The sequence below is a fragment of the Platalea leucorodia genome (assembly GCF_965183815.1).
Source record: "Platalea leucorodia genome assembly, chromosome: 2".
NCBI lineage: Eukaryota > Metazoa > Chordata > Aves > Pelecaniformes > Threskiornithidae > Platalea > Platalea leucorodia.
The window spans coordinates 114,467,595-114,539,683 of NC_138824.1; the positions used below are offsets into that span (position 1 = coordinate 114,467,595).

The following is a 72,089-nucleotide window of genomic DNA, read 5'->3' on the forward strand; positions in this document are numbered from 1 at the left end:
TCACTTTCCAAATAGATATTTTTAATCTTTGCATAGGAGAAAGGTGTGAAGAGCTTGGCCAGTAAAGGAACATTCACATCCAGCCATCCATACAGGCCGTTGGCACACTGTCATAGACATCACGTCTCACAGACAAGCAACGACAATCTGATTGCATTTCAGAATGACATGCAAGAAAGCCCATTTAATTGGCCGTAAGAGCATAAGTCACTGTCTATGCACAGACTCATAAACCCAGTGGGCCAGGAGGTATGCAGCATCTCCAACAACTCTCCAAGCACCCAAATGATGCAAGTGACCCTGTCCCTATTGGAAATGAAGATGCAGGAGGCCCTTTTTAGTCCAAAGACTAAAACACAGCCATTAGAGAATTTTCATATCTTCCCAAGATACCCATGACCTTGCCTTATTGGTATACCATGGCCTGCAGGCAATCTCACATGGTAGCCCTCAATGCTTACATCATCATAGGTGCCCTGAGCTAGCCATAAAACAGAACTGTGGACAATTTCAGAAAAATCCTACACAACTCAGGAAACCATGAGGAGTAAAGGTCTAGTCAGCACTTCCCTCATATACTGTCTGAACACAGTGGACTTGTGGACGTCTTTGGAGATTTTGATCAGACTCCTCCCGCAATACGCTTGCCCACCACAAACTGGTTAGCTACTGACCACTGGGAGTGGTGGCTCACAACACTCCATAGGACCAGTCTTTCAAATACAGAAAGAGATTCCTGAAATTGCATCTGGTGATGCTCCAGCTCTGGTGCCAGCTCACAGGAGACAGCATTGACTGTGCCCTTCTGCCTTAAAGTTCTGCACACACTGCTGTTTTCCCCGCATCCCCAGAACTGAGTACATTGCCCAAGCCCACAGCTTCCTGCCAACTGAGGACACAGCAGTCTCTTGACAAGGACTTCCAGACTGTCAGTGTCCATCAGACAACAGGACATCTGGGATGGAGAGAATCATTTCTTGGGAAGGGAGGCCTTCCCAGAATAGCTGCCAAAGCCTCAGAAGGAAGAAACTTTTCTCCAGACAGCACATCTCTTTGCCCAGTGACAAGACAGCATCAGAAGGCAGCTGAGTAGTAGGCACCATGGTGCCATTTGTAAAGATGCAGGAATAGAAGCACAGCAAGAACACAAGGAGGAACAGAAATAAAACATGATTTGTATGGGCACACAACCCACATACACACTTACAGGCAAATATAATTTCTCTATGAATCCTCACATGGGAATTAAAAGATTAAATAGCTAATGAATATGCTGGCAGCAAGTAGGAGCAGTAATAGGCTTAGAGAGGATGCTGGGCAACAGCATGATACGAAGACAGAGTGAGGTTCTTTCAAAGATTTAATGTCAAGAACATCACTTTTGAAATACATTTACATATTTAGATTTACCTTTGGTCTCTGCTCTCTTTTTCCATTCATAGCTAATTTTTGCAGCTAAGCCATTGACCAAGGTGGGGAGGGTAGTAGGGGAATGACACAGACATTAACAGATTATGAATTTCACGTCCACTCACAAAAAAGTAGATTTCTGCTTAAGAACAGTAATGTTTCAGTGATTATTGGCAGGTTTGTCCATATATAAAGAAGTCCTTGTGGGGAGATGGGGAGGAAACCACTCTGTAAAACTTTCTCTTCACTGCATATATTTTGGGTAGAGAATTAAAACCACTGTCATGTCTCAGGATTATTTACTCCATATACATATGATCTCTTGCACATGAAACTGTCAATGTACTCTATTGTGACAAAGTATTTATTCCAGACAGTGCAAGAGAGTATAGCAGCATGTTACACTCCAGAACAGCTTTTGGTCAGATTGTCAAAGGACATAAATGGCTGTAAAAGTATTTGCATAGTTTCACCAAATTCCATTTGCTCTCAATAAAGATCTGACCTTTTACATTTGCCATAGCAATGACATGCTCTGTTACTAAACATTTTTTTTTCTTTTTTTAAACTTATTTAAATAAGGAGTAGCATAACTGGGGAGGGGGGAGGAGTGGGGAGAAGCTTTAGGCAATTGACTTTTCCAAAGTGTTTGCAGAGATAATTGGAAACTGTATTGAAAATGCTGCCAATCACCTTAATAGATGCAAAAATCTCATATACTTCCAGAGAGACGGAGATGCTCCTGAGGGACACCAGGAGAGAGTTCACTGTATTTGATAAGCAGTTTCCATTGGTAGGAAATTTCAGGCTACACCATAATTTCATTAAACACCATTAGACTCCATGTCTGCTCCTAATCGTTCTACTGTATCTGCTAATTATTACAGAATAAACCCTTTTTCTTCTATTACACAGGAAAACATTAAAATATTAAACACAAACCCCCTCTGAATGAAAGTACTTTAAGAATTTTGTAGTGTGAAAACTTCCCTGAGGTGGAGACAAACAATCACAGCAGTCAAAAAAAATCAGTAGTAAAAGAGATGCCTGTATTATTTCACTATTTCTTTACAAATTTTCTCTAAGATCTGTGGTATAAGACTGTTTCAAACCTTTGTTCACTATTCACTTTTTCAGTCTCTACAGGACACTTTGTTACCAACTACAGAAACACTCTATCTTTTCTTGCATGTCTGCATATACTAAAACCAGGGTTATGAGAGTCAAGTGATGTTACAGATATTATTGCAGTATTTTGTATTGACTAAAGATTCTGGAAATTTTAAGAGGCATTTTTTTGTTGTTGTTTTAAACTTCACACAAAAAAAAAAAATTTTGATTTTTTTTTTTTTTTTTTTTAAAAAGGTCTGTTATGCAGCTACCTAAAATGATTGAGCAATCAATCTTTCACAGATTCACTGCTTTTGTCACACAGTTTGCCTTCACTTACCATTTGGAATTCACCAGCTGATATATTTGGATTAGTCTTCTCTTGCTAAGTACCAAAGAGAAGGAATAAACATCACAAAGAAGCAGACCTTCCACCATTACTGTTATGTTTTCCAAAACAAATAGTATAGAAAACAGGGAAGGAAAGGGATAATTTGCTGATCACATCCACCTCAAACAATAGGAGTTGAATCCAGTAGAATGGCAATGTAAAAACTTGCATGGAATAACTGCTAACTTTCAGAAGAGCAAGTGACTTGCTAGGTATGTAGCACAGTCACGACTTAAAAGATAGTTTTCTCTAAGCCCTACTGACAGTTAGCCCAAGCCGCATTCATCAGTAAAAGCAACCCATGGCACATACTGCTCTTTATTCAGCTTCTGTAATCCTGTCTCAAGCCTTTGGCACACATCAAGAAGAGGAGTGCATTTATATGCCAGACTGACATGTTGTACAGTAAAACATTGTACTGAGCCGTCATTCTTCATAGAAAAAAATGAAACACAAGATTTACTGCTGCTGTCCTCAGTGAACTAGAAGAGCAATCGCGACAGCGGGTGGTTAACTATTTTGACTTAACCATTATCTAATAAACTCACATAAAACCTATTTTGCATATCTAAATCTTCATTACAATGGTGCTGAGTAAAATTGCAGACCAAAACAGGGCTCCAGTGTTTGCGAGTCGAAAATGCCTGGCCAAAGAAATTATCAAGGATCACACAAAACCATGGCAAATAACAGGCTACGTATTTGCTTTCTGTCAACGGCACACAAAACAACAGAGACTAGCACGTTTTTGAGCTCAGACAGAAGCTGCTTGGCTACAAATGAACAAAATGGCAAATGCGCACATATATAGAGACCCATCAAATATGATCGTCCCTCCCCAATGGCAGTTTGAATGCCATCAGCTTAGTTTAAAATTTAATTAGATTTTACTGTAACAGATACCATAGATTGTGCTACAGTATGCATACATGAGTACTGCTGCCAAGACTGCTAATAAAATGTCGCTTCACAATTTAGATAATTGCAAATCTGCCCTTTTCTTTCAGCCAAAAACCATTCCTAAAATTCAGAAGGACAGGTTGTTTTAGGTTGATGAAATAGTCAAGGTAATTGCAGAAACAGCTCATTTCTCTCACGGATATAAAAAAAAAAAATACAATGAACATCCCTCAACCACAAAATCCTATTTATTATTTCTTAGGACATCTGTCCAAATTCTGGAATGCAGCTTTATGATGCTACCTTTTTGGCCATGCCATTATATCCTCTTTCGCACAGTGTTTTGAAACACGTGTATGTTAGACACTTTTGTGCTCTACCTAGGATATTTATGGAAGATTTTAACTGCAAGTCATAAATTAATTAATAATGGTACACTGTAACACCAAGAGCCAAAAACAGCCCCCACAAAATACTATTTTCTCAGAGAAGTTAATGACACCAGCCTATCAGGGGTGATATTTTTATCCTGAAAAAGATTGCTTAGAATACCCTATGGGGTTTTTTTTATACATTCAGCTTCCTCAATGTGACAATACACTCTGTACAGGATATCTGAATTAAAAAAAAAGAAACTAATTTGGATGTGTTACCCAGTCATAAAACGGGACCTCGTGCCTTTCTTTATGGCAAGGAGAAACTTTGTTTCAGATTCATATATCTGCATTGAAATAGTTTTATTTTGTGAATTTTCTGAAGTTCTCATTCTTCAAATGCCATACAGATACTTCATATAAGGGCAATACTTTCCAGATAATATTAGCTACTTTTATGTCTCTACTTCAAAGTACACATTTTTGTTGTCCACTAAATACTAAAGTGATACACTCTTCTTTCAGACCATTGTTCAAGAAAATTTACATTGAGCTGCAAGCTGTCATATAACAACTGCTTGATGCAACTAATATCAACATCAAGGATATTTTCTATGCTAATGAGAAGGGTTTTTTTGGTAATATAATCAGTTGTAAATGGAAGATGACATCACAATACAAAACACTGATTAAGTGGTTAAATTTAGAACTATTTAAGTTTAAAGACTAATATTTGTTCAAATACAAAAAGGTTGTTTTATTTTATTGAATAAATACAGCGAAAGAGGAGTTGGGTTTGGTTTTTTGGCTTTTATTGTTTGTTTGTTTTAATTCATCGTATTAAAACTTTTCTGGAGATGAGTTCGCGTCTCAGGTGAGGTAAAACTCTAAAGATGTTCTTACATCTTCCTGACCAAAAGACAAAAGCAAAGGAACTAGAAAGTTGAAGAGCTGCGACCCTCCTCAAGCTGCAGCCACCAGTAAAACCATCCTATGACACCTCTGAGCGAAAAAAAAAGATGACAGTGGTAATTGAATGGAAGCAGTACTGAAAGAGACGGTCTTCCACCTCCTAACAGATCTTGGATCAGAAGAATATATATTCATCTGAACATGGACATTTCTGCAATATAACTAATAATTCAGAGACAACCATGAGATGGAGTTTCTAAAAGCACAAGAGACTTATTTATTTATCAGCAATTTTTATTTATTTTAAGCAAATTGAAGTTCTGTTAAAACTTAAAATGCTAGCACATTGTCCTGGCACAGACCAGATTGTTCAGGCTATGTTTCCTGAGAGAGAGATGCGAATTGACCTTGTTAAAAGGCAAAAAAATGGAATTTAATTTGAATGCAAGTGTGTTAATACCAGTTGGTTTGTTGTTTCAGTATGAGACTCTGAGGAGCTGTTCTTAAGCAACAAAGTTTAAATACTTTTGTTAGGTTTGCAGGCTGTAATTAAGATCACTACCTTTTCCCATAGATGCACTCTATTACTGACAGAGGTGGATTCACTAACACTTAAATAGAAATTCCTTTGCCAGCTCATAAGGTGATTTACCCTTAATTTACTTCTACAGAGCAGAGTACAGGTTGGTCTTATTTTACTTTAGTGGGAGCATTCCTTCAGATACACACTTTTTGCACTGATAATGAACAGGAACGTTTTAGCATTTGTCAGTTATGCTTTGCTGAGATGATTAATAATCTTTGTAACTACACTTGGGGCTTATAGATGTCTACACAGATCTGCATTTCTTTAGTGGGATGCAAAACACTAAGAATTACTCAGTAAAAAGCTTTGAACCATTGACTGGATAAAAATAGATGACCATGAACAAGTAAGAATAAGCAGACAAGAATACGATAAAACTCAAATGTCATAGAAATAATTTTTGTGACTCTATTTAGCAAAAGAGTGCCAAGAATCCTCCATTTTTTCCTGCAAGAGTTCCCATTATTCCTGTCCCAATGTCAATGCCCTTTTAAGGGTACTGATAACTTTGATATGCAAACCTTGATCCAAAAATCTAAGTTCAAAAATTTGTGCAATTCACTGGTTTTCAATTAGCTGTGGAACTTCAAGACAAATTAAATTTAGGTGGTTTGTTTTTTTTTTTAATTTACAGAATTTTTAAAAATAAAATACTCGCAAAACAAACCCTCGCAATTTTCCAGATATATTCATTTATAGAGGATTCACCAAGTAACCAGAGGACAAGATTCTCTTCCAACTTCCACCCATATAAATTAGGACAACTGAAATTAAACCGAATGACAGCACTGTAACAATGGCATAAATGACAAAAGGGTGTTAATTTTATTGCCTACAGCTTTCGGAATACTGTAGACAATACAAGAAAAACAGAACGCATGAAAAGCCTTGCATAATCCTTCATCTTCCCACCAGCCAAGGGTGTAATCTTGGCAGTGCTCTGAGGAGCAAGCTGTGCATCATCTATTACTCCAGCACTATAGAAAATCCATACATCTTGAAACTTGCAATATCTCAGATGCTAGTGATTAAAACAGGTAACCGTTTTGTCCAGATCTCTGTGAGCATTACAATGTGCATTTATCTAGAAGGCTAACTCTAGGCAAATAACTCTCTTTCAAGCTGGGTGAAGGTAACACAAGGGTTAAGAAAAAGTTTAACAGCCACGTTATATTGGAGCAATCACTGTAATGCCAGTGCTCTGGGCAATGACAATCTGTTAGCTCTTTTCTAAACCCAGGACAAGCATTTGTAATGCAAATGTTAGCGCACTGAATATATGGCACTGTTTCTACACTCATTCATACCAGGGAGGGGAAGAATCATGTGGTCCCATCCTCCCCCCACAGCAGATTGCTCCCTTTAGCTCTTGTTTACTTCCCCGTGTTTTCTCTAATCTAGTTTTAAATGTCACTAAGCACAGAGATTATTGTTCAGGACTGGTTATAGTATTTGTTAGCCTTGTCTCTCCTTCCCAGCATATAGTGTATTGGTGTCTACAGTGGATAGGCTGGACTCCCCTTTCACGTGATTTTTAATGCGGTTTTGTTGAGCTGCATTGGTGGCACCCTGAGCTTAGCTCTCTATAAACAATCTACCTTTTTAGAAAATGGGAACAGGAATAATGGCCAAGTGTTTTGAGAAATTTATGGCTCGATTTCCTTGACATCTGTACACTTGTTAAAGTACTCAGAAAAACTGGGAAACTGAGTCTCCAACTGAGAAAGGTTCAAGGGTAAAGAAGAATGATATGAAGGAAAATTATTCCTGTTTGATGTTGCCATTCAGTTAGCTGCATAAAATATACAGATAAATAATATGCATACAGCTTTTTGTGTGCATGTGTGCAACACCACCCTATAGCACTGGTTTGCAACTGGTTTTTGTTTGGAAGCCACTGTGAGAATTTTACCACGGAAGTGTGAATACCTATAAAACCAATTTAAGCCCACTGCAGAGCTTATTTTTCTGACTGACTTTGCATGGCCCTGTTAGAAACAGGCCTCAGGTTTGCTGAGGGCTCTGTAGAACAAGTTGGAAACTGTTAATTAAGAATATCTAGTTTTTTCTTCCAAAATCACTGCAGTGACAGCCCACCATGCAGGTGAATGGAAAGATTTTTCTTCCAGCTTCCCATTGCCCTTGATTAAAATAAACAAACCAACCTACCTGCCAGAAATAAAAGAAGCAAAGCTAGCTACTTATCTTGGAAGAAATTAGCAGGGGGACATATATGACAGAGTACATTACCTGCATTCAACAGTTTAAACAACATCCGGTGGCCAAAAACACAAGTGAAAAACTGAATCTTCAATTTATTTTTCCTTCCATTCAAATGCATATGTGAAAACCAGAAGCCCACTAAATGTTCAAGGAGACAGCTCGGTTCTGCCAAGGTAGACACTTCTGTCAGAGCAGTAGGTATGAAATAGAATTTTAGGGGGTTTTTTGGCACAAGTGCTGAGATACAGTAGAGTTCACGGCTTCTCACCTCTAGATCTACAGAGAAAAGCAAACAGTGATAACTGATGTGACTTAAAAATGACACTGGAGCACCTGCCATGACACACATGCTAGGTGAAGGACACACAAGAAGAAGGTGCTAAATGGTCTGCACAGAGGGTGAACTTCCATATAGTTAAGATGCCTACAAAAGACACGTAGGGAGGGTTAGGGAGTACAGCACAGGCAAGAAAGGTGAAGAACTGCTCATGCCCAGTCCCAACGTTCAGTAGCAGAAGAAATTCCCATGCCAATTTGTGTATTTCTTTTTTCGTAAAGCAGTAGGACCTTGCAATCCCACTGAATTAGTATGGATTCATTTGACTGAGCACTGCATAAATAAAAAGCAAAACAGCGAGGAAAAGTAGAGAGTTTTACCTGATATACTAACTCATGCCACTACTGAATGTTAAGTTTTGTTTCTATGCCCATGTACTTACTTATGCAAGAAGTCACTGCTTCTAAACATGAAGACAGAAAGCATGAAGACATATGAATACATTTTCAACAGTATCTAGCACCAGAACTATTAACAAAATCTGAAGTATTTAACAGTGAAGGCTACGGTTAAATGGATACAACCTTCTAACATGGACATAAGTAAAACAGCAAAAAGTTCCCATTTTCTCCTCAAATCAGGAATAAGCAAATATCTACCATCACACCATAGGACTGAACAGCTATCTGTGTAAATACAGTAAAGGAACAACTTCAATACAGACAAGTCTTGTGTGACTGAACATCACCTGTCCCAATAGGCTCATGCCGCTAAATCAAGGAGATGATTTTGAAAATCCAACACTTCACATAAAGGGCTTCAATGTTTAAACGAAGCACTATTTCCCAAATTCTCTCATTTACAATCAATGGCCCATGGAAACCATCTTGGTTTTGTTCAAGCTGACCCCCAAGCATGCAAATAATTAAGAATCAGTACCCTTCACCTACCTGGCTATAAGAGAAAGATCCTGAAAACAAAATCAAAATAGTGAACTGCCATTCTAGAACATGGGTCAGAGCAAGACATCTAACTTTGTACTTTATAGAGTAAAATAGTTGAACTGTCAAAAACTACCTCAGAGGAAAAGACATTTTAGGATTGATGTCATGTGGCAACTTCCCTAATTGTATTCCTAAATGTACAAAACAATTCGACTTTGAATGGAAACAAACAAATAAAATTAATACTTAAAACCAACAAGGTTCATATTTGTTCCCCATAGTTAATTATTTAAAGACATTATCATGATTTCTTAGGGGGAAAAAAAAAAAGAAGATACGATTGCATTTAGCATATCAATGAAATCAGAAGGGAAGTCCTATTGAAGGACTAACTCTCCTTAATGCCCTTATTCTCCCTTCATTATGCCATCGATGTCCCATGACAACAACATTAATTTGACATGGATGAGTTATGACCCACTGTTTCTTGCACAACTCTCAAGAAGCCCAAGGCAGGGTTTTCTGCTTTGGGTATTGGGGCCAGAAAGACCATGCATAAAACCCATGCAGTAGAAGGAGCAATTAAGCTACAAGTTGTTTTGCTGTAAGCAGTTAACCAGCTGTGCCTAATAAATTATTTGATTATACAACATCCTATAGTTTTGACATAGATTGTAACCATGCATAAAACTAACATTCAGTAATTCTGTATATTGGCTTGTGTGATTATATCATTAATTCCTCCTGGCACTCATTAGCGCACCCTGGCAATCCAGCACTATTGGGTTTTCCATACAAACGGTCAGCGTGCTCACAGCACCTCAAAAACACAGACTAATAAAATACAACAGTCCTGAGAAGGGAGTGGGAAATGATTGCTATTCCTGTTTGCTGATGAGAAACAGACCTGTGCAAGGCCACTCACACACAGAGTGGAAAAGAATAAAAGAGTGAAACTGAGGCATGTATACATCATACGTGTGTATGTATACAATGGGCGTACACACATGTAAGTACACATACATGCACAAAACATAATTCAGTAGAGATATCCAAGAAATTCCTTAACTAGAAGCCTGATATATATATTTTTATGGGTAGAATACCATGCTAATGTACACAGTCTGTTTCTGGCACCTGCGCTACTTTGCTCAGCGGCTTTCCATCACTTCCACGTACATCGCTTCATGCTTGGTAGCTGTAACAATGGACACCACGTTTCCCAGTCCCACACTGACTCTGTGCTACCCTGCCTTCTCACAAAAGAAAGGGGAATTTGGTCTGATAAGAAAGCCAGATTACGAGGCCTTGCACAAACTTGAATTAAAAAACCACTGTGAAACAGACTTCACAACCACTGCAAGTCTGAACAGCTGCCCCCTTGACCACATCCATTTCCTAAAAAATGCTGGCACAAGTCCGCTTCATAGAGGAGAGCCATCTTCTCATGTGACCACAAAGAGCCATGGATGGCTGTAATTGTTCTCTAGCTAAAAGTTTCAGTCCTCTAGTAAGGACACAAAAACTGTCAAGATGACTCAGAGGACCATCACACATCACATGTAGCGAAGCAGTGACTAAAGCCCATCTCAAAAACATTCAGACAGCAATTCATAAACTATTAAATGGTAGATTATGGATAACAAATAGATGAATGTAAATTCAGTTCTCCATGGATAATACGTGTACAAAAATGCTAATTTTTCAGGCTAAATTATTCACAACGAATGAGTCAATCAGCCCTATTCCCTCACAGACCACTATTTCCGGAAGCTATTTATAAGTAAGGCAAAATTGGTGTGCTTGTATCATCTATTTCTGTACAAGAGGCAAGCGCATGATAATCCTCTTTCTATTCCCTTTATTAAGGCATTCCGTGAACATGAATAGCAACAACGAACACAAGAAACAGCTGTAATTGATACTGCAGTGAGAGCTAAATTGCAAATTGGTGGATTTGGCTAACATTACAAATTTCAGTAGTTGTGATCAGGCACTTCATAAAAAAATACCTCATTTATTAAGTAATGTAGCCAGCAGAACTCTGAACAAAACAGCCCGTTTCAGAATTCTGTCACCATCATGTAAAATACCCGTTGTACAGGGACTATTCCTAAAACCAAAATATCTGTAATTCCCAGAAGCAGATACAATCTGAAACTGCTATGGCAAAAAAAGGCAGATCACACAGAGCTGCTCTTCCCTGACTTCCCGGCCAGCTGTATTTCCCCCAACCACAGGATCCCCTCCTACTTGGAAGGACTTGGCTCTCCTGGGCAGCAGAGGGAAAAATGTGGTTGAATTTCTTTCCCTTCTGCTCCACAGAGCAAGACTTCGGCAGACTACAGTTTGGTGCACACTATACAAACCAGCAAAAACAGAGGCAGTCACCAAGTCTTCTTTCTCAGCAGATGTCCCGGTTTCAGCTGGGATAGAGTTGATTTTCATCCTAGTAGCTGCTATAGTGCTGTGTTTTGGATTTAGGAGAATAATGCCGATAACACACTGATGTTTTAGTTGTTGCTAAGCAGTGCTTACACCAGTCAAGGACTTTTCAGGTTCCCATGTGCTGCCAGGCTCACAAGAAGCTGGGAGGGGGCACAGCCAGGACAGCTGGCCCAGACTGGCCACAGGGCTATTCCATACCGTATGGCGTCATGCCCAGTATATAAAATGGGGGGAGTTGGTTGGGGGGCAGCGATTGCTGCTCAGGGACAGGCTGGGCATCGGTCAGTGGGCGGTGAGCGATTGCATTTTGCATCACTTGTTTTGTATATTCTTTTATCATTAGTAGTAGTAGTAGTATTTTCTCTTCATCTGTTCTCTTATAAAACTGTCTGTCTCGACATATAGGTTTTACCCCACCCCCCACCCCCCCACCTCTCCCTCCGATTCTCTCCCCCATCCCACCAGGGACAGGGCAGGAGGGTGAGCAAATGGCTTTGTGGTACTTAGCTGCTGACTGAGGTTAAACCATGACAACAGAATAGCCATATCTCTGCTTCATTTCCAAAACTGGAGCAAGTGCTGATAAAAGGACTTTTCGGCTGAAAGAAGGATCAAGCACTTGCACACAGGTTCAGAAGAACTTTGCTGAACTGGGACATGAAAACCACCTGTGGTTCACACTCTTCTTCTAACATTGGACCGAGATCCATAATTGTCACACACACACTTTTGGCAATTATAGCCATATCAGAATCAAGGAGTAAGTTAACTTAGTGATACTATTTTACAAGGAAACAGTTCCTACATTAGTCACTTCAACAATGTGATACAAGTTAAGAAAAAAAGAGCCACCATAGGGACACATCTTTTCAGGTACAATTTAAAGGTTAAGCCAGACAAGTCCCCTGAACAGGGATCTAATTAGATCCAAAGGCTCAGCTCAGGAGACTTGATGTTGTATGAGCAAAGGAGAGGCTGCTCAACATCGCTTCCATCAGCGACAGCGGAGTCTCCCAGAAGGCTACAGACACTTGCATGTGGATCCTGGCTACCTCATTTACCAATGAAACATCCCAATTAACTTATAAAGGGATTATCCATATGAATTCTCACTGAAATTTATGTGGCCAAACGTCTGTCCTGGCTTTGTAGAATTGAATCCTCATTTACATGTGGCTGAGCTCCCCCCTCAGTCCCTGGAAATGGCACTTGTTTTACTCTAGCTGTATAAAGTGACGATAGCATTAAAGAGTTAAGAAAGAAATTGTTAAGCATTATGTAAAAATAGAGTTTGAACTAAACTAAAATAAACACCTTTTTAAACAGTGAAAACAACATTGGTCTATTTTTTTCAATAGTGATTCATAGATAGACAACAAAGAAAACATAGATTCAACTAAAATCAAATAAGATTAAAAATTGCTTCCAGAGTTGATGCTGAAAACAAAGCATGCACAAGGGTCTACTACGCTGCACTCTTGCAAGGCATAAACAGGGTCTGCAATAAACTGCTTGATGCTGTCTTGCTGGTCGTAAAGCTCTGAAAAAAAAGGGATCTGCCATTTTTTATAACACTTTAGGGCCCAATGCAATATAAAATATATCTGGTTTTCTGGCAGTATATGCTTTGGGAGCAGATTCTAGTGACTTTGAGTTTTATATACACTTTCATGATACAGGAACTGATCATATTTTTTGTTGGATTGGACCATTAGGTAGCTATAGCTGTTCTCAAAGGACAGTGTAAGCCACAAGCTTTCTGAACCCCAGTGAAAATATAAATCATTAACAAAAAGATCAAGATGAGAAATCCTTGATTTGACATTTCCAGTGTTAAGAGATATTTTTGTATTCCTTTTATACTTAAAAGAAACATTAACTTTTCTAAAAATAGTAAAATTACTTTGTCTTCATGTGGATGCAAAAATACCATCACAACTCCACTAAATAAATGTTTGCTTCTTCTCACAGCTATCAAAAGATTCAATAATAAATGTTTTAAAATATTGCAAAATCATCATAGGTAAAAAAAATTCTTGCCTTTTTAAGGGATGAAGAATATCATGCAATTTATTTAGAATAAAATTAATATTAAAGTATTTCCAATTTATCAAACTTCTAAAAAATATCCCCTCCATAAATATAATTACAAAAATGCTAAAAAAAAAAAAATTGCATATGTTAAGGATGTACCCTTTCATTTTCATAAGGCCCTGTCCTTTCTCTCTGTTCTGTTTCTCAAGGGTCTCATTCATTAGTACAAAACATCCACTATCCCACTTATTCTGATAACTTATAGCTCTGCTTCTCTACTCGAGACTTCTACTTGAATTGAAATGTCAGTCTCTTTGTCCACCATCAGTTTATGCATATTCAGCTCCATAGGGCAGTGTTTCCAATCTTTCACCTACCCACTACTTCCAGCCTTCTCCCTTTCCTTATCAATACAATCACCACCACCTTCACCTCCATTATTGAGGGCTGTCAGCTGAGCGTCATCTCCAGATGCTCATCCTTTTAGCTGTATAAAAATCTCACCACTCCCTCTTACACAGCAGCTCTGCTAGACCAGCCTTTCCTATTGAGTCACAAAGCTGAAGCTTTAGACCAGTTACTCATTACTGTGGTGCAAGATGAGTGCAACATAGAATCATAGAATCGTTAAGGTTGGAAAAGACCCTTAAGATCATCAAGTCCAACCATTAGCCTATCACTGCTAAGTCCACTGCTAAACCATGTCCCTAAGTGCCACATCTACCCTTCTTTTAAATACCTCCAGGGATGGAGACTCAACCACTTCCCTGGGCAGCCTGGTCCAATGCCTGACTGCCCTTTCGGTGAAGAAGTTTTTCCTAACAGCCAACCTAAACTTCCCCTGGCGCAGCTTGAGGCCATTTCCTCTCGTCCTATTGCTTGTTACTAGGGAGAAAGAGACCGACCTCCACCTCGCTACAACCTCCTTTCATCTTTCTTCACGTCCCTGGTGAATCCAAGCTGGCTCCTTCAAAAAGTTTTGCAGAAAGCCATCTTCTTAGTTCATTACTTCGATCATGTTGCCATTTTCATTGCTTCCTTCCAAGTGGTTCCTTCAGTTATTCACCACAAAAAATGCGTCTCTATTCAAGGCTTTCCCCAGCCTATCCCGATCTCCATACCACCTCCCGTTCACAGTCCACACTGACTCCTTCCTTCAGTTCTCATTAATGCTAGCTTTTAGCAGCTCATTATTAATTTTGCTTCTCATTACCATCTTTTGTCTTCTCCTTACCTACTCATCACTGTTGGAAGGACTTCTTCACAAACTGACACAGAGGTCTTTTTTCAAATGCTTAACATCTTTTTACCTTGACACCTATGCACAAAGAGTACGTGAGGAAACTTCTGGTTTCTTTGCACTGTCCAGTCTGACATCCACGTATTATTTCTTATTATATTGGGACAATATAAGGTTCTCTGGGAGATGGAATGGGTTTGTTTCACATTTATAGCATTCCTAGCCCAAAGCAGTCATGTTCCTAGATAATAATGTAACACAAACACTGAACAATAATAACGTTAAACTGAATTTGCTAGGTTTGTAATGCATTATTTTAGAACAACTACTTATACTGTGTTTTACTTGGAAAAAAAAAAAAATGTACACATATTCTCAAATCTGAACCTATTTAACCCAGGCCTTAATATGTTAAATCTCAATGTGTAGTGAATTCCAGCTAAATGAAATATAACAACCTTACCATTAATGCAGCATTTTGCCTGGGCAACATACACTAAATTTGATGTAAGATACACATGGGAAGTACAAACAATAGGAAAATTACCAAAATGGTCTTCTCTTTAGGACCAACAGATTTGGGTTAAAGGCAAATTATTTGAAAACAAGTTACTGAGGCAATATTCAATCAAAATGACTACTATCAGCCATAAACATACGGGACCCTCTAACTACCCAAGGTAATAAGTCTTGTATATTATGCTGGGAATTCCTTCAAAGCCCAAATCATTTTTAGTTTGCAAAGCTCTCTAATTTATTTTCCATGGTTGGGAGGAATCTGCTGCTAAACTAAAAATACAGTTTTGTCCCCCATTATCTCTGCACATAAAGAGTCACAGAGCTTCGGGCTAGAATTAACATGAGATAGGCTATTATGACTGTAAGAACACTTAGCAGTCCCTGTTGACTTTGCGGTTTGTAATAATAAATATCCTCCCCATAATCTCTCGCTCTTTTTTCTAAACTTGATGCCTTGAGGAGTTCTTGAAGCTTGTGATAAAATGCTAACAGTATTTACCTGTTTTGTTGCTGGCCTGGATTTCCTTTTCTCCTTGGGCAAAGTCATTTAAAAATATGATCTTTGCAAGAAAATGCTTTCAAAAGTATAAACTTTGATTTCATTAATGCCTTACAGAAATATGATGTCCTACTGTACTTGATTACTGAAGCAAAACTACATCTGCTTGTACAAAGTAACAGCACTATTTTATAATGAAGTGTTCGCTCTTTCACCAAGGAAGAACCTTGCAATCAGATGTGAAGGTTATGAAAGATGTAGTCTGCAACTCAAAAGTATCTTATTATCACCAATCAAGGTAATAATTAAAACCAGATTTCCGTAAGGAGGGGTTAGGCATTTAGGGGGTTTCACAAAGTACTGAACTTCATGCACATACTAAATGGTGCAAAGTACTTATACTTCATTAAGAAGACGCTGAAAGTGACTGAAACTAAGGTGTAATCTTGCATACATAAGTATCTTACTTTGATATGCTGTTTCCATGCAACAGAAAAAACTTACTTGCCTAGTTACTCACATATATTAAGGATGGTTGGGGTTTTTGGTTTTTGTTTGGTTCCGCCCCCCCCCGCCCCCCAAACTGTTCACAAATACATCCAGGAATAAAAAATTAAGATGAAGAAATCCTTTAAGTGTTCAGTGTTTCAGTTCACTAAAAGCTCTTCAGCAATCTCTACAGTAACATTTCACATTTAAGATATTAGTTTTTCTTTAACTCATTCTTGCCGTATTTTACTTACTCAGAAGTCTGTCAAGTGAATTCAGTGGATTATCAGGCAAAACACGCACATCACAAAGCCCCTCCCACATAAAAAGCCAATTTCAGTCTCCACAGATGTCACACAGTCCTCACAAGACCAAATAAAATCAAACCATGCTTCCACACCTAAATGTGTATTTCCTTCTATCCTGTACACCTTGTGTACTGTAAGGCATAGATGAGTAGCCATCTATTAGCAATTGATCCTTTTTAGACAGAGAAAGCAAGAAACAAGAACAATTAAGTTATAAGACCAACAATACACTCTCTCTGCTTCACATACATGCCCGATTCAACTTAAATTGTGAACAGATATGAAGCAAGACATTCATTCATATTTCAGATTCAATACATTCCTCAATATTTCCTTAAGTTAATGAAAAATATCCTTTTTTGGAAAATGAAAATGTTTAGAATTATAAACTATTTCCAAATAGACAATCTACTGATTGTTCTGTAGCTCACTGACTTGATTCCCATTGCAACCTCATTTATTTTGGCATTATTCTTACCTGACGGCAATTCACTACTGCCATTATTTGTAGACAGTTAAATAGTTTTCCCTTATGAAATCTGTCTCATAATTTTACTTTCAGTGTTTCCAAGGGTTATTTCGTACCTCTGTATTTGCTAGGTGCGACTCCCCCTTTCCTCCTGTGAATGAGGTATTTTTCAGTTCTCGTGAGCTTTCCACAAAAGTTGCTGGAAAGTGGAATAATCTGCAAGGTGAGGGTGAGATGCGCTGTAGAAAACACTTTTTTATACTTGTACACATAAATAAGTGATTTGATTTTGAACAAAGCAGAGAAAATGAATTTCAGAACCACGGTACTGGAGGGAACCTGCAGTATCTCACAGGTGCACCATTTCCACTACTCTTCTCCATCCTCTTTATCCTCACCTCTATGGCCTTCTTTATTTGTTCCTATTGTTCCTAACTCTATTCTTCTTCACAAATTTCCACACACACCTTTTGTGATGACCATTGATCATCCCCTGCCCCTTTCCACTTCACCTTCTCCCCAATATCTCATATTCTGTGCCCACAGAGTGCATTGCCATCACCTCTACGCCCTGGAGAGTGCACTCTTGATTTCCAACTACCATTACTAATGAATGCAATTACAGAGAACAGCATGACATACATGCAGGCTTCAGCAGAGCCATACATTTAAACACAGCCATAGCATTCAGCCTGTGCCACAGCAGATTCTTACTCAGGAAAGAAATTCAGGTGTCGAGCTGAACTGCAGCCTGAGCTTCTACAGGGTCTGCGACTCTCTCCCTGCCTTTTCCTTTCTGTCTCCTCCTAGCTCAGCCTACCTTCATATGACACGGTATAACGTCACGTAGCCTGTACAGCACGATCTCACAAACTCTTACACGTGTAAGTGCCATATCATTTGATTTCAGTGGAACTCCTCCAGGATAAAGTGTTACTGAGTCGTTGCAGGATTTGGAAGATGGCCAGTTGCTCAGGCCCCAAAGACACTTCTTCTCATAACCTTATTTTACACGTTAAGAGCTGTGTATTTCATATAACAATACATTTATACCAGTCTTTGATCATTTATCTCCTTCAGGCTCCTGTAATTTTCAACTTACCCACTTCATTCTTTACTACACATGGCCTCATTTAAATTTCCTTATATCTGCAGATGAGAAATTAGACAGGCTCAGAATAGATCAAAGTGTACTGAATTTGGGTCATTATCCACAAAGCATCCCAAGACAGTCTGCCTTAGCTTGTCAGCTAAAGTTCACTTGCAATGTTTCCCTCACTCTAGAAAGGGAGATAAGGAAGACTAATAACTTTCATTAGACCAGCTGATACAGCCAAAAAGCTTGAAAAGATTTAAGCATAACCTTGAGAGTTTCTTCAAGACTTATACACCTGAAAGCTCACCTCTCCTTTTTCTCCTGCGAGTGCATCAGAAAAGTATTTTTGCAAATCAGCCACTATCTCTACTATTCTACAGAGCAGTACCTGAAAGAGCTGATTTGCAAGGGTCTCTTCATAGCAGCCATTTCATCTGAGCACCTGCACATGTTTAGCTTTAAGCAGACTGAACCTAGTCACCTGGTTTAAATTAACAACATGCTTAAATACACCAATGGACCAATGCTAGAGTAGCTTACATATGTATTTAAAAACAACCACCACCTTTTTCTAAGTGCAACTCTGGAAGGCAGACCAGCTTTCCTGCAATTAATCTGTTTTTCTTATCCAAATTAATTTTTCATACTTTGATTTGAAGGTGCTCAATTTCAAATTCATACAGGGTATTGTATCATCCTTCTGAACCAGTTTTTGTGTCCCACTTTTCTCAGTATCCAACAAACAGAAAATACACAGTCCCTGCTTTTGTTTGCTGCTGCTATTTGCATACAGTCACTAAGGAAAGGTTATTTATTCCATCTGGTTGATTTTTAAAGTTTGTCTACAGCATAAAGAACTAAGACATTCTTTTTACATTTTGATTTGCAGATAGATCGTGAAACAAGACATTGAGAAGCTAAAAGAAACACTGAAGTTTAAGCATTATTCTTTTAAAAGATAAATTCAAAGGCTTCTCTTATCATATCACTATCACCAAAAAATACAAATCAAGTATACGATAACATCCAAGCATTCAGGCTTACAGCACAAATAAAGTAAGTCTTGTCAAGCACAGACATACTTTATTTACTGCAATCATGAAGCCTATTACGGACATCCTTGTTTACCTCATCACAAGTAAACATTCATGAAGAAATATTGTGGAAAAATGTTTTTTTGGTCTCACAGCTACTTAGTGCAATTTAAGAGTACCCCATAGTTAAGCTGCCCAGCCTCTCTCTCAAGGAAAGTGGGGAACTGAATCTAAATTTCAAGTGGTCTCCTCTCCTTTATCTGCATTTTCAAAGCCAAGATTTTAGTTTTTGCTTACTAACTCATCTCTGATCATTCTGACCTGACAGACAGTACAGACATACAGGAATAAACTTGCAAAGTGTATTTTATTAAACCTATCTCATAGTGAATTGCTAAACTTCCATAGTATCTATGGCATCACACATGATCTGGATTGCAGTCTAGCACAATTGGTGAAAAATAACTAAAAGGCCACGTGAAAAACAATGAAAACTTGTTGTTTGCAATAAAATTACTATTTTCAAAAAAATCAAGAAATACTGACACCAAACACAGAGTTTGTACCTACCTATATCCACATATATCTTTACACTGCTATTATGATATTCTAATAGACTGTTTTTCCATGCAAGGTTATAAAAGTGTGGTTTATTAGGGTACTGCCACCATAAACTTACAATTCTTCCTCAGGTTAAATTTATATCTAGCTATCAAAATGCATTACTACATTACAATCACTTCTTTTTCCTTGCAAATTAACATAACCCCCCCACACACTTGAAAGTAAGTGAAGGTATATCTAGCTACTATTCAAACAAATAGCTCTGTATTTTCTACTATAGCTGCTTTTTCATTTTCTAAGGTCATGATATGTACGTAGGTAACTGCCAATGATGAAACCACAGCTACGTTATAAACTGCCTTATTAAAAATTAAGGATTGTAATTAGCCCCTGAAAACCAAGGAAATTATTATTACTTTTTCCATACTCTTACAGCTTGTGCACCACGGTAGCTGTGATCCTCGGGCAAAGGCTTATCCTAGAAAATTAAGGCATGACCCCTTCCCCAGGCACGGCCGTGGCGAAGGAGGAGGGTTCAAGGCTGGGAAGCTCCTTACCAAAACCCCACCTGGGCCTCGCCGAGGCTGTACCCAGCCCGCAGCCCAGCGCTCCCTGCCGCGCAGGCAGAAGCCCGCCCCACGCGTGTGTCGCTTTACGATCCGAGCCACAGTGGCGCGGGCACCGAGCCCGACGAGCACTACGCTGCTGAACGCCACGACTTTTTAATAGTTAGATATACACCAAAAAAACCTAAACCGCTTAGCGGCGCACGGCGCGGGAAGCCACCACGGCCCGGCCCGCCCCGCCCGCACGCCGCCGCCGCCGCCGGGCGGGCTCCCCCCCGCTCCCCTCAGCCGGCTCCCGGCTCGTCCCCCCGCCGCACCGCCTCCCCGGCGCCCCCTCCCGCGGCTCGGTGTGACCGGACCCGCGGGGGGAGAGACACCCGGCAGGGAGGTGCTGCTGCCGCCGCCCCGTCCCGCCCGGGGCCCCGGCGGGGAGCGCGGCTCCGGCCCCGCACGGCCAGCGGCCGCCGCCGCAGGGTAGGCGGGGGCAGCGCGGCGGCCCGTCCCGTCCCGCCCCGCCCCTCGCCGGCGGGGAGGCGGAGCCGGGCGGGTCTGCGCGGCCCGGCCGCTTCCTGGTCACCTGAGGAGGAGGCAGGAGCCCGCTGAGGCGGCGGCGGCGGCGGCGGGGGGCTCCGGCGGCTCCGGGTCTGGCTGCCGCCATGGCCTCGCTCTTCAAGAAGAAGACGGTGGACGGTGAGTGCGGCGCGGGGCCGCCGCCGCCCGGGGTAGGGCCCCGCCGCCCCTCTCGCAGCCCGGGGGCGGCTGCGCCCAGCTCTCGTACAGTCCCGGGCGGGGAGCTGGCCCCGGCCTGGGCCCGGGGGAGAGCGGGAGCCCGGGGGTGGTGGCGGTGCCAGCGGGGCGGCCTCGGGCCTTGTGTCCCGGCGGAGCGGGAACTCGTAGGGAGGGGAGGAGGCCACGGCCCGGGCGGGGTGACTCACCGGCGCGCTCGGGCCAGGCGGGGCGGCGGCGAGAGGCCCCGGGCCGGGCCGGCCCCCTGGGACAGCGAGGCGGGGGGTTCCCGGGGCCTCGGGTGTGGTGGGAGCCGGCCCCTGGTGATGCCCGTCTGCCGGTGAGGGAGGAGGAACAACGTCTCTCGTGGGCAGCGAGGGAACAAAACAGGCCCGCGAAGAGTTGCTGGAGCCGGGAACAAGCAGGGACGCGGGCGGTGCGGGTCTGCGGGCGCCGGCCCTCGGCGGCGGGGCGAGGGCGGCCGAGCACGGCCGCGGGCTGCGGGAGCCGCTGCCCGGCTGCGCTGAGAGCGGCTGCAGCAGGGGCCGAGCCGCCACCGCCGCGCCTGTGGCTTGGCGCGCGGGTGTTAAACCAAGTTGGTCCTCATGTTTTTGTAGTCAGTCAGTCGACAAAACTCTTAACACAGAAATAGCATTCTCTAAAGTAAAGCCAAAAAAGATCGCTTACCTGACAGCAGTCCTGTGGGCGACAGTCAGCCCTCCAAATCGATGTGCCCCACGCATGGCTGTGGGGCAGAGGCTGCCGGGGGTTGGCGAGCCCCAGAGCCGGCTGGCTGGCACGTTGGGTGCCCTGTGTCAAATCAGGTGGGTCCCCGTTCAAAACCGGCACACCAAAAATGACGCTGCGCATCAACCAATTGTATGTCACCGAGGGAGAATACGTATGTTTCCCACTTGTCTCTTCCCATTTTTGGTGCAACACGTGAGAGGGGAGGAAGGGGGAGATGGCACTAAGCTTCCATGACCAAGGCAGATTGTAGGAGCCAGGTCAATCCCTGCTGGGTGTCTCTTGTCCAACCTGTTTTAAGGAATGGAGGTGCTTCCTCCTCACCCTGGTGTGCGAGGCGGCGGCGTGACACACGGGAGTGGCTATTGGCAAAATGTTGTCTCAGGAATACCCCATCTTCTTCTGTCTGCTGGAGTAAAGCTAGGAATTTGCGTCAGTTATCACAGAGAAACAAGAATCAAGTTCTCATCTTGGCCTTCACTTGCAAAAACAAATGAAAGTGCCTGTAACTGCAGATGGTTGTTGTTTTCAGTTTATTGCTATCCTTAGTTTGAGCCACTAAGTGAGATCAGAAACAACAGAAATGAGCATTGTGCTCCCCCTTATTGTCTCCTGACCTAAGTGCAGTTCTTGTTTTTTATCATCTTGAAGTTTGTTCTTCTCAAGCTTTCTGTGCTAAGGTTGGGTTTTTTTGATAGTTATTGTAGTTAGAAAAGACAGTCTTGTATGTAGCTATTAAGCTTTTTCTTTCATTTTTGCAAGTGCAGCTGTGCAAGTAATATACATTTGTCTTATTTCAAAATTACTTGCCTATAGCGTTGTTTTCAGAATAATTTTCACTGCTGCTTTGCCAGTGTGAAGAACGTAGTGTTATATTCCGTGTCATCTTTCAGCTCTTCATTATTGTCCACTGAAAAGCCTACATCTCCTGAAGACGCTTTTTGTGTAGTTCTCGGGGCAGTAGTAGCACTGTAAAAACAGGTCTGTCTTTCACAGAGTTTGTTTGGAATATGTATTTATTTGGCCAAAAACAATTGGTGGGAGGGGGTAGTGTATATGCCCTCTTTAAAATGCCACTGAAGGCTTGGGGTTTTTCTGATTCAAACCGATTAAGCTGAAATAATTTCAGCAATGGATGTTTTACAGTATTTCTGATTGTGGTGATGAAGAACATGAGTGCTGCTTTCTGTTTGTAGAAAAATTATCGCAAGCCTTAAAATGAAAAGGGTGGCTACAGTTTCTAGAATTTATCCTTCATGCCTTTATTTCTGTTATTAACTCTGCGTGTTTGTATTGATTTTCCCATGCTTCAAACTTTGTAAGTACAATAGCAGTGCCCTGCCATGGTGTTACTTATGTGGATTAGAAGAGCGAGCTCTAAACAAAGTCTATGTGACAGTCAGCTCCTTTTAAACTTGCACCCAAGGTTTATCTAATGTCGTGTAGACACATACATTAGGAGTAGATGAATCTCTGCGTAAAAGTACTAACTTCTTTCCTCTGTAAAGGTCAGAGGATGCTGAGTCAGATGCAGATGTCTCTACCTTTGCCCAGGTGAATCACACCTAAGGACGTGCTGTAAATTCTAACAAAAGTTAATTGCAACTGGCATGATTGATTCCTATATTGTGAATAATACTTGCTTTAATAAGTGAATGTTACCAGTGAATAATTTTTAAGTAGTACAGTGGACAAAGCTCCTGTGAAGGATATGTTTCAGCTGACAGACAGTGTTCAAGCTTCTGCTGGCTATGTCAGTTGTCAGGAAACTTAAATTTGCTATGAAGGCCTCCATTTTCATATCTTAATATTCTTAAGCATCTGCTAATTGAAAAAAGTTTGAGCACTATTGCTTTATAGTCTGCCTTGAAGTTGGGCTGCACAGATGTGGTACATTTGCGGAAGAGAGAAATCTCCACTGAACCAGACAGAATAGGACAGAGAAGAGCAGGATCCAGGACTTGTATCTGGGAGTATCTTCACTGTTTTAATGGACTCGAGAACACCTTAACCTCTCTGAGATCTCATATATAAGGTTTCTTCAGCTGGTCTACCTGTCACAGTTAGGCCTGACTGGTTGAAAAGCAGTGGGCTTACAGTGGGTATGTTATTGCTGAGTTAGGGTTGAACTTGCAGAAAAATGTGTGTACCTAACTCTTGCTGTGTGGTTAAGGCTCTTGCTGTGGTTCTGGTGCAAAGAAACATACTAGGTAAAATAGCCTAGGATGCTGAAACATAATCATGTTGTATACATAAAATTGTATTTTGCTAATAGTGAATATATTTGAAATGCTGACAATTCTTTCATAGCTGACAGTTCATTCTGAACAAAGGGAGGCTGTCTACATGTCTGCAGAGTGTTTAGCAGATAAGATGTTGATGTAGTATTGAAAACTTTTCCCAGCTATAAATATTTTCTTTCCAGATATAATAAAGGAGCAAAATCGAGAGTTAAGAGGTACACAGAGGGCTATAACCAGAGATAGAGCGGCACTTGAAAAACAGGAAAAACAACTGGTAAGTAGAGCAGGGAACTTTATTTTACTCTTTAAAAACAAACACATACCCAATATACCAGAAAAATTGTGAAGTGCTAAAGATACAACTCAATGTGTAATAATTGAACACTAAAAAAGTTGTCTTCCCCTTTTTGACTTTTCAGTTATTGTGTTGGAAGAAATTTACTATCTAAAAGTGATTCTCAGCCTTTAACATAGGAAAAGCCTGAAACAATGTGTTTAGATTAAATAGCCACATTCACTTTTCCCTTCCATCCTTACCATTCTCTATCCTTCAGAAGGTTTTTTCTAACAGGCTTGTAAATCAGTGGTCTGGTGGTGGAAAAACTAAAAGTGTCAGTGCTATCATATGTTACCATGACTCTCCAGTGGGAGAGAGTACTTGAAAAACCATAGGGTATCATGAATACCCCATAGGATTGTTATTTTCATTCATATAGAACTTCCCTACAGCTAGCTAATAATAGTAAAACTATCTGCCTAAATTAAGATCTGTTTAAAACTTAGTGTGTGTGAGCTATCAAGTATTCAGTGAATGGATGCTGCACCTGTGTGGCAGTATAATTGGATAAATGGATGTGACAGATGGTGGGGTTTGATGCATGAAGACATGCTCAGACTGTGGGAAAAGCTATGCAAATCCAGCCACTGTTTCGGTAGCTGGTGGAGTTTCATGGCAGCAGGTTGCATGAATACCAAGAGCTGGGAATAATAAACTAAAAGAGGTCAGAGGAATTGTTTCTGGAAGCCTTCAACATGTAGCATATAATAGGCTGCTCATAGATAAGGAATTTTTTTCAGTATGAAATATTCTGACTCTGGTAATAACCTTAATTTTCATGAATACTCAAGTAGAAGTTTTGGTTGCTTACTACAGTAAATTGTTTCAGAAATGTTTGATTTCTGAGGAGAGGAAGAAAGGAGAAGTAAAATATGTCTTTGAAAAAGTAAAATTTGCTGTTAGGATGAGAGAATCAATGGACAATAAATATTAAATTTCAGATCAGGTGAGAAAGGATCAAGGGCTTGTCAGTCGATCTCAGAACATTTTGTTATGTACTTTCTGAAGAAAGACTTTTTTTTTTTTTCCCCTGAACTATGAGGTACTACTCTGAGAAAACCTAGTTATGTTAATTCTATGTGTAAAAATACCTTAAAGTGTGCAGACAGTTCTGTTTCAGTTCAGTAACCTCATGTGACTATAAGAATTTTGATTATTTTTTTCCAGAAGAACATAACTGACTTTAACAAGCTTGCCCCAGACCTCTCAAAAGCAAATAATGTATTGCAGCTCTTTACCCAAATTCTTCTTAATTAAGAATAAAATCATCTATATATAGGGTTTAATTTCTGCAGCTGGATTATCTGAAGTTATTTAGCAATGGCTGGTGTAGGTTTGTATTTTGCTTTGAAAATCAGGTTATAAATGCTACTTTGGTATTTCATCTTCGTGAAAAAAAATCCCTATTTTCAAATGTTTGCTGTTAAGACTAGGGTGCAAACTAATCCCTCCTATGCTTTACAATACTTGAGGTATGAAAAAAGGAGATAATATTCTGGGCATGCTATAGAAATTTGGTTTTGTGGTCTCTGTGAGCTACTTACAAAGAGGACAGCTTTACATATATTTCAGGCCTCTAATGTTTGAACAGTCTCATGCTGCTTATTTGCTGATCTGTTCCTTAATGGATTAAAAATAGTATGTATGACACAACTTTTCAGAAATTATGGATTTACAGAGAAGATCTTGTGCCAGTGCCATCTCTGTAGTAAACTTCACCATGATCTTTCCTGGTAGTAAAGCTAACGCAGTGGGTCAGTTTACACTTGCCTTTAAACATGACTGTTTTGCGTAGCCTGATGACCAGTATTTACCTTTTCAGAGCAACATATCTTCTTATAAGTGCAGTTTTCTGGACTACCAGTGCGCATAAAGCAAAGCAACTGTATTCCTGTAGCAGGTATATTCTCCTGAAGAATCACAGGAAAAACCTGGTCTTTAAAGGCTGCTTTTACTTAATGGTAAAAATCAAAATGTACAATTCGACATACACAAAGAATGAGATACTATGGTATACCCTCCTTAAAAAGGCTGAAAAGGAAAAATCAGTTGAAAAGTTTACATTACCAAGTCACAAATCAGAAGGCATGCTTTGAAAACTCCCAGCTGACAAGATTATTTGTGCCAAACTTTTTCCTGGTACCTCTGGGCTATATAGCTTGCTATTTCTCCTTGAATTGATAGACTGGGATTTGGGTTTTCTTTTTGTAAGCCAGAAGTGTCTGTCTTAAGGTTTAAGCACATGCTCTTGTAGACAAATTATACCACTTTTATTATGTGCTAAGTTAAGTCCAGCTACATTATATGGGCAAACAGCCTATAATTATTGCTCATCTAATTTTATCTACTTCTTCCCCAGAAAGGTTATGAGATTCTCTCGAGGCTGAAAAAGTGTTAAAAACAACCTGTGAACTCCCTGTTTCTTCCATGGGCAATGTGGCTTGATTGTCCAGGAATGCAAGAAATCAAAGATTCTTAGAGTCATGGCACTAATAGTTGGCTGGCCATAATAATTTATTCACTTTTGGGGGTTGGTTTTTTTGTTTGGTGTTTTTTGTTTTTTGTTTTTTTTTCTTTAGTGTTACTCCTTATCCCGATATGGAATTGAATGTGCCCATATAAGTGAATGTGATGTTATGCAGAATTTGAAGCCTTTTGGGAAGCTGTGTGCTACCATACTATAATTCAGTTTTGTTGTTTTTCTTTCTTCTGGTCAAATCATAACAGCATTGCATTTATTCTACTAAGCAGCCTTGGTAGAAAAGCAAGGAAGACTATTTATATAACTTTAAATGTCTTAAAAAAATCAAGAGGATAGTTAACTTTTGGAATTAATTACTAGTGTTAAGGCTTAATTATAGTCTTTGTTTGAATGAAAATTATGTAGAATTAATCTTATACCTTTTTTAACAGGAACTGGAAATAAAGAAAATGGCTAAGACTGGTAACAAAGAAGCCTGTAAAGTGCTAGCAAAACAGCTTGTACAGCTGCGGAAGCAGAAAAATCGAACGTATGCTGTTAGCTCTAAAGTCACTTCTATGTCGACTCAAACAAAGGTCATGAACTCTCAGATGAAGATGGCAGGAGCTATGTCAACTACAGCAAAAGTAAGGTGTTGCAAGACATTCTTTTATATATGCAGCATATGGTTGCAAAAGTTGAGGTGTGTTATTTTGCATAAGATAATTGAAAGGGTAAAACTTATTGCTTGATACCCCAAATGGCGTTGAGGATACAGTAGGGAAATGTAATTTAATTCATAATGTGAAATTTTTGTCTAGTCAGTCCAGCCAGTTAGCACCTAACTAAGCATATTTTCTTTGGCTAGACATCTGTTAAATGTTTGCATGATAAAAATAAACTCTAATGCCAGTGGAAGAACTCTTTTAGTACATTAAAAAAAATCCAAACCGTGCCACTACAGTGTCTTGCCTGTATATCTTGTCACAAGCAGTTTTTATTGGGGAAAAAGTAGGGCATGCTTCATCTAGAAATCAAGGCAGTGTGTCACAGTAGCTTTATGGCTTGTGCAAGAAATAGGTTATTGCTTCGGATCTTAAGTTCCTAAGGAAATCTAATCTGGAGTTCCCTGTTATTCTCACTCTCTGTGCTCTAAGGAAACACTATTGCATTAAGTTTTCTCACAAATTTTCTCTCATAAGAGAGTCTGAAAAATCTCAGTTATCCGAGCTAGCTGTGAACATTCCCCTACTTCCCTGAAGTGGTAAATAGGGAGTTTGCTTTTGGCAAGGAGGATTGTTCAGCTTGAGGTGTAGGAAACAGAATTAGCGTGCATCATCATAGACAACTTGTGCTTTTATCACAGTCCCAGTGACATCCAGTTACTTGCCAGTTAAACACAGTAATGCAATGCAACTTAGTGCGGAAAGTAATTGCTGCTAAGGCTTTGCTGTCAGCCGTCTTTCTGAAGCAGTATGTTGGCAGGTATCAGCCACTCAGTGATACAAAGTTGTGGCTCTGTAGCAAACTTTCTACCCTCCATGACTAACCCACAAAGGGAGGGCTTGTCTGACTGCACAACCCATCAAGTCGAACAGCTTCTTCAGTATTCCTACAACAGTGTTGAACATGAACGAGTTGGTCTTGCTTTTTAATTATTACATGGTTGAGTTGTTTTTATCTATGAGACGTCTTGGATTAAATTTTTCAAAACCAAAGTGTCACTAGACCAATTATGAAGGTTAAGTCAGTAGAAAAACCAAAAATATTAAAAAAATAAATTAACCAGCATCTAGAAAAGTGATGCTTTTTGAAACACAGCAGGTACTTCTATGGACTAGTTTGTGTAACGTTATTGGAGAGGAAGGTGTTAAATTCTTTTGGTCATTTTTAAAGTGAGTATTTTGCCTTATCAACATGGGAAGCTTATAAAAGAAAAGTATTCAGTCATTCATTTTGAAGCTTGAATTATTCTTAATCTCATACAACCATCCGTGAAAAATACATGGAATCAGTTGCCTCAACAAGCAAAACAAATACATGAATGCAAAGCTTTCAAAGTATTTTCTATATGCTTTTTAGCATGTATGGCACTAATTTTGGAGACAGTAAAGTCCAGTTAATAGTTACCTGTTTCTTTTAATCATGTATCTGACATGTATTTTCTGAAGATATGTAAACTCTGTATCAGTTTAGTGCAAATATTTCTGATTTCCATCTATAACTCTTGTAGAAGAATTCTAAAGAACGGACATCCCCTAAGTGTAGAGCAACTTTTTAAATTCAAATAATGTGACTATGAACACAGTCTTTGAAATTCAAGTAATATTAGAAGCATAATACATTATCACTTTAAACTCAAACATGAAGGCAGAAGAGCTTCTATGAAGCCAGTAGTGGCTGTAGTAGCTTGATAGTGTCCCTTTTAATTAACCAACTCTTTCATCTTCTCAAAGATGGTTAGACTTTACGTTTGAATTGCTCATGCCTATATTTAGGGTTTTGAGGTCCCATGAGAGATACAGTAGCCTGCTTCTTAGGAAAGAAGAAAATATTAAATACTGGTGCCTGCAAAGGCAGTGCTGCATACTTGTAGTAAAACAGGTGAAGTTTATTACACTGTCACAGAAAGCTCTCTGCCCATTAGAAAGGTTCACCCTAAGCTAATATGTACTTGCTGAACACTTTGATATTTGCTTTTCAGAGAAAAGTAATTTTTCCATTAAATTATACATACAAACAATTGCAGTTTAATGCCTGTCCTCTAGTGGTGGTTCAAATAAATGTTCCTTACTGAATAAAAAAACCTGCAGCCATTCACCTCTTTGAAGCCTATAGTCTGCAAGTTAGGAAATACTGTCCCATCCTTTTCATTTAGATCAGGCAGATTTTTCCTAATATAAGGCCAGGAGAAGGGTTGTGGTGCAAGAAAGATGCATACATTTAAAAGCATATCTATTAGGATAGTAGATAGCAATATTTCTTACTAGGTGCAGACTGTACTATTGATCTGTTGTGTATCTACAGTTCTCATGGGATGTAAAGAGACAGGGAAATTGAAATTTGGACTGAAAGTTTTTTTATTAAAAAAGTCTTATTCCTTCTTAGTGTATATATTGGCCTTTACTAATGTCTCATTGTATGATTAAAGGTTTTTTCAATGTTAATAGACAATGCAAGCAGTTAATAAGAAAATGGACCCACAAAAGACACTACAAACTATGCAGAATTTCCAGAAGGAAAACATGAAGATGGAAATGACTGAAGAAATGAGTAAGTTCTGCACTGTGGGGAACAGCTAGCTGCAGCCCACAGTGCTCTTGAAGGGGCAGAACCAGTCTAGAAATACTGATGCTTGAGGTCTTATTTCTACAATGCATGAGATTGACAGCAAAAATGAAGAGTAAACAAAACAGTGCATGTCTGAGCAGGGAGGCTGCCTTAGGCATGTTAGTAGCTCTAGATACACAAATCCATTTCTTCTCATCTTCATGCAAAAAACCCATTATACTTCTAGAGAGAACATACTGGAAGGGAAGGGGATTTGAGACCAGTTCAAAACCTTGTTGGCATAACTGGTAGAGGGACTTGAAAAAATGTCCCTTCTGTAGCTGATAGTTCTGCATGTGTTTTTTTTTCTTCTGGGACTGGACGCTTCAAAATTTGAATTTAATTGAGAGATTATTGATCATCTCAGCTTTATGTACATGGTGCTATGGGATGTTTTTGTCTCCTTTTTTACTGTAATCCACAAACTTCTTGGGGGGGTGGCAAGTTTCTTTTTCCTGATTTCATCTGTCCACTGTCAACTAAATAATATCAAACTTCCTGCCGTTGCTAGCACAGTCTCCTTCCTATCCTAATCCCTGCCACTGTGTTGGCCGTAGTAAGTGGCACGAACTCAAAACAGTATTGTTGAGCAAGATGCGAACACCTCAACTGCGCAGAATTGTGTTTTTGCAATTCAGAAATTAGCTGAGTAATTAACAATTTTGCAACTTGTTTGGAAGAGGAAAGGGACTTTTACAGAACTGTAGAACATGTCTTTAAGAAATGTTAAGATCTAGCAGGGGGGAAATAGAGCAACTGAACTATTGTGGTGAAACCAAACGTTTTTATAAAAGCAGTCATGCCTCACCCTGTTGTTGCTCTAGCTGTGCTCACAGGCTTTGCAAGGCAGAGGTAAGAAAGCCTCTCTGATACAGAGCTGCTTCCTGTTGGTACCTTATTGATATTACTGCTAAATTCTGGGAGGGTAGAAAAGTGGTACTAAGTTATTTCGGAAATCTTTTTGCTTAATGTGGTGTGGATTTTTTTTTCTTTCTTCTAAGTTAATGATACTCTGGATGATATTTTTGATGCTTCTGATGAAGAGGAAGAAAGCCAGGACATTGTTAACCAAGTGCTTGATGAGATAGGAATTGAAATCTCTGGAAAGGTATGGCTATTTTTACCTAGTTCGTATGCTGCTTCCCCTTCATTCCCTTTTTTGAAATAGTTTATTCTAGCAGCCTTTATTTTACAGTCCTATTCTAGAAGTCGGCTTGTCATGACATGTGTTTTTTTGACTCAAGAAAACTTCTGTCTTCTTCTAGATGGCCAAAGCTCCGTCAGCTGCTAGAGGCTTACCATCTGCATCAACATCAAAAGCTGCTACCATATCAGACGAAGAGATTGAACGACAGCTCAAAGCCTTGGGAGTTGATTAGCTTGATCGCAATATACAGTCTGCCTTCTAATTATTCAGCTGCAGATTGATGTAAAAAGTGCAAATACTCTTTCAATGCAACTGATGTCTAGGAAAACTCTGAAGCTTCAGAAATGGCAACTTGAAGTTGGTACTGGGGGAAGGAGAAGGGGAGAATATTTTGAATCAATTTACAGGGAGAAGTACACTTGGTGTGTCCATTGCATGGAGTCTTCTCGAGCACTGGACCAACCAGGGATGTAGTTCTAATGATAAATTCATTTATACCTGATCTGAATCTGTCCTCTGAATTCAAAGTTTTCTTCCATCTCAGATCCTTATCTATCTTTAGAATTGGCCATTCTGTGGCTGGTGGTGATGCCTCCTAGGACAGCACCTATATAACATATATATCATTTTTATAAAAATATTGCTATAGAAAAATTCTTAGTCTGTCATCTTAGCACAAATGAAACTTCACCTTTGCTCTTAGCTGGAAACTACTTTCTTTTGATGAGAAATAGGCTTGAAAGTCTAGCAAATTTAGGCAGAAGGAAAAAAGCATTTTCTGTATTTCTTTAAAGTTCCCGTAGTAACTTTTGAGTTGATTAAATAATATCTGGTTATTCTCTTTACTGAAAGGGAAGGATACAGTCCTTGTGCAGTTAATTTTAATGGAAGAGGATTTAAATTTGTTAGTGAACTTTGTTGCATGAAAGGCACTGATTGAACTCTATTGTACTGTAACATAGCTGGTTTCAACAGAATTGCTGTGCCTTTATGTATATAAATCTTGTACCTTTGTGATTTTTTTTTTCAGAATGAGTCTTTGAAAGGTGAGTAAACTGTAATTAAGATAGGTTTCGCAGAACACTGTGGCAAGAGCTCCGCGTACGCTTGATGGGACTCAGTGCTGAAGTTCAGAAATGCACTTGCAAAAAGGACATTTGCCTGAAATATTTGTATATATTTTACAGTATTTCTTAATGGAAGATAACTGTGCATAATTGTATTGTTTACTAAGATGCAATTGATCACATTGATAAGCTAAATCTAAATTCTAGTTTTGAGAACAATTTTGAATGACACATGATAATTACTTGTCTAAACACTATAATAAAAGTGTTCTGGTTCCATGAAGGTTTTTCTACAGTCTCTGAACTGCATCAGCATGCTTCTAGCTTTAAGTGGAATGCGTTGGGCTAACAACATAAGAACTGCTGATAGTTTAAATAGACAACAAAGTCTGAGAATGCAGTTCCCAGTTATGACTTCCCAGATGCTATGAAGCTCCTCAGCCCTTACTCTGCTGGAGATTATTTGCCCCTCAGTTGTGCTGATTTAATGGGGCTGTTCTTTGAACAGAAACAACAAAATCATCATGGCTTTAAAAAGAGAAAAGCAAAATACCTCCCAAGAGTGAGACCAGGATAACTGGGGGGGACAATCTTCATAAAGAGACTTTGCTGCTAGAGAAAGTGCAGCAGGAAACTGTAACCTCTATGAATCTACTGTTGTCGCACCATCTGCTTTTTAGGATTGAAGTCAGCAGAGAAAGAAAAAACAGGTGAGCCTTCATCTGGTTTTTGGCATAAAAATGGAGGTGTTCTTTCTCTTTGAAGGTAGTAATGGACAAACTATGAATCTGTGAGGTAGTGGGTAGGAATGTGTAAGTTTATATATTGCATATATCTGATATGAGGTGAATATTCTTTTTTTTTTTTACAGGTTATTTTGTAAAAATCTAATAAAAGGCTTTTTATTCCGCAATGACTTTGTTGTCTGTAGGGTTAGTCTTACACATCTGTCTCTTAGTGGGCTTTCTTTGGACTCCTGTTAGCTCTGATAAATTTTCCTTTGACCTGAGCTATAAAGCAGTGTAATATTTGTTGTAGTTGCTTGTGGGCCTTTGACTTAAACTAAACATTCAGTAAAGACTTCATCAAGTTTGCATTCCCTTCTGTCTGTAACTGGGTGTCCATGTACTGCTCTTAGGCATTGAAGGAAAAACCGTAATATGAAATTAGTTAGGTATAAAATGTTACTGATTGATTGTATTTTAGTTGAACACCAAGGCTTGTGTCCTTTCTGAATGAAGTGTGCACTTTGTCCTTTTAATGACTGTCAAAATTGAGCATAATTCTGAGTTATTTATCTGTGGGGTCTCTGGTGAACAGTAGTAAAGGCATTGCTTTCTGGTGTCAGTAACACTGCTGAACTAGGGCCATACTGTCAATTATCTATCCAGTCTTTCTGTTAACAGTTATCTTTTAAGTCCTGCGGCTCTAATCCGTATAAAAATCTTTCAGTAGCAGAGTGAGAAGTGATGCAGGTTTGCGGGCTTGCTTATATTTGTTTCAATTATAGTTAGTATGTTATAGCTATCTTATAACAAAATTGCATCCCCTACTTAGAAACAAATTCCTTTTAAATCACTCTTAGCAGACTAAAAAAAAACCCCACTTAATCCTTAAACTCCTTTATCCTTGCTGACACCTTAATAGTAACTGAATCTGAAAGCCTCCATCCCAGAACAACAACGCAATTGTGCCTGCACCTAAGCATAGCTCTGTTGGGGCAGGCCGAGCTCCGTCTCATCCAGAATCCTACTCCACAAGTGCCCATAAGCAAGGCCCAGGAAAATAGGAGAACAAGATAAACACAGATGATGCTTCCTCCCCTAATAGTCTTCCAGCCTCTATTTTCAATTTAGAGCACTTCCAGAGCCATATGTAAGTTCCTCTGTATACAACAGCTTTGAGTGTCTGTCTCATCTCTGAACTTGTCCGTATAAATAAACTTCTGGCACCCACATTTTTTAGTAGAGGAGTTCCACAGATCTAATCCCCACCACATTAAGAGCCACCACTTTTGTTTTTTCTTAAGCTTCTTTCCACCTTCACGTGTTTACTCCTAGCTCTTACGTGAGGCAAGATGGTGAACAGCCCGCCTCCATCCAGCCTTTCAATACAGCTCATAATTCAGTAGGCCTCTATAGCATTCACTGCACACCCATTAAATCTAGAAGAGATACAGTAGCTTGAACAGTTATTCTCTTACCTTTGATCGTCAGCTTTGCCTGTACAAGAGCCTTTTCGAGGTCTGTTGCATCCTTCAGAAGAGGGGGACGGAAGGCTACACAGTACTTTGGAGACAGGTGAACCGCAGATTTACACGTTGTCAGAATGTCTTGTTTTGTCCTCTATTCTAGTTTAAACACCCTACCTAAAGTTACCATGGGAAAAGTAAGAGCAAGAAAAAACCCCACAGACATCTCAAAGAAAAATAGTGCAGCCCATGTTAGTCAAATGGCCAACTATTACTTGCAGGTTTGTAAAGCTGCCCCTCAGAAGTCTTATCTAGGGGTTTTTCCCCAATTAAGAGTGATTGATGGCAATTACCCAGTGAGTAAGTTGTTCCTACAGGGAAAAGAAAAAAAAAAAAAAAAAAAGAATTGCCAATTTCTCCAAGTCTAGTGGCTGCAGCTGCAGCACATTAAATGGATTTCATCCAGCTTTTCTTCTTTAAACAATTCTGCTTTAATTTGTTAGTAATTTCTGTGGCAACAGCTAGATGTGTTTAAATAACGGCTGCTTCCTCCACTTAGCCTTTTGTCATTCTTTTGCAAGAAAATAGCATTATACGTCACCTTTCATTTTATTTTGCGATGCTTCTGCAGTTAGCCTTCACTTGTGAGACTTTTTGCAAGACTAGAAATCACAATGTTCCGGTAAGTCTGCTCTTGAATTAACTGTTATAGCATGCTAAAATGAATAAGCACGTCAGCATGATACACAACTGAAAAAGTGTTACCAAAACAGAGCTACAAACCATTACCTGGAATACCAAATGTATAAGAACACTTTATTGGGGGGGGGGGGGGGGTGTTGGAAAGTACAGGCTTATAGCGTTTCTAGGAAGCCTTTTATAATTAAGAAAATAACTTAGAATATAAATAAATTTTATATATATCAGATAGTTTCAACATACATAACATTAGATCACATAGCATCAAAGGCACACAAATGCATGCCACCACCTTCATCAAGTGCTGATGATCTCTACTGTGTTTCTCTCTCATCCTTTTGGACAGGTCATGATCTGTCGATACGCATGTGGTAGATAAAGGCTAAGGCTTGGTCTTCCCCTGCTGTAGTGGGTGAGCTATGCTAGTGATGAGAACAACCTGAAGAGAGTACATAGCACGATTTCTCCCCTTTGAATTATTAAATTGAAGGTTTCTTCTAAAATAAGGGGTTACAGCAATGCATTCATCCATAAAAATGTATTTTTTTAAATCTAGGAGCCTAATTTCCATAGCTGAATATTCCTGTGGTCACTGTAATGGGTATCAGAGATAATTTAAGGTACTCTAGAGAGAGAACACTTAACTTGTACACACTGCTTCTAAGTGGTCTTGAACATTAAACTCCTTTTGCTTTCTGTGGGCCTATTATCTAGACATTTTCTAAATCATCAGGTCTGTTTTATGGAAAAATAAAATGTATCTGGCCATTACTAGCATGTACTCAATTAATTTCGGTCCTGGGAATACAGTCAAAAATACATACATGGTAATGGGCTATTCTAATAACAATGAGCAGGGCTGATGAGATGGCTGGATAATCTGTCCCTGGTGAGTACTACAGTCATTAATTCAGTTTCTCGGTGCCTGGCTTTCTGAGAGGTGGAGCTCTTACACTGTTTTTTTTTTTCCCCGATTATCTCTCTAGGCTAGAGGATGACAAATAAGGGATTATTTTCAATTAGTGGGGTGTAAGAGAGCAGGAATGTGCAGTGCAAGAAATGCTTTGTATGGATACTTAGAGCGCAAAGGCCTTCTTTTTTTAGCCTAACACACTATCTCTGGTGTAAGTATGTCCACACATGGATTTAATGAGAAAAACATTCAATGCAGAGAAAGCCCAAAGTAATAAAACCCCAGATAATTCTCTAGTTTTTTCCCCCTCGAGTCACAAAGTCTTAAGGTAAGGTAAATTGTATCCCAATGTTTATAGCTAAGCCTATCCCAATCAAACTTTAAGGCATAAAATAAATTAGCAAGAATTACCTTTGAGAACAAGCATAAAAACAGTCACTTCTACTTGGCACCCATTTAAGGCAGTCAAGTGGTACGCAGAGACAGAGCACACAAGTAGGAACAGCGTTGACACCTCCGTACTGGTAAGCTTAGTCTACCCTAAATAATAACAGCAATCATGGCACATTTCTAATGGCTTTGTCCTGAACTTACACAAGGAGTTTACCTGAAATGATTCACTCAGAGGTGTACAGCTTTTGTGAGTGGGTAGCTGAGTTTGAGCTGTCCTTTGGAAAGGCAGGTCTTCAGCTAGCGTTCTTCTACCTGGCTCCCAGGTTTAGTGGCAGTCCCGCAAGGTCCCACGGGGGTATCCCATCCTTGGCCGTAACTAGATATTCAGCAGTGTCACCACTGCTTGTTTAAGCTTGCTTATTCACCTTCTCTTCTTTGAAGTTCTTATTTCTCACTGATGTTCAGTGTTCACCGCTGGAGATGGGACCCTGCCATGTGCCCCATGGCTTACAATCTCGCAAAGGTTAGCGCAGTTAGCTGGTTAGCTTGGGAGGGTGGTAAAGCACATGCACGGACATGCAGAGGCAAGATACTTTCAATACTACAGCTGCTGATACCAAGCGTTGTAACCTTTCTTCACATACAACGCAAAGGCTTTATTTCCTGATGCTTAGGGTACCTACATGGGGTTCTCCGTTAATTATTAAATGTACCGCAGAGGCAAGAAAGACACAGCACAGAGAAACTGCAAGTGCTTGGGTAACATGGAAAGCATTTCTAGTTGAATAATGCATAATAGATTCCTTGCAGTTAAGCAGAGACCTCCAACTCTTTAAATATATGCAGTAGCATTTAATTTGTTGCCAACACTTTACATTAAAATTGGGTCTTCCACAACACACTACATCTGAAGCTGGCTAGCTTGTAAGAGAAACAAAGGGTTTACTGATTTTTATTTTTTTTTTTTTAACAACATAGTATTTACAAGATTTACAAAAAGCAAAACAGAAATCCACATCTATACATGGAAAAGTTTTACCGGCATTCGTGATGCTCCTTGATAATAGAACTAAAGGCGTTCTGATGTAAACTTGTCTTCACTCTTTTTTCCCTTTGTCTTCTGTTGCAAAACCAAACTCTCACAACTTCTTTCTCAAGATTGAGCCCCTCAGCCATCCTCATAATTTCCTGAGAAGAAGGCTTACTTTGTTCTCCGAAGTGCCTCTCTAGGGCTTCTTTGGCAGCAATGCTGGATAAAGGGATAAAATTTCACTTTTAAAAACTTTTCTGACACATTCAGGCTTTCACCGCTAGCTCAGGAGGAGGGTTAAGTAAGAACACCGAAGGTAGTGACTTGGTTTGCTTTCCTCTTTTTCTACATAAAGGAAACCCACGGGACTTAAAGTACACTGTGGTTCTTTGCTGACATGAACAGCATCACACCACGCAGAATTTCAGCACAGAGTAATTTACAGGCAAAACCAGCATCGAGTTGGGTGCAATTTCAGTGGTAATCATGAAATATTTACGCTTCTTGATGTTCTCTGGGAGATACAGCTACTAACTAGACACGAATGGGATCACAGGAATTGGAACAAGCCTGACCCATTCTGCCCCAGTCACAGCAGTGTTGTAGGCGTTCATCAAGTGCACATTACTGGGGTTACCTGGTTGTATCAAATCATTTGGGTTTATAAAGGGGAAGAGCTCCATCATTTACAATTTGGGAAGTGTTGTATGTTGTATCAAGTTCTGCATCTCATTTTGTTACAGAGAGGGCACTAGAGTATTTCCAGAAATCACAGAGATTACAGCAAACTGTTCTAGCAATCATCCCATTTTCTAAAAGTCTGCCTTAATCTATTCCTCAGAGTCAGCAGTGACCAAAGTTGAGTGGTTCAATGAACAAAATAAGTTAAGATTACTATCTTTTCTTATTATCAGACAGAATTTGCTTCCCGTTTGTGTTACATATTCTCAGAAAACACAGAGTATCTGCGACATGCTTGTGTGCCACCAGGACACATCCAGACTAGCTTCAGCAATAGCTGTAATTTCTTCGGACACAAGAGGGCACTTCATGCATTATTCTGGAAATGAGGTGTTGGTATTTCTGTTATAGAAAAGTACAAAGTATCTTCTGGAGTTCTAATTCTTTCATTACTTCATCTGTAATATGTTGTTGGTCTTTCATTTACAGGTCAATTTTACAATATTTACTAATGTTACCAAAACTACCTAATTAACAGCATGGTGTTCTGCACACACAGAAGTATAGAAACATCATTATTTTTGACTAACAGCTTCTTAGGCTTTGATCAAAGTATAAAATAAAATAAAATAGCTTCCACAAATTCAAATTAAGTAGTTTTTGCTCAGGGTACGACTAACCTAGTTTAGTTTGTAGGACTTTTGTTTTACCTCTAGTTTGCCTTCAAACATCCATTAAGAATTGCTAACCGTAAGGTTGCAGTTCAGATAAAGTCCATCTCCCTGATTAGTTTCAGGTCTTCAAACTGAGGTCCTATATGCCTTCAAAGGAACAATTAACATTTTCTTACTATATGGGATTTGGTCCTGAACTTCCCCTCAATTATCTGTGCCCTTGACAACCTGCCATATTTGATACTGCCAGTGCAGTGGGGTTAGATGTAAAAGCAGGAATAATTAAAAAATTCTTAACATAAGGACTGATTTTATCAATAGCTGTTAAAAAACACCAAAACCCACAATGTTAGATGAACAGTCTTCAGTAGGCTCCTCTAACCAGGGGAAAATACCTAGGACAGAGATGCTCTCAACTCAGAGCTCTCATGCAGGCCATACTGCATAAACTGGGCAAGGTCTTGGCACTGCCACTCAAGTCCTTACTGGCTTGTAGAGAACCTGAGAGGAGAAACTGGCCTCCCAAGTGTAAAGCTTCACCCCTTGTGAGGTGCTGTAATGAGCAAATGAGCTATGAAGCATCTCCCATCCCAAATTCTCTCCTAACTAAGAAGCATCCCCCTCAGAGGAATACTTAATTCAAAAGTCACATCTTCTTTTTATTTCTTATATCAAAGGCAATATAACTGATGAGATGCATCCCAGAGTCCTGAGGGAACTGGCTGATGTAGTTGCCAAGCCACTCTCCACGATATCTGAAAAGTCATAGCAGTCAGGTGAAGTCCCCGATGACTGGAAAAAGGGAAACATTGCACCCGGACCCTGGGAACTACCAACCTGTCAGCCTCACCTCTGTGCCTGGAACGGATCCTCCTAGAAGCTATGCTAAGGCACATGGAGGACAGGGAGGTGATTCAAGACAGCCAGCGTGGCTTCACCAAGGGCAAGTCCTGCCTGACCAGCCTAGTGGCCTTCTATGATGGAGTGACTACATCAGTGGACAAGGTAAGAGCTATGGATGCCGTTTATCTGGACTTCCGTAAGGCCTTTGACACGGTCTCCCACAACATCCTTCTCTCTAAATTGGAGAGAGACAGATTTGAACGATGGACTGTTTGGTGGATGAAGAATCGGTTGGATGGTCACATCTAGAGGGTAGTGGTCCACAGCTCAACGTCCAGATGGAGATCGGTGACAAGTGGTGTCCCTCAGGGGTCCGTATTGGGACCAGTCCTGTTAAATATCTTCATCAATGACATAGTGGGATCGAGTGCACTCTCAGCAAGTTTGCCGATGACACCAAGCTGAGTAGTGTGGTTGACACACTTGAGGGACAAGATGCCATCCAGAGGGACCTGGACAAGCTCGAGAAGTGGGCCCATATGAACCTCATGAGGTTCAACAAGGCCAAGTGCAGGGTCCTGCATCTGGGTCAGGGCAACCCCCAGTATCGATATAGGATGGGGGATGAAGGGATTGAGAGCAGCCCTGAGGAGAAGAACTTGGGGGTACTGGTGGACAAAAAGCTGGACAGGAGTCAGCAATGTGCACTTGCAGCCCAGAAAGCCAACCGTATCCTGGGCTGCACCAGAAGAAGAGTGGTCAGCAGGTCAGGGGAGGTGATTCTGCCCCTCTGCTCTGCTCTGGTGAGACCCCACCTGGAGTACAGCATCCAGCTCTGGAGTTCTCAGCACAGGAAAGACATGGACCTGTTGGAGCAGGTCCAGAGGAGGGCCACAAAAATGATCAGAGGGCTGGAGCACCTCTCCTATGAAGAAAGGCTGAGAGAGCTGGGGTTGTTCAGCCTGGAGACAAGAAGGCTCTGGGGAGACCTTATTGTGGCCTTTCAGTACTTAAAGGAGACTTATATGAAAGATGGGGACAGACTTTTTAGTACGGCCTGTTGCAAGAGGACAAGGGGTAATGGTTTTAAAGTAAAAGAGGGTAAATTTAGACTAGATATAAGGAAGACATTTTTTACAATGAGGGTGGTGAAACACTGGAACAAGTTGCCCAGAGAGGTGGTAGATGCCCCATCCCTGGAAACATTCAAGGTCAGGCTGGACGGGGCTCTGAGCAACCTGATCTAGTTGAAGATGTCCCTGCTCATTGCAGGGGGGGTTGGACTAGATGACCTTTAAAGGTCCCTTCCAACAAATTATTCTATGATTCTATGACTCAAAATACAAGTCTCAAGTTGAAGGTGAGAGGAGAAGGTACATGTTGTGGCTATGGGACAACAGAGCAGCCTACGTCTCCAGGAGGTGGCACTGCACATCGGGAATGATCCCTGTTCAAAGAATAGGCACTTCACTGTAATGGGTAGGGCCCAACGGCACCGGAGTTGTGCCCAGAGGCAGCCAAATTCCCTTCCTGTAGAAGAATGCTACAGTTCCTTGGAGGCCCCCTGAGTGAATTCTTCTTCACCAAAGGTTATAAGAGTCTGGGATATCTAAAGGAGAAGGAAATACCCCATGTTCTCATTTTGCCTATTTGGTAATTGGTTTTGTAATATGATTTACCAGCCTACTTGATTTCCATATGGAGTTGAGGCTAGATAGATGGTAGATGTTGGCCACCAGAGATGTGAGAAACAGGAGGAGGTTCCCAGAACAACTCCCTTTTTTTCCCTTCAGCTCATTAAATTGTTTCTTTGGGAACTCCAAAGAATCCAGTGACAGAGGATAGGGACAGGGATGCAATGTTACGTGTACAAGCTTGACCTCAAACTTCCCAGACCTCAATTCTCTGTCAAAATAATGCAATTTATTTTGGTATAATGTAGAACCTCCCAAAATGAAAACAATGGTGCTCTGATACCTTATTCACTATATAGATATCATAAAATTTGGGCAGAATTGTAATAAAATATTTTTTCATATTAAAGTGTGTTGACTTATGTTGGAAAAAAGTCTTTAATTGGGAAAAGTAGTATATTTGGAGCAAATTGGGGTTTTGGAGGGTTATGCTGTTGTTTTTCACTGGAATGTTTCAAAATAGTGAAACATTTTGAAACACTAGCTATAGAGATTCATTAATAGAAAATAACACTTTGATTTTGAACTCAAGAAAAAGAAGCATCTTAGCCAAAGTGGTTTCTAACATGTAACACCCTAAATATTTATTACCTTATGGTGGTTCTGCGCTTCCTCTTCCTCTCATTCACTCCAACTTTTTCATTGTATAAAGCTGTATTAAAAACAAAACAAAACCTGGCAGTTACCTTCCACAAAGAATGGAAAACAAGCACAATCATCTCCATGAAAAAAGTCCCTTTTTTTTAAGACAGAAGAAAGCATAACAGACAACACCACTGAATAAGAACAGCAGCACACACAGGAGCACTTCTTTCTTTAAGATGGTTGGTCATTGTTTTACCTCCAGCTATAAATGGTTATAAGAAAGATGGTGTGCCACCAGTAAAGCTGCAAACAGCACCGGCTCTGTGCCTACGTACTTGTGGAGCCATACTTCAGCCCCCTCCTTTGACATACCTTCTTCCTCCTACCCTGAGGGGTACTGTCTAGGCAGTTGGAGTCCATTTCCACTCTGCTTGGCTACCTCACCTTCTTTCTTCAGAAATACAGCCTTTGCCCCCAACCCCATTTATTCATCTGCCTCTTCCACCCCAGTTTCTGACGGACAAGTCCCCCCTTGCTTCTCAGCGGCCGCTGCCTGCAGGCATGATCTTACCCTGCAGCTCAAGCGCTCAGCAGCTGCTACCCACCACAACCCCCTCACAAGCGATTCTTGCGATGTGCCAGCCACATTAGGAGAGCCTCTGGTTTCTAGTGCAGTTACAGGGGAAGGAAGCTTTCTACATTTGGTTCAAAGGAAGCTGAAGTGCATGGCAGAAGCAGCTGTTTAACAGCCTTTCCTACTGTTGAATACAATGGCAAATCCAAAAAGCAGCATTAAGATCATCTCTTTCTTCCCATGCTAGGTGAGTGCTGCACAGTGGTAGTCCCGGCTTTGACTGTCACCTCCAAGCATACTGCTTCCCAGCATTGCAATTCATCCAGCTGAAAAGGCTGTTCTTTAAGGCAAACCATTTCCTTTAAATCAACCAACCTGTTCTAAAGTACACTTTGCCCAGTGAACCCCATGACTCTTCCTGCAACTGGAAAGTAACTGGGCAAAAGGAAGGGAATCCTCTAGCAGCAAAAAGATTGCATCAAAAACTTCTATGCCATGCTATTCTTCTTCAGGGCTTAAAGACCACTGCCTCAGCTGAACTCAAATCCTTTCCCCCATGGCCACATCTCATATGCCAGAGGTTGGAAGGAAGAGTCCTTTGCTAGTGAAGAATCCCTGTATGCTGCTAAATGGGCTACCCTGCAGATCCTAATAACAGCTCTGACCTATGCTACAGCAGTGGAGCTAGTTTGCTGGGATGGGACTGAGAGAAATTATTTCCAGTAGGCCAAGTGATGTTTCTGCTACTCTGTACCCGCCATGTGTTTTAGTTTGCCCCTCCTTGCTCTCTCAAAAAAAATAACCAAAATTTAATATAAGCACACCCTTAGTATTTAAAGCTGGTAAAACAAAAACTTTAGTGTATAGAAGACATGTACTACTCCTTCCACATATATATAGGATTCTGGTTTAAATGCAAATCAATATTTATAGGATTTCAATTCTCTACCTCCTACTTGTTCTGCTTCCTCCAGCCACTTGGACAGTATTGATTTCAGTTTGCATGCGTTCTTGAAACTCAGCTGCAAGTTTTCAAACCGGCAAATAGTAGTTTGGCTGAATTCAGAGCCGTGTACAGCAGCTAGTGCTTCTCCAACGTTGGTTTGTGTATAACCTGTCAAAAATGAAGAGAAAAAAGTCACTTTGGAGCTTTTTAGAAAGTGTTACTTTCCTTGAGACGTTTAGCCCTTCACTGCTGACTCTTATGAACAGTGTGTGCCTGCAGTGTCTTCAGGATGGGCTTTCTGCAGAGGTCTCTGTGGCTGACTCTGAGCTCACCTCAGAGACGTGTTCAGTCTCCTCTTGGTTTCAGTGGAGTTTTACACTGATTTAGTGGAGTTTTACACTCCAAGATTAGGGATTTGAGAAGGATCCAGACACCCCATAGCTTTCTTTCTATAGATGGTGCAATGGCAATAAGCTAATCCCTGGCAGCACTGCTGGTCTCCTGTTATTTTTTGCAACTAAGTGAATGCTGCAGTTTCCATGCAGACACTGACTTTGTAACAGCAGCTCCGCACTCAGTGCTCTAAATGTGTACCTGCCATGTTGAAGGGTCTGGCTCATTGTCCTCCCTTTCTGCCTCTGCGCCAGAACAGGCAGGATCTCTTTAGATGCTGAATGTCTCACGAGGCAGCTTTTTACCTCCATTTTGATTGCGCTAACTCTGTCTCTCTCAGTCTCAGACCCACAGCCCATATTAACTCTGTCTTCCCTTGTAAAGCTCAGCCTCAAATTAGTTTTCCTGTGCAAATTGCTTTTTTCCCATCAGAGCATTAAGCCCAGTCTTACAGGCTCTGGGTCTTTTGTTTGCATCAGAGGAAGTTTTGTTCCCTCACAAATTCAGGATGAAGATGCAGTAATAATTACAGTGATTAACAGCATGGGGCCTAGCAAACCTTTCTGTTGCTGTGGCTGACATTAAATACATGATATACAGCAAAACTGACCAAGTTGCAAATACTATTGTAAACCCTAAATTTGTGTTTCAGTCCTTATTTTAACACTGCAAATGGAACACGCTAGCTTTCTAGCTGTTGAGATAATGCATAGATACCTGTAATAACCTTATAATTTGTTTACATTTATAAAGCTAGAAGGATGCCCTATTTTGTAATGATATAATGTAATGTTATAAGCAATAATGTCAAAATTGCAGTGCTTCTTTCGGAGTACCCAATATTCGTAAGTGGGCTGAATCTGCAGCACTGGATGTTATTTTTTTTCAGTACAGTTCAAACAAGGGTGAGACCGGCTTTTACTTTGCAATGTACCTCTATCTCCTACAGGTGAGAAAGACAGGGCTGAGTCCACCTTTGTCCTCAGCTAAGATTGTCCAGTGAAAGATAAGCACCTCACTGGAGACCCTCTAATGCAATCCATCTCGCATCAGCCCCCGTAGTTATCAGACAGCATCAAAGATATCAGTTGCTGCTGTACCTCTGTCTTGGCACAAGAAAATAAATGAGGAAGAGAAGCTTCCTACTGGTATGAAAGAATTGCCATGGATGTCACCCATCTTGCATACTGAAATGACAGTGCACCATTAGATGAAGCACTTCATAGGGAAGAGGATAGATATGAGAGGTTAGAGCGTGTGCTGCCCTAAGTTGCAGAAAATTTGGGGCTCTGCAAAATAATGCACTTGCTACTGAATATAATTTAATGAACAGCAATAATTTTCTTTGCACTTAAGACAAATAATTTAAGGGCAGGAAAATTTAAAGTCACTTTCTGCATACTAAGTTGCAAAAAGCTGAAGTTCATTAATTCTGTGCAAGTCTTCTAGGAATGGAGAAAGTTTGGCAGTGCAAAGCAGGATTAGAGTTATGATTAGACAATTGCAGAGGCTAGACCACAAAACATTCAGAAATAATTGGGCTTTCACTGGAATTTTTCAGCCTTTTGTTCATGGACATAAAGCACGTACCCAGCTTAATTCTCCGCAGCTTAAATTCATTAGCAAATTTCTCCAGTTCCCTGATTTCAGGAGAGTCCATGTCGACAGGCTCTTCGACAGACTTGCTTTTTCTGCGGAACTCCTGCTTGAAGTCTGTGGCAGCGGGATCGTCTGTGAGGAGGGACTGGTGCATGGGCGTGAAGCCATGGCCCAGGGCACAGGAGCTGGCGCTCAGGGCGTGCTCCGGGAATTTATAAAGGCAAGGGGTCAGGCTACCTGAGCAACACCAAAAAGAAAACTCAGTACAGTTATTCTCGACCGCTACAGAATAAAACATGCCTTCATCATCTCATAATCCATGTCTGTAATATTTATAATATAACATATGTAAAAGTATCCAAGAGTGAGGATCTCCTAGGAGATACAGTCTCTCTCTTGTCCCAATACATGAAAACCAACCAACAGCCACTTTAACAGGCCACAAACATCCTGCTTCTTACCAAACATGATGCACTTAAGTAAGATGGTAAACAGTCCAAATTTAAACAAATAACAATCCAAGGCCTCAGCTGGAATTAAGTGGCACAACAGGATTGATGGATCTATGTCATTCTGAGCCACCTAAAATGTGCCAGTCTATTTTCTAGTACAAAGAATATTTCCATGTAAATACCATTTGATGCTCAGACAAGATACTACCTTTGTTTAACTTCAGCATAAAATTTGTTTGATGAAAGTACACAGGTAAGAGCTCAAAGAGAAAAAAAAAAAAATAAAAAAACCCCAAACAACAAAACCCAGAACACATTCCGAATGATTGTTCTGGCTTAAAAAGAAATTGCTCAAGGACAAAACAAAACTATCTCATGCTACCTTTTGTTCACAATTATCAGACTTAACAAGGAGATTCAGTTAAAAGTAATGGCTGTTTTTTCGCTAGATATTTCACATAGAGCTAAAGAGTCTCTGACCTGAAGGGGGAAAAAAAAAGTTGGAGAAATATTAACACTCTTCATTCTATCTGGAGCAGCCAGTAAATTCTAGGTTCTGAGGACATCCTTCCCAATTTTCTAAATTACACAAAACTTTGTAGCAGAACTCAGAGCTTCGTTAACCTCCCACCCCTTCCTCTATTTACTTTTCTTATCTTCACTGCCCCGATTGCTCTCACCGGCATTGGAGGTTCTAACCCCATAGGAATACTTTATATGCTTCACAAAGGATAACTGCAAAAGAGGATTTTTCTCAAAAAATAAAGGAAAAGACTTAAAAAAAAAAAGAGAAGGACTTGCTTTGCAAGGTGCTGACACCGTTTACCACATTGGGATGTGGCATGCTGCATGTCTGTAAGATGCGACTCTGGGAGAGACTTGCTGAGAGCATCTCTGGAGTTGCAGGTTTGATGCCTAAAATGTAAGGGTGAAAAAAGAAAGGAGAAAAATGAAGATGCATTTATTTTGGAATGAAACACAATGAACTTCTGAGCAATACCTTTTGTTTGATACCTATGGACTTTTCCTGGGGAGCTGAACAATGCCAGGAACGTTTGCAAGAGACATTAATGGACAATTAAATAGGAGCATTTGGACATTTGCACACAGGGAAGGCAGTCTATTCACCATCCATAAAAAGTCCCTATGCAGATGCATTCATCTATGCTGACTTACTGTAATATTTCCTTCATCTTAAGTGAAATAAAATGCTGAGTTTGATTTTGGATTAGCTCTGAGTCACGATTACTTCCTGGGAGTTCTGTTAATTTCGTTTATTGCATTATTTCATTGACTGCTACTTGAACTTGCACAGAAGAACAGCTCTTTCTTATTCAGCCTGGGACATGGAAAACTGAGCAGGATACTAGCATATGCTCCTAGCATACATTCATGAGTGTAAAAATCCACGATCATCTGTATGAACTGCCTGCTGAATTCAGCTATCCTTCCATTATGCCACTGTTTTATTTTATAGCTCCAGTTAGGGCTCCATCACCCCAAGTACTGGTAATACACAGGTATATGGGGTACATTACTCCTGGTCCCTCAAAAAGTGATGATCACCAGGGGAAGTGGACATAGGTGAGCAAAAAGAGCAGCACTGTCCCAGTCTTGTAGAGAGAAATAAGACACAGAGTGATTTGCTGAGAGATGCAGAGGTTCGGGAAAATTCTGGGCACTGACCTCTAATTTCTTAACTCTTTTTCTAGCGCCTCAACCCCAGTCCTGTCTTCTTTAAGCAACTATCTTGAATCAGTCCCTCTAAAGGAAAACTGACAAAAATCAACATGCTAATAGCTCATCCAGTTGAGGGTATGTCTCTTACCTGCCATCACCCCATAGGTAGATGGTTGATTTCCATAATGACAGGAAGGCACAGAGTAATGAAGGCCTGCCAAAGTGTTTCCCGCAGTCGTCATGGCAAAGCAGATACGGGAGCATATAGGAGTTTGGATCAAAGACAAAACAGACGAGACTGGTAAGAAAATGTGTGAGGATTCAAGACACAGCCCTTAATTTCAGAAGCAGACTTGTATGTAGTTTGTGTGCATTCAGTAAGCATTTAACTCTGGGCCATAACCATCAGGTTAACACTGCTGGAAGTCCAGACACTTGGCCAGGTCACACCAGATGAGACTGCCAGTATAAATAGTGAGATACCCTCTGAGCCAAGACCAGAAATTGTCATGCTGTGGTCTCAATGTGTTATTTTTAGTCTAATCTATGGGCATAACCCAGTTTACATATACTGCTGAGCAAAGGAAGCAATGAACTCTCCAGGAGGAGACCAGTTCCTCTCCCCGCCTGACTTCCACACACCATTTCATTCAATCTTACATTAAAAACGTGCCCTGTGTTCCCAGAAAATTGATTGGCTTCACTGTCATGCAAACCCCACAGTGAACACAGGCATCAAGGAAGGCAACGTTTTATGCGTGCCTAAGACCTGGGTTTCCAAAAGCAGCAGTTTGGGACATTTGCTTTGAGGCATCCAGAAGTCACATTTTCTTAAGTGCCAAGCCACTAAAAACATTTCAGAGTGCTTTGGAAGTGTGGTAGGGAAACAGGACGATAGACTCTGAGCTCTTCTAAAAAGTTAGGCCTAAATCAACATTTTCCATCATCAGTACCAACAAACACACAATTAATTTATCTCCAGTGTTTTCACAGGGGTGTTTCAGATCTGTGCTCAGTAATCACCAGTGCCTGAAGAATGAGACAATTTTTTACTGAATGCAAAATGGGAGATATGGCTGTTTCTCATGCATAAGTAGGCACAGAAATGCATATACTGTCCCCTCTAATAACTGCTATAAAGTATAATATTAAAAATTCATGTTCATGAACATTCAGATATAAAAAACTGCACTTCAGAGCACACACTCCAGTTGTTCAATACGATATAATTAATTAGGAATTAGAATTTCTGTTTTTTACAACAGTAATTATAACAGTAAAATGTCCTGTTTAGATACATTTATACAGATATAAAATCTACTAAAACAGGCATGCTTATACTAGTATAAATGCACCCCAAATAAAGATTGCATTAATAATACTAATGTATTTAGAGCAATGCAACTTTTCTGTTGAGATAAGATCTAAGTGTTTGCTGGTGGTTTTTTTCTTCTATTATTTAATAATCCATAAACTATAATTTTTATGCATAAAAATACCGTTTTCAACTTGCTAATAAGGCTCTAAAATTAAATAGTGAGGATAATGTTATTTAAATTAAATAATAGCAATTAAAGTGTTGAGGATACTGCAGAACATCAGCTGTATGACATGGTATAGTATTCGAACAGAAGTATATTCACCTCTTTTTTGTCATGCAGAATTGTCACATGCATTTTAAAAAATTTTGACACTTAATGTAAGTCATTATTCAAAATCCTTTCACATCTATTTTGTGCACAAATCCTCCTTAGATGCTTTCACCAGAATAGCATTGTTTAGCACAATTTCTGAATCCATGTATGAAGTTTGTAAACCTTTACTCCTTATAGTTAGCATCCTTTGTCGCTGCTTCTATTCTCACAGCGTCATCTGCTAGATGTGATCCTGCAAACAAAATTCCCACTGACTACAGTGGTATTTGTTCCTAGGTGGTAACTACAAAATATCAAACCCCAAATCTGAAGCAGATGAGCAAATACTTTTGGCTGGCTGTCACCATATACTTTTTATTATGAATCAGATGAATCTAGAAAATACTACTCTGATACAGATACACAAATTTGGCCTTATACAAAATTTAAATTCTCCTATTCCCTACTACCACTGCTAACCAACAGCCGTATTAGGATATTTTGAGACTCCTGCTTAATGTATAAGATCCTGTTATCTGTCATCAGTGCTCAGTTTTCATTGCTTACATGTTTTTTTCTTATTATTAAAATGTTTTATTACCAATGCATTTCAGGAGAAGGCTAGTTTCTTGTTAAGACTCCAAATAAAATTCTTACCTTAATGCAATTTCAAATAAATCAAAACTATTTCTTTTTCTGTTCCTGAAAGCTTTCCATCAACAATTCCTGTATTCCAGAATCCCACTTCTGCAGGTTTAAGGCTGCAAGAAAACTCTCTTTCTCTCTCTCTCTCTCTCAGATAGTTCAGTGATTACATAGTCCTGGTATTTAAATACAATTAATTGGATTATATAAACACACAAAATTCAAAAATATTGATGAGACTTCTGCCACCAATTTTGAACATCCCACTTAAGTCTTAGTCTTGATTCTGTGTGCAATATGCTTTGTAAAGCAGTGTTTTTCCTTCTTGAAAGCTTCCCCAACTGATATTTAGACCTGACCTGTTTTAAATACATTTCCTATTTAAAGTAGTTTATATTATTTTAAATTGTGGTTACATAATAAACTTTCAATTAATTTACATGACACTTGTCATTGAAGACTATATAGCCATAACAGTGACAGTGTTTGAACCTGTTCTAAGTTAATGCATTGGTAGCATACTTGAGCCTAATCTTGTAACAAACTAAGAGAAAGTTACAAATTTAGCTAAAACACAAACATTTGGGGTGTTCCTGATTCACTTATCATGCAGAGTTTTGTGAAAATGCTTCTGCTTTAATGTAGTCCCAATCTGACATAGCACTGATACCAAACACTAAATATTGCAGAACCTGGTGAACACATATCATCTAAAAGCATTACAAACGAGAGTTACTGAGAGCAAGATTATTTTTAAAAAGTACCTGTAGACACAACATTGGTGGCATGGTTCGAAACCGGCAGGCACTCTGCGGCGCTGTGATGCATTATCAGAGGCAGAGAGGGAGAAGAGTCAGAATTCAAGGGTACAAAGGTGTCAGATGAAGCAAACGCTTGGCAAGTCATACCCTCCGACAGGCAAAAGCGCTACTTGCCCCTATTTTCTAATAGAACAGATCCTGCGTGATTAACGGCAGCTCAAACTCTATTCCAGGCTTTTTGCCTGCATATACATATACAGGAGGGCTCCAGAGCATGGGGAGGTCGTGTGCAGGTATTTATACCGCTAGGAAATCCCTTTATCCATTTTAATGTTCTTTTCCCAGCAATATTGCTATACTGCTATAGAGCCTCCTTCCTTCCCACACAAACACAATACGTGTCCAATTAATGGCGGGGAAAGAAGAGGGAAACCAGAGACATGATTTGACAGATATTTTCAATTAGGTCTTTTGTGAAGAACAATGACCAGAAAAAAAATCTAAACGTATCGTCTCCAAAGTCGGTAGCAACGAGACAGGTACGTTTAATACTAAGCAGGTTTCCACAGTTAACACCTGCCCCTAAAATCTCATCCGGGCAGTTTTCTGGAAGGCAACCTGTCTGAGAGCTCAATCGAAAGTCTGCAAAAGTCAGGAACATATAGCAAAATAATCTAAATTAACCTGATTCCCAGCAGTTGTACAGTGATCATTTGTCTTCACATACACTAGTACAAATCAGAGATGTGTAATATGGAGCAGCTGTATCCAGGAGGAAGTTTCTGAACAGACAGCTTTATATAAGCACGAAGTGCTAAATGTTTACCTAAGAAAAACTCTTGAAAGAGTCCGTAGTGTCACATAAAACTCATTCACAGTTCCTATTACTAATTTATACTACCGCAGCATCTACAGTCTCATCTAGAAGGTCCTGGTCTTTATTGTACCACACACTAAGTAAAAACAGGATCTTTTCTCAAAAAACTTACAAACTGATTTGTTGGCATGAGATTGGAATTACTTTGGAGCAGTAAAGAACATACAAGTTACCCTAAAAAATGATGAAAATTATTGCAGTACACCATAGTCACATATTCTATGTATATGCCATAAATTTTAAAGGAAAAAATGATGCAGAAGGTCTATTTCTTTTTTTTTTTTTTTTACTTTTTAGGAGGTAAAATGTATTGATGTGGAGGAGATTTTTTGTGGTCTGTTTTTTGGGGTTTTGAGGGGTTTTGGGGTCAGAGGTTTTTTGGTTTTTGTCTTGCATATGGGTTGGGGCAGTCCCACACAAATACAGGCTGGGCAGAGAATGGATTGAGAGCAGCCCTGAGGAGAAGAACTTGGGGGTGTTGGTTGATGAGAAACTTAACATGACCCAGCAATGTGTGCTTGGAGCCCAGAAAGCCAGCTGTATCCTGGGCTGCATCAAAAGAAGCATGACCAGCAGGTCAAGGGATGCGATTCTGCTCCTCTACTCCACTCTTGTGAGACCCCACCTGGAGTAGTGCATCCAGCTCTGGGGTCCCCAACATAAGAAGGGCATGGACCTGTTGGAGCAAGTCCAGGGGAGGGCCATGAAAATGGTCAGAGGGCTGGAGCACCCTTCCTATGAAGACAGGCTGAAAGAATTGGGGTTGTTCAGCCTGGAAAAGAGAAGGCTCCAGGAAGATCTTATAGCAGCCCTCCAGTATCTGAAGGGGACCTACAAGAAAGCTGGAGAGGGACTTTTTACAATGGGATGTAGTGATAGGACAAGGGGCAATGGCTTTAAACTGAAAGAGGGTAGGTTTAGATTAGATATAAGGAAGAAATGCTTCATTATGAGGGTGGTGAGGCACTGGAACAGGTCGCCCAGAGAAGCTGTGGATGCCCCATCCCTGGAAGTGTTCAAGGCCAGGTTGGATGGGGCTTTGAGCAATCTGGTCTAGTGTAAGGTGTCCCTGCCCATGGCAGGGGGGTTGGAACTAGATGATCTTTAAGGTCCATTCCAACCCAAACCATTTTATGATTCTATGATATGGGAGCAATCATACATGTTATTGTGTCATTTTTCATGGATTATTGCAGAAAAGCGGGGTTGCATCGAGCTATTCTGTAGAATCCTTGATATTATCTGTAAACGTGTTTTGGGGAAGGCTGTGTCTAAGATTGTTGAGAAATTTCAGAAGAATTACCGCATATGGCAAATTGCACACGTGCTTTAATAGTGGTGAGGCTCTACGCTCATAACTACTATCTATATGTGCACTTTCATATTGCAAAATATACAAAAACTTTAAAATAATCATTGTAATATTATGGAAGATACTGTCATCAAATGAACTGCCTTACGTATGACTTTGTGCTTGGCCCAATAGATTCATGAGTATGCTGACTAGCGAGTGAGAACCGGGTCTTAAACTCTAGCATTTCATTCAGCTAAGGGTATATTTGGAACCTATACAATTCTCAGATCAGAGCATGGCACTGAAGGAAACCAGAAGTCAACAACGATGACATTGTTTTATAACACCCTACAGACTATAAACAGTTCTCAAATGGTATATCCTTCTATGACGCAAATAATTTTGTTAGCTCCAATGGCAGATGTGTAACTTGGCCAGAGTACTATGCATAAACTGTTACTCAAATGAGTGGAAATTCAACAATTATTTTAAGTATTTTCACCTCCGGTGACCTTTGCTCCCTCAGCGAGGAGCACGATACATCCACAAGGAGCTTCAGTCCACCTACTTACTGGGGTTGTGAAGCCATGGGAGAAAAAGAAACACTAAGAATAACTTTACAGCCTTGTCCTTGACAATTCTTTTTTCTCAAATCCCAACAGGTAATATTTTTATTCCAAAGTCATAGCTAGATGCAAAGAAGTTGTAGCCTGTCCCCAAGTACAAGATGGAGCTCTCTTTCAGATTTTAATTTCTTCCTGACGTCAGGAGACTTGCCTAACTTTGCCCAGGTGCTCAAGCTTTCCAGACCTCTACAGTTCATTAGAGGAGGTAGTAGCAGGTTCATGAAGGGTGCTCACCTGCAGAAGCTGGGACTGAGACTGGGAAAGTACATGCAGCCAGTGACCACGAGGCATTGAACTTTTCCTCAGAGTACAGTAAAAAGCTGTTTTGTGACACCACCCCAGACACCACCTCAAATGACTTCTTCATGCCGCTGCTATTTAGTATTGTGCTTCATACTGCTGAATGACGTGGATTTTTATTTTTGTGTGTGCCACATGGCCTACTTCTCACTACAGGTAACAACTTCATTATTTTTCTTTTTGTTTTGGTTATGACTGAGTTTTTAGTTGCATTTAGTTTAAAATAGTTATTTGGTGGCATTTTTGAGGATCCTGAACAGCTAGACTCTGTTACCAATACTAGGTATTTGGCAAATTTCACGTTCATCAGGTAGAATAACAGAGCTCATTTCTAAGAAGAGTAGCACCTCTCCTAAAGCTTTGTTACAGCCCTCTGTGGATACCGTGCTAAGTCTGTTACTACTTCTGCTCTGCCAAAAAGAATCCCTTGGTGGTGGAGCCCTGTCATGCCAGCCACACTCAACTGTTTCGCTGGGCTTCAGATTGATACTCGTACCCAAAGTTACCCTATGGCTCTGTATATTGTAATTTCATGGTCAGTTTTAAAACTCTGCCTCACAGCAGAAGGATTTTGCTGACATTTGCTCTTCTTATCCCAACTGCTCTCTAGATCTGCAGTAATAGATACTCTTCTGCTTGTTTAGGGAGGTCCTGGGGCCATATGGACCTGAGAATCGCCTCCTTACTACCATGCTGACATCTCAGGAACCTGTGCCAGGTCTTTGTCCAAGGACACTCCATTCTGGCCATGAGAACACGCTAATCATAAGCAAAAAGGATGATACAGTGCTCCTTTCCTGTGTCAAGAAGCAATCAGACTTTAGGACTGAAGAAGTCATGTTGAACTAGCAGCAATTTCTCTCCTCTGACTACACTCACAGAAAACCCAAGTTGTTCCAGGCTGGTAGACCACAAACGGGAGACCTGGAGTGATGGGGCTTTTTTTGGTTTGTTGGTTGTTTTTTTTTTTTTTTTTTTTTTTAAAAAAAAAAAAAATCTTAATCTTACAGGACTGTAAAAGCTACCCAAGGTCCTTTTTTTCCTCCTCAAAAATCAACAGGATGTGCCAGCTTATCTACAGCTTTAGAGCAGAAATACTCCCCCTTACTTCATCATATGACCTATATCTGTCCTCCCTCCAAACTGCATTCTTTGGCCAGATCTTAAAAGGAAAGACAGGTCTGTACTAATTATGTACTAGTAAATCCCAATCACCATCTGAATCTCAACAGCAAGCATCCCAAGTTTGGACAGCTTATGGAAACCAAATAGATGTGTCCTTTTCTGGTGAGAGAGTGCTTTATGATTAAGAAAGGCTTCACTGGACATACTCAGGTGGACCAAGTAATATACATGGAAGTCATTATCAGCCAGAGCGCCCTCTCTTCCTTTATTTCTGAATTGTATTCTGATAGTTAAAAATGAAAGTGTAGCAGTTCAGCTGAGAGTTTCTGCCAGCAATTTCAGACCTGCTGCCATTGACTGAAAGAGATCGTCCTTTCCCTACGCTTATAACTGCTCTCAAAAATTCAGTGGGGGTTTTCTGCCCTGAGACACAGACCCCATTCTCCAATTGGATGGTGATATGTTGTTGGTACATGCCACAGTAAAGCTCATCTGCCCCTTCCTGAATCCTCAGTTGACTCTAAAAGATCCTTATTGGAACAGCAAGTGTTCTCCTCTCCCTGTGTCAACACAGTAGCACACTTGGGCCTTAGCCCTCAGGCAGAAATACTCTATCACTGCTGCATAGGCTACATCAGAACGCTGGTCTGTGAAGCCCACAGTAACAGTGAGAATAGCCCCAGCTTTCCTTAAATACAGATGCTTGGGCTGCTCCTCAGTATCCCAAGTGTACTTTATTTTTCAAGGACTTGTCTTCACAGAGTGAGTGGTCCCAATGGTAGGTGGTATCAATAGGAGCTGGAAGTACTGAGCATCACAAAAAGGTAAGGCTGAGAGAGATTTCAGTAAGTCTCAGAATGTAAGCATTAAATATGCCAATATTATTACACAAAACCAGTGACCTGGCTAGAAACAAGCACCAGTGTTATAAATGCAGATGCTGTGTCATTTTTGCAAGGTTTTAGTACTGTCAGTAGTTCACTACTGCTCTAAACATCTGCGTGTTTACACAATTCTTCCCCTTATTTTTACTAGCCAGAAAGATTTTTAACTGAAATTACTATGCTCCTGTTGTTATTGAAATACTAAAAAGACAGAGGGATTTCATAGATTTATGGTTTACTTCCCACACTGTAAATGAAAAAGACATCTCTAAGTAAATTACACTGAGCACAGGGGAAAAAAAAAAATCTTCTTTCTTAGGTAAGACATAAATTGACTAACTGTCAGTGTATGCCATGGATAGTTTCATCCACAAACGATGGGGAGGGAGGGAGGATTAAACATATTCAAGGAAGACACTTTCCCAGGGACCAGCACAATGTAATTCACTTTTAAAAACCTATAGAAGGCTTATCCAGTCTTGCTGCCAAAGTCTGGTCTACAAAAACATGTGTAATTGCATTAGAGCAAACAATAGCCTTAAAGCCCGATTTAGACCAAGTGGAACTACTTGATAAAGACCAAAAAGAACGTAAGATTATTTGTTTCTCTGAGCCACCTGTCTTTAACGTTAGATCATCTCTGCAGAAAAGAGCCCCTGAACGTACAGCACAGACATGATCTGTTATCTGCAAGGAAAGGTGTTGTTCCCACGGCTCTCAAAGAACAACCTGAGCCTTGTCAGCAGCTACCCATACAGGGAGCATCATAAAATATGTTTGAACTTATAGATAAGATTTACAAACTTAAATAACACAGATATACCAGTTCCACTGGTTTGCTTCATGCTCCCAGTCAGACTGGTGCGTCTCAAAATGTTACATATTGCACATATGCTGCTGGAGAGAGACCCTGACACTTCACGGCAGTGGTGCAAGCTCGTTCCAGTGTAACTCTAGTGAAAAGCAGTGTAGGACCAGGCTGCAAACAGTTATGACTGGGCCCAGCCAGTGGACCTATACCAGGCATGAAGTTAGCCAAGTATGTGGGAAAAAAAGTTATAGTTAACATCTTTAAAACATTTACAAAATACGAACAATAATAACGATTTCACAATTGTTAAAGGCCAGGTTTAAAACTTAGATGTGGTATGGTTGACTCATTTTCAGTTAATTCAGGACCACATAACATCCTTCTCAGTGGCAAAAATCTCTTTTTTCCACATCATTTTTTATTTTAGAAAATTGGAACTTTTCGATTTCACATACCTGGTTTTGAATTTAAATCTACGCAGTGCTATTTCTAACAACCTAACTTTTCAGTGAGCACTCTTATTCCTGTCCAAGTGACTTATTTCAATTTTTCATACATCGTTCCAGAAAGGGTGTCTGTAACACCAGGAAGCTTTTATCATGCAAACGGGGCTTTTGCTACAGTAGCCAGACCATTAATCCTTTCCTAGTTTTCCCTCTTATATTACAAGACAAACATTGCTTTCACAAAGCTTTTGTAAATATTCATGTACACTGAATACCATGTAAATGGTACTGTGAACCTTGCAAATTCAACATTGCCTCGCACCTTCAAAGTACTAACCTTTTTGTATTTTTTTAAAAGAAGTTAGTAAACTTCCCTCACATCAGAGTTGTGAAAACAGTTATTAATATTTGACTTCATTATCTAGCTGCATCTAAGCCGAGTTTTCAATTATGAATCAAACTTCTGCAGTCAGAAGTCATATTTCTTGATATTTTCAGATTAAAAAATGTGTTCAGTTACAAAAAACTACTTTCAAAAGATCAGATCATTCATCCATATGATATAGTATATGTTTACTAAAACTTAGTTAAAACAAGAAAATCAGAGTAGTTTTGTAAGGATCAAGCATTGTAAAATAGTATCACCTGCTAAGACTTTGATTTCACAGTACTTTCTTAATAAGAGAAAAGCTCTCAACATGGTACCTGGGCAAACAAATAATGGTTAGATATGTTTTAGTTTTTGCCTGTGGGATAGTAACATGAAATATTTGGAAAACCCTAGCATTTAAAAGTTACAATAGCATAGAAATGAGTTACATGCACTTGCAGTTTAAAGGTCCCTTCAACATTCCCCAAAATGGTAGAAACATATCCATCCCCTGCTTCTCAGTCTATACTTTCACTAGCAAAACAGTTTCTCCACAAATGCAGTTAATCAAAAAGTCATGTTTATTTAGAAAATAAATTTAAAAAAAAAAAATGGAAGGAAGGAGAACTGACCAGCTCCAGGTCTGAAATGTTACAGAAATGCCCCTTTATACCCTGAAGCAACACAAAGATGGAAGGAAACAAAATGTAAAAGAATGAGTGTAAGCATACCAAGGCAAAGAAAGTACAGCAAATGAATCAGACCTAAGAGAGACAGCTTGCCAGGGTAAAGCTGCTAAGTCAGATCCCTGAATTCATAAAACTCTTCCCAGAAAATGCCTTGGAACCATCCAGATCAGCCATCCAAATACCTACTGACCTAATACTGAAATTCATTACCATTACATATAGCCTAAGACCGCATCATCTAATCTCTCCGGCTTTGCTATGAATTAGTCAATTTACTATTAAAGATGACAAGATCTGTCATAAAAACTAGAATCCAACTGGCAGTACAAGCTTTCCCCTATCCAAAGTGCAAAAATCTACCAAACAGCTCATTCTCAGAAACTGGGCTTATACAATTAAGCAATTGTATGAAACAATGAAAATGAGCAAACCCCCAAATATTTTTCTTGAAAACATCTTTCACTTCACATATCTCCAAAAGCAAAAATTCTTTTTAATTCCCACAGAGAGCACCGAAGACTAGCCTCACTACCTTTTGAGAGGATTTCAGAAATTCCATTCGAGAGGTCAAAAATCCTGAAAGGATCAGAGGACATTTAAAGGTTCAAAGCATTCTTCCATGGCTGTTTATCACAGTGAGATGTCTTTAGCATTACAGCCTGTGCCTTCTTTGAACAACATACACCTCTTGTTATTTTCCTGGGAAGATGTATTTCATGGCCAGGTTTTACACCCATTTCCAGCTCTTGGTGGATCACAGCAAAGTCTTTGCTACAGCAAGACAATCCTCGTGAGCATCTTCACCCCCGTCACACCACATAGTGAAAGAACATGTTTTACCATACAGTCTTTATGTGACCTCATCTCCAACTCTTTACAATTAATTTAATTAGAAAGAATACCAAAGAAACTTTGGTAGTCTAGACACTTCTTACAAGCTGCCATCAATTTCGCATAATTCACAGCCAGAGGCAAATGCATGCCTCATCTGCCCATGCCTCTCTAGGGAAGTCTGAGAGGCATGTAATAGGTAACAACTGAAATCACATTCTAGGAGACTGATTAATACTTTTGCCCATTGCTCAACTTTATTGGAAACTTGGGGAAAGGATAAGTTAAAACTCACAGGAAATGTACTGAATAATGAGGATTCTCATTTTTTTTTTCCCCCTCCTTCTCCCTCTGGCATAACTACCGCCCTCTGATGTGCTCGTCTGCTTCCCTCCTCTGCTCCATGCCTCCTGTCCCTACTCCCCACTCCTCCCTCATTACGTGTCACAGGAAAGAAGAACAGGTTGATATGTTCCCAATTATGTTTGGGTATCTGACCAGCAGAACTGATGAACACTTTTCAGCTATAAAGTTGTTCCAAAACTGAGCAAAGTCTTCAGTTTCAACAACTTCGGCATAAAATAAATGAAATCACCATATTTAAATTGAAAGTTTCAGCTTTAATAAAAAGTCATTCAGAGTTTCAGAAATTATATCAAAGGCCTCACCTAATGCTCTGGGCATCTCTGATGAGCTTTCATAAATCAAATACTTTTTTTTAATTACCTGAGGTTGCATTAAATAAAATATTCAAAGATTTTTGATCTGCAGTATTACCCGTGCTGTTTAATGCATATAGTACTGACAACTTATCTATAATATATTGCGGAAGGAAAGGTTTCCAGAGAAACTGCAACTTAAGACATTCACTCCTTTGTGTTTAATCCAAATTTGTGATAATTTGTAGGATTACAATGTTACTTGAGATTTACAGTAGTAAAGGCACAAGATAAAAGTGAAGTCTGTGGATTTTTCTAAATTTAATTTGAATCTTCTGAGGTTACTGCCTTTTATTTTTTAAACAACTCTAATACTTCAGATCACAGCTTATAAAGACACGTTTTGCTCTTTCTTACCAAGATAACTTTAATGTTCATATTTCATCCTGAAAAATTACCTATATTCATCTAGATTCAGTCTAATTAAAATGACAGCAACAATCAAGTGAAAAAAAAAAAAAAAAAAAAACCAAAAAAACACAACAACCCCAAAACTGGACTCTGAAACACAATCAAAATATTAGGGTCGGACTTTGATATCCTCACTGACCAGTACGTTAAGCAGTTAGCAGTCTCAAAATACTCCAAAACCACTACTCAGTACAAGTCCAGCTGGCAAGATGTGGGCTAATTTGCCAAAATGATTAGTGATGAGAACTCAATTATTTCTGTATTCATGGAGCTAAGTGATAAAATAATGCTGCTTTCTTTCATTATCAGTGTAAAATAAAGGTCATCAGCTGGCTACGAAGATCAAGACCTAAAAGAGACTATTACATGAGCTCCCAGAAAATCCTAGTCATCTATATTCATACCTGAACTTTGCCTGCACACACTGCATTGATGAATATTAGTGTATTAGACAGACAAACATCATCAGCTCAACACGGTCAGTAGTTTTGAGTTTCATTACCAAGCAAAACATCTTGCGAGCAAAGTGATTTCATTAGCATATTCAAACCACTGACTGGCTCAGTCTGAAGGTCATTTAAAATTCTTTGAAGTATGAGACGAAATTTTAATTCTTAAATCTCACATAACATTTAAAATGCATTAATCTTTAGGAAAGTATTTCATAACTCTCACTAAAAATTTAATCCACACAACTCGATTAATCATTACCAAGCAGTGTTAAACCTGAAAAGTGCAGCTCCTCAGTAAAAGAATAACCATCATGGTATAGCACTTCAATATCTCCTTTCATCCAAAGGCCTCATCATTATCCTCAAAGGTATTGTTTCCATTTTACAGGTGAGGAAACCAATGTGTTAAGCAGCTCGTGCAAGAGAATACAAAATCAGTGGCCAGCCTAGGGCTAGCAGCCAGATCTGTCAATGACATTTTGATCAATGCTTCACTTCTAAAACTAAACAGCTTTTAAATGTATTCCTGTGCCATGGGGGAAAGTCTGAAATGTTTCACTAGGTGGACATATGGACTCAAAGATTCCACTTGCACTTTCCAAGTTGTGTTCAAGTGCAAAGGACCATACTTATCCAGTCTCCAAATTCAGAAGCCACTGTCCAAGATCTGAGCTGATTCAGTCTCAATACAAGTTGGCAGGGGAGAGATCATCCTCTCATTTCAAATATAAGTGAGAACGAGGGTTAGGGAGAGTGTGGTTTCTGATTTTTTTAAAGGTAAGAAGTAAAATTATCTTCTTCATATATGCAGTCCTCTTAAAATATTGCTCAGGTAAAAGTAGGAAAGTGAAAATCTTCCCAAAGCAAAACACAACTAAACTCAAACAATAACGACGCAGTGATTGTCATAAACAATTGGCATGGGACTATGAGGATTACTTATTGTTTGAAAACAATTGTTCGAATGTGTTCCTTTCTCCCCAGGGCAAGTATTTTAATGCTTCTCGTTGGAACTATGTCTACAGCCCTTTCACAATATCACTGCTCTGCGAACTAGGGCCTCGCTCTCCTTTTAAAATGCCTGACCACACAGGTACTGTGCTTACGGAAATCATGCTGGGAGGCAGGCACAACAGGGCTTTGAAATTTCCTTTTCAATCGCAGCACTGCATTTTAATCTGACAGCATACACATGTAACACATGGCAAGAAGCTTCTCACTGTACTGGCAGGTGTGCTGGCCTGAAGGAGCAGATATTTAAATAAAATACTGTGCCATTTTTCAGGTGTTAAAACAAACACGCACAACTCAAACATGTATGTGAGAGGGATGAAGCAGGCAGGGTGACTTCTTTACAGAGAATCACCCTGGGCAAATTAAACCCCAAGTTTAGCTCAACAGCAATTAGACCTTAGAAATCCCCTCTTTCTTCCTGTGCAAGGAAGCCCCGAGTTTGAGCCACGGGCAGGGAGAGCAGCAGTAGGCTGCAGGCAGGGAACGTGATTCTCGTGTTCAGTTTTGGGCCCCTCACTACAAGAAGGACATCGAGGTGCTGGAGTGTGTCCAAAGAAGGGCAACAAAGCTGGTGAAGGGTCTAGAGCACAAGTCTTATGAGGAGCAGCTGAGGGAGCTGGGGTTGTTTAGCCTGGAGAAGAGGAGGCTGAGGGGAGACCTTATTGCTCTCTACCGCTACCTGAAAGGAGGCTGTAGCGAGGTGGGGGTCGGTCTCTTCTCCCTAGTAACAAGTGATAGGACAAGAGGAAACGGCCTCAAGCTGCACCAGGGGAAGTTTAGGTTGGATATTAGGAAAAACTTCTTCACCGAAAGGGTAGTCAGGCACTGGACCAGGCTGCCCAGGGAAGTGGTTGAGTCTCCATCCCTGGAGGTATTTAAAAGAAGGGTAGATGTGGTGCGTGAGGACATGGTTTAGTGGTGGACTTGGCAGTGCTAGGTTAATGGTTGGACTTGATGATCTTAAGGGTCTTTTCCAACCTTAACGATTCTATGATTCTATGATTCCCAGCACGGCTCCATTATGGGTGACCTCCTGTGCTGTGTACTATACCTGAAGCTGTCGTGCAATGCGGTGGCCTTCTTCCTGCTCCACCACCATCAGGAAGAGGCAGTTGGCCAGACTCCACCTCCCCCTGGGGCTGTCAGGCAGCCTGTGGGGCCAGCAGGCAGCCGGGGAACGTCAGCAAGAGACATAGTCACCCGGGAACTCTTGCATTTCACATGCAAAGTGCAGCAGTCAGATAACTTTGTAGGAATTCCCTTTTGGATGGGGATTTCTTCTCCTCCAGAGCAAACACTCCCCAGCTTGTTTTTTCCCAGTGCCTGCAAGAACCCCACAAGGAACCCAGAGGATCCTTCCAGGCAATGCCCTTTTCCTTCGCCTGCCAGGTCATGCCCATCTGGGGACCGCACAGCAGCTGTAGGAGCTGGGTTTTAAGGATGTCTCCATTAGGACACTTGCAAAAGATGCATTAAGTCAGGGGACTCCCATATTACGGAGCACAATATACACAACCTAGGAACTTTAAATTTGATTCTTCTCCACATGTTCCTTCCTATAAGGGGAGGGGGCCACTGTTGCAGCCTCCCCTGCAGCGCAAGGATGGGGTATGGAAGGAACAGGGTGCACAAGCTGACCACCGTTCTCTACACCTTTTACACCATTTACCATGATATTGCAGTGGCTGAGGGGAAATAAGGAAGGTATTGCCAGAAGAACATAAGCCAGTTCTTGTAGTAACTTAACACCAAGAAACACGAATAGTATTCTTCATAAGTCACTGTCAAACTATCGTGTTTCTTTTACAAGAATAATTATCCATGTGTAATGCTGAATAACAAGTCAGTAATACAGAGGATTCTGTGCAGACTACATACTCCAAGACGACTATACCCAAGGAAATACTAACCTTTCCTACACACGCTACCTGGACAAAGGGTATGAGTATACAGAAATGAAAGGAACTCCTTATTCACATAACACAGCCTAGAAAGGGGTGATGGAAGAGTGCTAACAGAACTCCTCTCCCCATTCACCCTCTCTGGTTCAGATCAGTACGAACTAGTATTTTCAGAAGTAAAGTGGAAGCAAGCACAGAGAGATGGTTTGAAAACGTCTTTGAGGTCTGCGTGGTCTTGAGGTCTACACTGATGATGGTGCCATATTCCCACCACTGCACTATGAAATATATTTACAACCGTATTTGTGGACTTCGACAGTTCAAATGAAGAAGAAAAAGAAAGAAAGAAAAAAAAAAGGAAAAGGCCATGTTTACTGATCTTTCCATAACACAATCCATTATAAACCACAAGAAAATCCCCAAGTAAAGCATCTACATGAAACATGTTACCCTGCAAAACGCAATCTGGTTGAGTGCATCTTCCCAACACCCTTTAGTTGACCAAACAGACGAGGAAATTTTTCCCTTTTCTGCCACCTGGTTACTTCTCTTTGTTTTTTCCTCCTCTTTTCAGACCCTGCTTCCTCCCCAGCTTGGAATTGGCTACAATTCCTTTTTCTAAACTCCCTCCAACTACTTGGTTGACTCAATCACATGGTGAAAAATCACTTGCATTAGAGGACACCAGCTTTTTCTTGTTGTCCAGTAAAACTTAAAACTACAAGTTGAACAAAAATACACACTATATTAAAAAAGGAGCTGGCATGTCTGAAAGAAAGCCAGTTTTAGCACAGATATTCAGAGATTAGGTACAGTCTAACCTTTTTATACTTAACTGGAAGTTAATTTGGGAGGTATGTTACTGTTTCCTCAATGAAAATAAGAAAGTAACAAAAACCCCAGCACATCCCCTGTCACAAAATCATAGTAAAGGTGAAAACCACCACAATTTTCTCTGCCAGTTGGCATTTACTAGAAGCAGATCATAGTAATACCACCATATTCCAATTACTTTTATTTAACACTAGTGTTATTAGCCGTAAGTTGATTTCTTCCAGAACTTCCCTTCGGATTGTCTCAGACTGGCTAAATAGCTACCTTCCCCACAGGACAGAGGCTTCATTAGATCTGAATAAACACCAGCTTTCAATTTTCAGTCTTGCTGGAGTTGTTTAAAAAAGCTGTTGAACTATCCAGCTGCTCCTTGCCAGGGAGCACTCAGGCATCTGCCCCTCTGTTTGCACCGTGTACCCCAACACAGAGCGAAAGGAACACAAAATGAGATCACTTGTCTCTATTCCAGGGCACTGAGAGCATGATGACTTTTCCAAATGCCTGGGAAAAAACACAAATGATTTTTTTTAACATCCCCACAGCTATTGTTATTTATTCTGCTATACAGCTTTCATGCAGATCGTCAGCTGAGCAACCTGAATGACGAATTAAGTCCTTACAATGAAATTCTACCACTCTCAGCAACTGTTTTATACTAGCCTGAAACAAATCATCTTTGAGTTCACAAAAGCTTTAACAGAGAAAGCCAACTAAGAAATATGGTATTATAGAAAAAAAACATATGTTGCTAGTAATGCCTATGATAACCTATCATCTCCACATAGTAAATGCAGTACCTGAGCGGAAGATTTCCACAAAGCCATCTCTTAATCTTTTTCTTAATCCAAACCTCAGGCTCATCTTCATGTTTGCAAAACATAACCACTTGTTCTTTTTTCCCCAAACTGTTGAAAGCACGTCCATATCATCTACGGAATATTCTTCCAAATGAATAGCATGATGTATTCCCAATAGCAAGCCATTTTTCAAGAGGCAACAAACTTTATATAGAGAATAAATAAATTTATAAAATGAATACTTCATATCTAAAGAGAGAACTAATTGATATTACTAAGTGCCTCCACCTGTCAGAGGACTTTATTAATAGCTTTGCTTTAAATAATCATTCTTAGGCAAAGATTGCTTATTTAATTTTCACTATTTGCTCAATGGTTAAGAATGATATAAACCAGTAAATTACCACATTAGGTGATGTCTGTTTCAAAAGTATCACCTGTAGTGAAAGATACTAGAGAAATATTAGAAAGAAGATATATACTGACACAAAATTATTTGCCATATAAAAGAGGTAGGCAAGACACCATTTTAGTGTGTGGTTGGATTTAAACACATAAACAATCCAGTAAGATTTTCCATATTCTTACATTAAACTACATGTTAAAAAATAAGGCTATTATTCTAATAGTATTCTATTCTAATAATTGGCTCTCACTGCAGGCCTGGTGACTCTCAGAAGGTAACTTCTGCAAGATCACAACTTCTCCATGATCAAGAATCATCTTGTAAGCATAGAAAATCCATGGGCAAAAATGGTAAAAGTTTACAAAATAGATTGTTTATATACAAATACATACACATACCTCACAGCTTTGCTTTGACAGAGAGATAGAGCCGATTCTGTGCTTATGTCACGGACTGAAATAAAGTGGCCATTTAATATCCATACAGCCTCTTTCAAAATTAAGATCTCTGTTAATTCCATGAAATGACACTCTGAACTAATAATTTCATATTTTTCATTCATATTAACCATTTCCAGAAAAGCTGAAGAAACCAAAGTACTAGCAAAATGGCACAGTAAGAGTAATAAAATAAAATGCTTTTGATAACATTTTGGTCATATGATTAAGCACAGGACTGAAAAGTATTGAGAGCACTGAGATACCAGGGCATGTGAGGATAGTGCGGTAACTGGTATAAAATATAACTACCCATTTGTACTTAACTGTCATCTAAGTTTTTTTTACTTTTCTTACACTGATGTAAATTAAATCTGGAATACCATTTGAAACAATGATATTCACTACTGTTTTCAAAGAAAATATTGTTAAAAACTTCCATTTTGAAAGGCAAGTTGTTTGGGGGATTTTAGAGCTCCTACAGTCCCATTCCAAACTTCATGTATGCCCAAACACCATCCTGCATACAGGTCACTTTTGGAAAGTTAACACTGAAACACATATTTAAACAAGGAAAGAATTATCCCCCTTTTCTTAATTGGAAGAAAGTGAATTATGTGAAAGCTGGACTATGGGTCTGTTCAAACATATCAGCTAATTCCACTTTCCTCAGCTGCCAACCTGGATTCCTAGAGTGGAAAAAGTTTAATACAGGCTAGATTTTTTGAAAAGCATTATGCCCATTTTTGATCATTTGTCTGTTTTTATTGAGATTGTCTAAATATGTCTTCAACAACCTTCTCTTAACTGAAATTTGGAAAATAGAAGGTGATGTAAAAGTATGTACATGAACATGGATTTAAGCCAATAAATCTGCATTCTCTGATAGTGAGAGCTATTGCATACTTTAAATACAATAACCCAAAATACACTTTAAAAAAATCACCAAAAGCTGAGGTTCAGTGTGGTCTCCAAATATAATCTTTGAATGAAATTTAATGAGGAATAAAGGTTATTTGTGAAACATACAGAATTTCCTCAGCAACTGGTTCAACATAGAATGATCCCAAGTCTCGCTATATTTACTTAGTACCCTTCTACTTTCCGTTTTCTAATTTAAACCACATATGCATTTAAACTCCCTCTTAGCCCCTCAAAAACACTCTTTCACACTTAAATTGTTGCAAGATTTTTTTTTTTTTTAAATGAAATAGCTACAAACATGATCACCATTAGTAACATCAGTCAGCCACAGTGATCAATAAAATACAGGAAGATGCTCAGATACCGCAATAACACGATCACCTCTAGAGGGAGTACAGACACACGGACACCTGTAACAGATAAATTTTCATATCAAAGACCTAGGAAAAAAACTTGGGAATTAGGGTTAAATGAAGTAAACTGAAACATTAAAAAAAGGAATTGCCTGAATTTTTTTTTCTTAGTAATTGAAAAATAAAGGAGCAATGAAACTAATTTGAGATTTGTCTTTCAAAAAAGAAGTAGCTGGCAGCATTCAATATATCTTGAATGCCAGATTTTACAACACATTGAATCTTTTCTATGGAAAAAATTAGCATAAAAATGAATCAGATGTTACAAAGACACCAATTATGAAAAGTTGCGTGCTCGTGCACACATGCACTCACACACTCATCTCTACATTGTACTCTTTCCATAGCATTGGCTTGAATTTTTGGCATGTCAAAAATCAAAATTAAGGTTTCTTTGTTTCAGCAGGCATTTTATATCTATATTCAAACTAAAGTACAGTGGATAAATTAACTCCCTCATAGTCAATCCAATGTTCCAGTCTATGTAGGCTCCATCTAACATTGCCCCACAGAGATTTTAGGTGTATATTTGCACCATTACTCTTTTCATTTTAGAACAACAGCGGATAAAATAATTAGGCAAGGTTTCAGTGCTCAAACTCAATCAGATACCATAAAATTTAATTACAGGTCTGTTTCATTGTCTTCTCTTTTAATCTTATGTCAGCTTAATACTCAGGCAGAAGCAACAAATTCTTTGTGTTGTGCCAGCACCTATTGAGCCCACAATTTGAGGAATTGGTATCCAAGAGTTGTTGCAAGCTTCTCTGTAGAAAATAGGTCAGGATTCACAAAACAACAAGTGGCGGTCAGAAATGGTAATTCAGATCACCCAACTCTTGACCTCTTGCTTTAACAAGTGTGCCACACCTTTTCTTTCCAAACATCACACATACTTAAGCTACTCTGAATACCTCTCTCTCATAACATGCAGATCCACTTCTTAGAAAGCAGAGCTATGAACCACTGGCGCGAGTGAGGAGGCTTGTTGACGTAGCTCAAGTTCACCTGCTTCACCAGAGGCAGCTCCTGATTTGGACCTCATCACTGACAGCAGAGACATGCATTAAGTCACATATCGCTAGTAAGTAAGACTAAACCATACCACCACTGCTCTTGTGTGGTCCTGCTCACCACGGTGGGCTTTGCCATCCTAAATCAGTAAGGTATGGTCTCTATTTCTTTTTCTGATCTTAGGGTGAAAAGCTTTGATTTTAAATTCAAGTGAGTTGTCATTTAAGAAAGATAAAACACATATACCTTTTCTCCTACCTATCGAGCCAGGAGCATATGTATGTGCATGCCTGGAGCAGTTGATCTGTTCTGAAAGCTGAGAAATTGGTAGCTGTTCCAACACGCACCAAGGGCAGCCCCAGAGCCATGAGCGAGCTGCTAAGAGCATCACCTTTCTGGTCTCAGCAGTCTCATTCACTGCACTGTAGCCTTTAAAAATGGGCCATTTATATTCAGAGCCGAGAGGCCTGGGACTGAAGTCTGAGGATGACTGTATTTCACTGGTGAGCTATAGTTCTTAGGGGGGCACCCGGGTATAATCTTTGAAAGCTTTAGGCTTTCAGTGGTAGCTATTTGGAATGATTTCAAAAGTACCTCATCTGCATTCAGTGAAGGAGAGAGAGGTTTGCCTCCCCTCAATTCCCCTTTTTGCCACCCCTTTCAATTCCCTTCCTCCTTGATCAAATACCATATTCAGTGTCTATCCAAAGTCAATGCCATATGCCAGACCTGAAACATTTTAGTTGTACATGTTCCTTAGTTGCAAAGCAATGAGGAGCGTAAGGGGTCTATGATCTCTGATAAAGCACCAGCCACTGCGATAGATGCTACTATAGCATGATGCAGTCATGTTAACATACAGTCTCTGACCTCCAGTTTTGCTGGACCTGTGCCCAGTTCTGTGTACAGTTTCTCACATGCACCTGCATTTTCTTCTGGGCAGTACGGTAATCTTTGTGGTACTTGTTGTATTGTAAAAGAGTCAAAATATTTAAGAAAAAAATGTAAGCACTATCTTCAGAGTAACTTTTCTGACATCAGTAGGTCAACTTCTATTGTTTACCATAGACCTACCAGTTACAAGCAAATCAAAACAATTATCTGCACTAGCCTAGGCACACATCGTATCTGCAAAGTCAAATACTCAAAATGCAGATATCTCAAAATTAAGGATACCTTCATCTAACCTCTTCAAAATAAACATATCCTGAATAAGGCTTTAGTAGCATTAATGTACACAGTCTTCACCACTGCGGATTATTTATACATCTGAACCCCTTTTCGACCTATCTTCTCCAGTCTGCCCCATCTCATATTTATCCCCATAGCTCTGGCTCATCATCACTGCTGCACTCTCCTCACCTTCTTCAAGAAGGAAGATTCATAAACGTTCATTATTGCATCCTTTAACCTCCAGAAAATGTTCGCTGTTTTGGAGCAAGCTACAGTTTTTCAATGCTATTTCATTGACCAAGTGCAGGCCAATTTTCAAAGGAATGTTAAAACACATCTCTCTAACAAAAGAAAAATCCAAATTCCAAATTTTAATCATGGGGACAAAATAGGAGCAACTCAAGAGAGAGGATGTTTGTTTGGTTTGTTGTTTTTTTTTTTAAACACGATCAAAGTATTTTCCCTTTTTCTTATAAAAAGTGGAATTGGTGAAACTGTCCATAAAAATTCATCTGAGACTCCCACTAAGCATGAAAAATTTCATCCTGAATTGTCAAAGCCTGACAGTTATAAATAACTACAAGCAACATGCTATCAGACAAAGGGCTGGGCAGCCTTAACAACAGGTGACTCTGGCTATAACTCAACTGATTTTTCATCAGGGAAGGGAATAGATATTTATCATAATGCCTTGAAAGAAACAACGCTGAAGGCCAAGGAGTCACCTGCCCTGCCTCCAGTCCCCACACACCTCAACAGGGGAGGTGGGGAGAGAAGTGGAAAACAATCCTATTACAAACTGGAGTGAGGGCCAAGAAAAAAAAAAAAAAGGCAGAGGGAACACCATGTCCTCCCTCTCCCTATAGCCATGCAGAGAGAAGGGAAAGCAGAACCACCCTCATGGAGACCATACGCACAGATCCATCTGAAAATTAATTTTGTGCCTGTTAGGGGCAAATGACAAGCCTGTGCAATGGTGTGGAACAGGACTAGGCAGCACAGACTTCATGGCCTTCAATAAAACCATGCTGCTACAGCAAGTCCTCTTCAAGCATCTGACCTGCAGGTCCTTAGACAAGTCATTTGAACTGTCTCCCCTTCCCTGTGGTTGCCACAGGAGGTCTCAGACCTCACCCATAACCAGCTCCCGCTTCACAAGTTGTCAAATCTCTGCTCAAGCGGCAAATGGCACACAATCTACAGGGTTTTAAATTATTAATTGCCAGGTGATAGCTGATAATTATTGTACTGTGCAAAAGTACATGTTATGCAGAAGACAATGAGATTAGTTCCTGAAACGGACTGGCAACACTAAGCCAGGACTTAAGAGTAATCACTTAGAAAGCAACAGGATCCTCAAGGCCCCCCCTCCCATGAACACCCCCCTCGCTGTGGGGCTAGCAAAGGGCGACCAAACTCCATCGCCACCACCGGCCCCTCCCTGGGGCTCCCAGTCGCCTGCTTTTCGAAGCTGATCTGCTTCAACCAGCAGGTCCATGTTGACCAGCAGCGGTCAGCACAGAGCTGTAGCACACACAAGCAGCATTTCCCGTGGGGTCCTTGCACCTTTCTGAGCAAAGAACATCTCCTCACGCCCCCCAGCACGTTTGCTGCACTTCTCTGAATTTCAACAGCAGAGATGCAAGCTTTCAGTGTCATACGGCACATAAGGTCTTCAAGCTAGCAGAGGTTGTGTACGCAAATGTAGCCGACAGAGTAGGAACATGTGCATGTGCAGTTACTACGGTAGCACTATTAATATGTCAACTTGCAATTCACCACAAGTTGTGTGCTTCAGCGTGAGACAGAAACAACAGCAGTCACATGTAATTCCAGGAGGAAATCCAGAGCACCTACCTCCTAGTGTCATCTCAGTCACGCTCTGGAGGATGTTATATTGAAACATTGAAAACTGAACAAGAAAGGCCTCTTCCTTGGGCAAAATAAAGGCTGCGCAATATCTGGTCTCTTTGCATGCTGAATTCAACTCTGGGCACAAAAATGCTTTTTTGTCCTGAGCAGCTTTTGAAATGCATTTCAGGATGAGCTCTCCGAAGCTGCTGTAGGCAATTTGAAACCCTTGAGTTTTAACGCAATTGCAAAATTCAGGTCCTTTAGGCCCCTTTGAAAAACGGATTGTTACAGTGGTTAAAAAAAAAAATGCAATAAATGAGAACTGGGTCTTGGCAATTTTCACAATAATTTAAACATTGCTCTTTGAACATTTAGAGATTTGCATAATCTGCAAAAAAACGAAGAGCACTAAAACCACATAAATTATATTTGAGAAACACAATAACTATAGCCACGCTCAAAACAAATTTCCAAGAAAAAAAAAAAAGAAATCATTTAATCAGAAAAAACATACTCATGTACTTTTGCAGCTCGTTTGTACTTTCGCCTCCTTCCAGGAGGATGGGAAGACAAGCTATGCAGTATGGTTACCAGCAGGTGGCAACCCCAACCAGCCAGCAAAACCACGGCAAAACGCCCCACGGACACA

The 72,089-nt window shown here is 40.0% G+C and overlaps 2 protein-coding genes across 5 annotated transcripts; one reads left to right on the forward strand and one right to left on the reverse strand.

Moving 5' to 3' along the window:
• Positions 1–20,951: 20,951 nt before the first annotated feature.
• Positions 20,952–33,308, forward strand: CHMP2B (charged multivesicular body protein 2B). The gene is made up of 6 exons (XM_082337440.1): positions 20,952–21,083; positions 24,292–24,383; positions 27,360–27,554; positions 30,078–30,180; positions 31,239–31,345; positions 31,503–33,308. Exons 1-6 carry the CDS (start codon positions 21,050–21,052, stop codon positions 31,614–31,616), a joined length of 645 nt encoding a protein of 214 aa, XP_082193566.1. The 5' UTR covers positions 20,952–21,049; the 3' UTR covers positions 31,617–33,308.
• Positions 33,309–37,682: 4,374 nt separating this feature from the next.
• Positions 37,683–50,983, reverse strand: POU1F1 (POU class 1 homeobox 1; the record flags this gene model as incomplete). Of its 4 annotated transcripts, none has more annotated exons than XM_082330503.1 (7): positions 37,683–37,896; positions 42,161–42,221; positions 43,678–43,842; positions 45,658–45,899; positions 46,916–47,033; positions 47,947–48,012; positions 50,842–50,983. In XM_082330503.1, the coding sequence occupies 7 exons, from the start codon at positions 50,981–50,983 to the stop codon at positions 37,683–37,685; spliced, it is 1,008 nt and encodes a 335-aa protein (XP_082186629.1). The 4 variants fall into 4 exon arrangements, with proteins under 4 accessions (XP_082186629.1, XP_082186628.1, XP_082186631.1 ...); XM_082330502.1 differs by having other exon boundaries at positions 47,947–48,096; XM_082330505.1 differs by lacking the exon at positions 46,916–47,033 and having other exon boundaries at positions 45,658–45,903.
• Positions 50,984–72,089: the final 21,106 nt, after the last annotated feature.

Excerpts from the sequence above, each read along its gene's own strand:
- CHMP2B (XM_082337440.1), top strand. The coding sequence starts at position 21,050 with ATGGCCTCGCTCTTCAAGAAGAAGACGGTGGACG. Across the intron at positions 24,384-27,359 it reads AAAAACAGGAAAAACAACTG|GAACTGGAAATAAAGAAAAT; the intron begins GTAAGTAGAGCA and ends CTTTTTTAACAG. Across the intron at positions 30,181-31,238 it reads GGAAATGACTGAAGAAATGA|TTAATGATACTCTGGATGAT; the intron begins GTAAGTTCTGCA and ends CTTTCTTCTAAG.